Source organism: Haliotis rufescens, unplaced genomic scaffold (genome assembly GCF_023055435.1).
Source record: "Haliotis rufescens isolate VD_foot unplaced genomic scaffold, xgHalRufe1.0.p SCAF_18, whole genome shotgun sequence".
NCBI classification, from domain to species: Eukaryota; Metazoa; Mollusca; class Gastropoda; order Lepetellida; family Haliotidae; genus Haliotis; species Haliotis rufescens.
In genome coordinates this window covers 1,691,407-1,752,354 of record NW_025963868.1, presented here as the reverse complement: position 1 = coordinate 1,752,354, position 60,948 = coordinate 1,691,407, and the positions used below count along the sequence as shown (strand labels likewise).

At 40.5% G+C, this 60,948-nt stretch overlaps 1 protein-coding gene across 3 annotated transcripts; it reads left to right on the top strand.

Moving 5' to 3' along the window:
* Window positions 1-404: 404 nt before the first annotated feature.
* Window positions 405-47,567, top strand: LOC124124606. Of its 3 annotated transcripts, XM_048398109.1 has the most exons (12): window positions 405-704; window positions 1,358-1,450; window positions 2,387-2,464; window positions 6,706-6,854; window positions 16,207-16,381; window positions 27,082-27,126; window positions 39,654-39,677; window positions 43,441-43,467; window positions 43,910-44,047; window positions 44,487-44,546; window positions 44,628-44,682; window positions 46,227-46,289. In XM_048398109.1, the coding sequence occupies exons 2-11, from the start codon at window positions 1,387-1,389 to the stop codon at window positions 44,645-44,647; spliced, it is 780 nt and encodes a 259-aa protein (XP_048254066.1). In that variant the 5' UTR covers window positions 405-704; window positions 1,358-1,386; the 3' UTR covers window positions 44,648-44,682; window positions 46,227-46,289. The 3 variants fall into 3 exon arrangements, with proteins under 3 accessions (XP_048254066.1, XP_048254065.1, XP_048254067.1); XM_048398108.1 differs by lacking the exon at window positions 44,628-44,682 and having other exon boundaries at window positions 406-704; window positions 46,227-47,567; XM_048398110.1 differs by lacking the exons at window positions 405-704; window positions 44,628-44,682 and adding an exon at window positions 1,805-1,881 and having other exon boundaries at window positions 1,369-1,450; window positions 46,227-47,567.
* The last annotated feature ends 13,381 nt before the right edge of the window (window positions 47,568-60,948 follow it).

Genomic DNA, 60,948 nt, shown 5'->3' with positions numbered 1-60,948 from the left:
CAACCGATCTATCATTTTACAGTGCTGATCGACCGTGGACACGTACTTTGTGGAAAAGGGAAGGTGTACAACTTAACATAAAACATATTAACAGTGGGGTAGCCTAGTGGTTAAAGCCTTCTTTCGTCACGCCGAAGACCCGGGTTCGATTCCCCATTTCTGGTGTCCCCCGCCGTGATATTGCTGGAATATTGCTACTAGCGAGGTAAAATCATTCTCACTCTCTCACTCACTAATTAACATGAAAACCGATCACCAATCATGTTTAGCATGTAAAACACGCACACGCACACACACACACACACACACACACACACACACACACACACACACACACACATACACACACACACACACACACACACCGCCTCCACACAGGAGAGTAACGTGTGGACTGACAATGACACGCATTATCCAGGTCACTTTCACAGACCTGTCTGCATTAGTCGGGTCGACAAGGATGGATTGATACCCAGGTGTTGTTTTGATCCAGAATCCCCATCATGATTAACCAATAAAGAAGAAATACCGAAATTCGTCAAAAGTTACGGAAACCGCACACGTATTTAAAATACAAACATGTCAACAATGGGCGGTTGACGATGGTCCGCTGTACGTTGTGATAATCAGGACCGCCTATAACGCCATTGCGCCATGCTGGATCACCGAGGCTGTGCAGTGTGTATTATGGACTTTTCGTTTTTGTAAGTATTGTAATAGTTTGTACAATATACAGCTAAATACTGTTTACACCACAAGGTGTTTTACCAACAAGTTGACTGATACAGCTTCTACAAGCAAACCTATGTTAGATCAGATGTACTTAACAATTTGTGTACTGTTTTTGTTTGGGCGTGGTATGTTAAGTGTCAATAGTAAATGGTACGTTTTTTTCCGCAAATTTGGCTTTGAGAACAAAAAGACACTTATGAAGAAAAGTACTCTTACGTAATGAAAAGAAGATTTCCAGGCTGGAGAACATTAAAAACCGACCTGCTTGCAGCATTCATTTCCATTTATTTCATAATGCAGACCAAACGGGGAAACGTAATAAGTGCAAAGGGGAAGGGATGCAATATAACATAGAGCACATTAACCTGAAAAATCACCACCAAGTCATTTTGTTGTTTCCATTTACGTGCACATGTTTAGAATGCGTAGCACCGTACACACCGCACATCCTCTAATCCCCAAACATGAGAGTAATCCAGGTCACTTTCACAGCCCTTTTTCTACATCAGTCGGCTCGACAAGGATGGGTTGATACCCAGGTGTTGTTTTGAACCAGAATCCCCAAATGGTTTTAAACCAAAACAGGAGAAATACCTAAATTCCTGTACTCGATTTCTTTTTGCAGATGTACGCTCACTTAAGGACGATCTCCAAATGGATACCGTGGATTATACTGGCGCAAATGTACGGCTAATGAAGGGAATACAGCATTTGCCAAGTAGGTACTTCAAGTAAATGATAGTAAAAAAGTTTTAAACGTAGTGACAGAGGCAGCACCTTGAAAAAGTATACAATCTTGAATTGCAGCATGTGGCACACGGAATAACATTTAACCTGTTTAATTTTCACACAGAGTGGATGCATAATAAATAGAAACTTCGGTTACCTATTTAGCTCACCTGAACATATTTATCTCAGCATCCACTTGACAATGAAGCTGAAACTTAAAGAATTTGTTCAGGGTGTTCGCCATTACTTAGTTATTCTTTGCTCAAAATGTAATGAAGGTTGGCACATGTGTAGGCAATAGTGGGTCTCAAAACATTATGTTCCGTTTTTGTGATATTTTCAGTTTTGACCTTGATCAGAACTTTGAACCTCAACCATGCTGAAACGCATGGCCCTTACTCGGTCATTGTTGTACAAAATGTAAGTTAAATGAAATTTGGCATTTAGTTTGTTGTGTTGTATTGCCACATTCTGAAACTGTCAATCTTTAATATATGCTGTTTACTATGCCTACTGAGAAAAAAACCACTTCAGCAACGAGATGGTTTAAATTGTCACCCAAATAAATTTTAAGGCCCTTAAAGGATGACACTTTAGGATCAAGAAACGATATGACTCCCAAAGTAGAACTTAAGTACTCTATCATTCATCTACTCAAATGCGTGATCGTATTTACCAATATCTTCATCAACGGTCATATGTGCCTTCAAAGTCAAATCTTAAAATAGCAGTTTTCAATCAACACCTTCGCCATTAATCATCTCGTATATTAAACGTTTCTCACATCTTCATTTGTATTACATATGTGTATCCTTGTTAAAGGGGAATAAATTAAATCCTGTGAGACATCAATACCAAAACATTTGAAAGTTCTAATTTGCAGTATTCGTGAGTTTGCTGATTTCTGTTACATTTTGATTTGCAGATTGGCAGCTGATCATACCACTGTTGCTGCTTACCTCATACACAGCGTGCGACATTAGCACTCCTTCGTCAGTTCCAGGTGTGCAACATTTTGTAGCTGTATTTTGGAAACTAATGTATTTTCACTGTCTATCACAAAGACAATATATTTGTGACAGTTTCGACTGTTATTATGGGTTTTATGTTCAAATTCCACCCTCCTTCCTAAAAACTAAAAACCATGAGTCGAAACGGTAACGATATTCGTTAATTTAAGCCCAAAAGACATAATAATATTCCTTTCGATACTATACCAAGAGTTGAAACATGTATTAAAGTACTTACCTTATCACCGATTTAATATATTCGAGTCCTTATTAAACTCTCCTTATATGATATTGTGTTGCGGACAGTTTAGTCCATTTGCCATATTTACAAACATTTTATTAACAGGTCAAGATGGCTAATGCTTAAGTGAAGACAATACAAAACATTAGGAATTTTCATACTTTAGATTTATAAAATGGTGTACTGTAATATTACAATTTGTAAAGTGGACGTATAACTGTAGAGACGGTTGAATTTGCTCAGGTCATTCATACTTTGTGATGGTACACAACATCTATGTCAGCTTAGCTTGATTTAGACACGTTTCCAAATGATAGCTTTATTTAAAAGAGAATATCAGGTAGACTGCAGTATTTGGATCCCCAAACAAGGAGTTTATAGTATTTACGTTTATCGTATTTACGGAAGTTCACGTATCAAAAACGTTCCACGCATGCATTCTTTGTTATTTACAATCGAAGCGAGAGGATTTTACGGGCGCTATTTTGTTGCCAAACGCTGTCGTCATATAATTATATCAGTTTAAAAAACTGGAAGTAAGAATAAGAAAAAAGAAAAACGAGGGGATAAAGGGGTGTGGAACCCTCCTTTTTCAATACAATTGACCAGTGAACGCTGCTGTAATTTTTATGGACCATGGACACTGACGTCAAACGCGACAGAAAGCTTGCTCGATCTTGCAATTTAACATGGTCATTCTATGTAAATTTAAACCGTTATATCGCTAAACTCTTCAGGTGGCAAAACGACAAGATTACAGTTGTTCATGTTCCAACTCTTTCGCTTCTGTGAAATGAATCACCGTCTTATGCTATAGTACCGTCATCGGCTGCTGACTGTGACCTATCAAACAATCTAAAGCAATACAGTTGGTGCGTTTGGTTCTCACTGCTACGTCTTGACTCCATTGCCACAGTTAGTTCGTTGGTTTGTTTGTAGTTTAACGCCGCACTCAGCAATATTCCAGCTATATGACGGCGGTCTGTAAATAATCGAGTCTGGACCAGACAATCAAGTGATTGACATCATGAGCATCGATCCACGCAATTGAGATCACTGACATACATCAACCAAGTCAGTGAGTCTGACCACCCGATCCCGTTAGTCGCCTCTTACGACAAGCATGGTCACCCTACAGCAAGCATGGGTTGCTGAAGACCTATTCTACCCCGGATCTTCACGGATCAAGTATCACAATGAGACAGGGCTCTATAGTAGTAGATCCTTTATATGACCTTACGGGACGTCAGTAGTTCTCTAACACCAAAACGACAAACATAAATATAGGCGAACACGAGCACAGTTTTAATCGTAAAACTCTTAGCTGCTGATGGCAGCCTAATAACGGAAACCGCCGAAATGGGGACCAAAATACTGCAGTCGACCCAAGAATAAATGTAGATATGACTTTGTAAGACATTGCCCTGGGGTATAAAGATAATGTATACCATAGTCACGACAGCTAGCACTGACGTGTCCACTTTTCCATAACTATAGTGCTTTAACAATTATGTTCAACTTTGCTTTATTAACATATTGACGGGTGGGTTTTGTGTGAATGGATTATATATATTAAAAATAGGACAGTGTTAAGTAAAACATATTTAACCGGATTTAATTGCTGTAATTATTATAAACTGACGTCCAAAAGAAACTTTACCAGAGATTGAAATCACTCTTGCTCAAAAACAACAAAACATACATGCATGAAGTAAAGTGTATTAAGAAGATCAATATATCAACATAATCAACACTGAAAATGACAATCATACCGCGACCGAGAATGACGTCAGAGCCCCCCAAAGTTGGGTGTGGTACAATACTCGAGCTTTCAGAATCATGGACAATAGGCAGAGTACATAAACAATCGCTCACGTTCAATAACAAGTCATTAGTAGCGTGTGTGACCACCAAATGCCTCAATACACCCAAAAACTCTTCGACGCACAGAAAAAGTCAGTCATCTGATGAGGTCACGTGGGATTTGACGCAATACTTCTTGGAGGGCTAAGATCAGTTCCTGCCGGTTGGCTGGAGAGTGTGGTCGTTGTCGAACACGACGATCCATCAAGTCCCAGAGGTGTTGGGGGACATGTCGGGTGAGCGTGCAGGCCACGGCAGGTCGTTGACGTTGTTGGCTGCGAGGAGGTTAGTGACAATTCTGGCTGTATGGGCTCTAGCGTTGTCATGCTGATAAATGACACCACGTGGCTGCTGTTGGAGAAATGGTAGGACAACTGGACGTAGAATGTTATCCATGTACCGCTGAGCTGTCAAGTTGCCGTCAACGATGACCAGCGGTGTCCTCTCCTGCCCACAGATCCCTCCCCACACCATGACACCCCCTCCACGCAACACGCCACCGTTCGTTCACCCCTCTGCCAGTCACGTCGTTGCCAACGTCGTACAGTCCGGGCCTATCTCAATCGCAGACGACGATGTTGCGCTGTCAATAGCTGTCATCTGTATGGTCTAAAAGCCCTGATTCCATGAGCCCTGATTCTCCTGGCCACTGTCTGTCGACTAACCCTGTGACCTTAGGCATTTGTCGCCGATGACGTCACTGTCAGGAAGCGATTTTGGAGGTGCAAGGTACGCATGTACCGGTCATCATAGGGCGTGGGTACCCTGGGCCTGCCTGTTCTTGGCCTGTCAGCGGTCCGCCCTGTCCGTCTGTAACGTTGCATCAAGTTGGTAACGGCAACATGGGAGCAACCGAAGGTTTGTGCAATATGGGCGTGGGTGGCTCCCATCTGTACCATACCCAAGGCTCGTTCACATTTTTCGACTTTGAGTCGTGGCATTTCTTTTGTGTTTTTTTGTCACTGTGGATGTCTGACTTGCCGTTACAATCGTTTTATACCCTTACCCGCACGTGCATTTGCAGTTGTCCGTGGTGCACGTGTTTTTCACTTTTTCGCGTGTTATCTCGCAAACATGTAACAGACAATTAACATTTTCCGCATACACTATTGTTGTATTTAGGTTATGTGTTTTAGATAGACTTCATCGAAAAACAATTTATACTTTGTCTGAAATTTATATTTTCAGTTGGTAAAGTTTCTTTTGGACGTCAGTTTAATATAATAAAGTACCAGATGCTTGGAAAAAATGATTACTCTATAAATATTCGCAAGTATATGATGGATGGTACAGCTTAAATCATACACGCAAAGATATATAACATTCAAACGAATTATCTTGAAATTTATAAACACAACCTCCAACTCCTGACATTAATTACAATAAAATGATGCTATCGTACAAATGTCACAATTGACTGCTTATAAAAAGTGTGAATAGCAGCTTAATGTAATTAATATAAAGGGGGTTAAATTACCTAAATGGGTGTCTTACATATATTCTGACTTATAAAACTATGTCATTCGACGCCATTCACCTCGGATGTCCTCTGCTAACTGATACTGGTTATAAGGGCGACCTGGTGGTCGTAAAAACATGGTACTTGTTATTACCTTGTCTGGCGCTCGGCATTAAGGGGCTAAAACAAGGACTGGTCGGCTCGGAGTCCGTATACTGTGTCTGAGTGGGGTATTCATGTTAAACTGCGGCATGGTATCTCAGTGGGCTAGCACTATAAATCGGCACAAGTCCGGACACACACACACACGTGCATGCAGTCGCTATATAAGTGCAATAATCTTGGACGCGACGTTAAACCCCATTTCACCTCACCTTTTATATTTCTGAACAGTGAGTCAATTTTAACAATCTTTCTATTGGTTGAACTTGAAAAGTGACCTTACAAAATTTCAGCTCTCTTTTATATTAAAAAACCATGATTGTACAAAAAAACAGCCACCATCAAATGGTAGTCCCCTAATGATACTGTCTACAGAGAGGAACGAAAGGCTTCTGGTTAAGATGTGATGGAAAAAGTGTTCAGAACGAAACATGTTTTTAGGATAATATCCGACAGGGAATGAGGAGATGGTCATTATCTTTGTTCAAACAACTTTTCATAACTTGCAGACTCCAGCGACCAAAATATGACAGTGGCCACATGCATAGGCGGAACAGCTTCCTTTACCTGGAGCTATGAGGTCCAGCCATTCTTGGCAATCGAATGGTTTTTTGGGGATAAACCTATTGCAGACACAACTGTTAAATCGTTTTCAAAGGTACGTAAATTAGACTATGTCCAAGATGGAAGAGTGTTGCGAGACACTAAATATGCACGAAACTAAAACATAAAGTTTTTATAATGCGGATGGTACACGTATGACCTCATTTTTCTCATTTCAGACACAATCGGACTTTTTTCCATTCATACTCACCTTATGGACTTAATTTAGGTCTAAGATGATCACGATGAGGATGATTAGGAGAATAAACTCTGACAGCACTGACACTGAATAAATTTATTCAGTGTCAGTGCTGTCAGAGTTTATTTTCCTAATCATCCAGTATAAAGTTCTACTTCCAGTCTTCCACTCATCGTGATCATCTTTGACCTACCTCATGTCCACCAATTTGAACGCAAGATAAATGCCCTTGTCGTGAGTATTGTTGGTGATAATGAGTATGCATTTTTAGATAAAAAGAAAAATCAATTTGATATTGATATTATCATGCTTTAATGTTTTTATCGAGAAATTAAGTCCGCGGCCGTAATATGAGGTGAGTATGAAGGGAAGAAGATATAAAGCACTTTTTGTCACCATATTAAATTATGTCAAAATAAATATACAGAAATGGCGATCGCTATATATTATGTGTACAATGATAGACGACACTCTACTTCTCCTTTAAACATTACTTACTTAACTTAGTAATAGTGCAGCCTGAATACATCGCGAATCATTTTCAACTAGTCTTTAGCCTACGTGTGACGTTCAGTGTACTCAATGTCGATGAGAGAGATCAGCAGTATGTCATTCATGCAAGAGAACGTTTATGCGAGTTATTGCGAGTTTCAAGCTGATACTTCACCTCAACAATAATCAAAACACAGTATTTGACACACATTTTAACTTCAACGACTCTTTTGGTGAATGTTGTTAAACGTATTTTCTTGATAAACTATTTTCATCTGTTTGCACTTTGACAAAACAACTGCAAATCACCAACAATACTAAGCTTTATGTTGCGACGAAATATTTTCAAACTGTTGATCTATGTAGACAGTTGCACTTGGTAACAAGCTTCTTGGAAGTGTGATAAGAAACATCATCTACAACAGTATACAGAGATTCTGATTCTTTAATATTTGACTAATATATAGTGATTTATCCGGGGAGGCATTTGGCTAGGGATATTGTACTCTATGACACCGGAAGGGCAGGAGTCGGTCACGAATGCACACAACAGGCTGTTAACCAGATGTAGGTGAGGTTCAATTATCCTCAAAGAAGAATATTTTAAGACACCTTCTCACATCATTGTAAACGGACCTATTTGTTAACCATCCCCCTCACCCCACGCCCCGCCACTCCATATTCAATATAAAATATCTTCCGAACATATTCAAAAACACGGAATAATCCAAGATGAGGTAATTCGATAGAAGCGGACATAATATATGTTAATATATACTTTACCTTGTCTATTCTTAATAATTGAGGCTAGGGGACATGGGGTTTAACGTCACGCTCAAGATTAGTATGATAGTGACGTGTATGCACGCGTGTGTGTTGCTGCTGGTATTATTCCGGACGTATTCCGGTTTGTAGAGCAATCCCACAGAGTTACAATGCCGCAGCTTTCCAAAGATACCCCACTCAGGCATGGTATTCTTACCACTAGGCTACCTGACCGCCCCGGATTACTTGAGGGACCAATACTGCTGTTGAGTGGGAGTTGTGGAAAGGATGTGTGAGTATCATGATTTCAAATGGTACCCATCATAAGTCATTGCTGATATGATAAAACACTCCCTTTTGGAATCAAGACAGACTTTGTTAATACTTTAGATTTAGAGTCTGGTACAGCAACTGTGGATCGACAAAGCGGTGGTAGAGGCGATTGTAAAGGATTGTAGAGTTATTGTACCATTGACTTTTATGCAAGCCCCATGCATTTCACTACCCAAGAATGAGTATAAAAACATGGGCGTTTACGGGATTGCATATGCATTGTTCAGCATCGTGCTGACAACAACCACTCAGAAAAAAAAAAAAATCACGCAATTATTCTACATTACGAAATGCCACGCCTGTATGAAAATGAGTGTCTGCGAGCCATTGGTATGATTGAAGCAGGATCGAGTCAACGTGATGTTGTAAGACAATTTAACGTCCACAGAAACACCATTTGGTGTTTATGGCAACGTTGACAACAGACGAATGCAGTCAGAGAGTCGGAGTGGCAGGCTTCGCGTAACCAATAATCGACAAGACAACTGGATTCGAACAACACACCCAGCAACAGTGACTGCAAGAAGCATCCCTGGCCTTCGACGAATATCTTCACAAACCGTGCGTCGCCACCTCATATGTGCAGGGATTGTTGCCAGAAGACCCGCCAGACGTCCCATTTTGACAGGAAACCGCTGTCAAGCACGTCTACAGTGGTGCAGACAGCGTCTACGCTGGACGGCCATGCAGTGGGGACAAGTTCTATTCACTGACGAGTCTCGTTTTCACCTCAGCCACATCAATGGACGGATTCGAGTGTACCGACGTCGAGATAAACGTTACGTCAATCATTGTGCCATGGAAGAAGATCGGTTCGGGGGCGGCAGCGTTATGGTATGGGAAGAGATTACAGCAAGACAGAGGGCCCGTTTGATTGTGGTAGAGGTAAATCTCAATGGACAGCGCTACCGCGACGAGATCATCGGCCCTGTTGTTCTACCGTTTTTGCGCCGTCATGGCCCAGGCATTACCTTTCAACATGACAACGCCCGGCCTCATATTGCTCGACTTGTTCAGGATTCTTTTCAACAAAACAACGTGTATGTCGACTCGCTCCCCTGATCTCCCACTAATCGAGCACATGTGGGATGAGATGGATCGGCGCTTTCGACGTCAACCACGTTTTCCACAGACACTCCAGGAACTTTGAAACATGCCCCAGCAGATATGGACAGATATCCCACAGGACTTTGTGCGACGCCTGGTCCATTCCATGAGACGGAGATGTGTTGCTTGCATAGCAACCAGAGGTGGACACACACGCTATTGATTTGTAAATTGACATTTTGGCATGTTCATGTTTTCTTTTAACGAAATCACGCATGTTCTGAAGTCAGTATGGCAAATTAAACCATTTGAACACTTACAGGAGTCTTTTATCTGTTACAAACCGAAATTGTTTCAGATTTGGTAAAAAACATAACTTTGCATAAAATGTTATTTAATGTCACAGGAATCGTTGTTGTTGAGTATACATTACACAACGGGTCATAAGTGACATCATCCGACGTACTGCTTACTATTCATAAATAATGTGACCCTACACCTTAAACCTAAAAACGTTTCCGCCATCTGTGGATTACAAAGGCGATGATGATACAGCAAACTAGATAAGATCAAAGAACCCGCATGATGCCGAGTTAAAAAGATTCACCTCAAAGAAATTACCAAATATGTACAACTATGTTTACTTCCGTCACTACCGGTGACTGACTTCTACAAAATGGCGTGTTCACTAACAATCAGTACGCGGGCTTTTCAGAGGAGGATTTCGTTGATTGATGGATGGTATATACATAAATGTGTTATGTAAGTAATCAGAAACAATCAGACAATTTGCGTACTGTTATTTGTTTTTACGTTTTCCAATGTAACCAAGAGATTTTGTCAGAAATGCAGATAACTACCGTCGTCGTTGTGCGTGACTTTGCGTCAGTCATGGCGTCACATAGGACGGGAACTTTTACGATTTCTGATGAATTTCCCTGATCATTGTAATGAATATAATTTTAATTCCATAATTCGTGCTACGATACTCTTCCCAAGAATATTCTCAAACGCGTCAGTTATTGTATGCAACAATTGACGAATTGACCTTAAAATGGGAGGGTGTAAAATCTGAATTTTGTTTTGTTTACATTTCATCAAGAAGAGTTTTCCGAGCACAGTGTTCGTTTCCACCTAATTTACTTCGCTTGATGTCATCTCAATAATTTGTATTGGTGACAAAGACCATTTGTCACTTGATTCTAAAATGAAGGAGGAATTCAGGGATGCATGTATCGCAGCTGAGCTTGAAATGTACGTGATCTAGGCCTAATAGGCGTCTCATAACCCGCATGCGTGAAACGTGATTTTTGTCAACACTATCCAATATGGCGGAAAGTGCACTTCGGTATTCGTGTTTGGGTATTTTCCAAAACATTCTAAGCGATTCCGGGTTCCTCGGCGAGGTTTTAGAATTATCATTGGTGTTTTGGTGACAAACAGATTCACGTGATCACTAATGTGCTATTTTTGAAATTCAATCCTTCGACTAAATATCCGATATTTCTGAACATACAGTAATTTCGCTTTGCCTAAAATGACAGTGGATGATATCACATCCAACAGAATTCTAAACTTGTAGCGTGCGCGATGTATTTCGAGTTTTAGTCGACTTCGAAGTGAGGGTTGAAGAGGAGAGACATATATATCGTCGGATCATATATTTGCGCACATCAAACGTTTTCAGACTGCCATGTTTATCGCGAATTACTCCCGCTATAACGAGGGTTGTAGTGTCAACAGACACTCAGATGATGGCTTGAGTTTTAGAAAAAGCTGTCTTTGATAAGTGTATGAGATGTTTTACGGTTCTTGTGATTAACGAATGTTTCTTAAGCGTCACTTAATTATTCAAATATTTCAAAAATGAACAGGGCTTGTCCTTAGGCAAGTTTTCTTTACCAGTCCTAATTAAATTCCAGGAGAAAATAGGAAAAAGTGTTCTTTCAGCAAAATGTGTATCGGGTGTGTCACTGTCAGCCCTCCACCACCTGAGGGGGCGGTCGGGTAGCCTAGTGGTGAAAGCGTTCGCTCTTCACGCCGAAGACCCGGGTTCGATTCCCGACGTGATATTGTTGGAATATTGCTAAAAGCGGCGTAAAACCAAACTCACTCACTCACTCACTCCACCACCTGAGATGTTTTCTGTTATCACAGCATACATCTTCTTGAAGGAAGGGAATCAGGAGTGTCAGTGTAGATTCACTGTGAATACTCTCTGGACTATAAAGCCTGAAATAAATATTTCAAAAATATTTGCATAATATTTCTACATATATTTCTACATATTTCAAATAAACGTTGCAACTTTCTCTCAATTCAGCAAGTAATAATTTTTCACAGTTTCAGAAAAGGAGAATGTTTAGCATATCATGCTACTTTAGATCCACCTTGAAAGTATCATTTCATCTGATACGACTAAAACTCAACAGTCTATTCTGTGCAAACACAACAGATGTATTAATGACACAGTATAGTTCAGTTTATTACATCAATATCACACACAAATTTCACTCTGGTTTAAATCAGCAGGTGTTGGTGTAGACAGGTTTGGCATTTTTGTTATGTATCTAATAATGAAATACTTTGTTTAGCTAAAGTGAAATAACTTTCGATATAAATCAGGTGAAATATCACTTTATGTAAGAACAAGAGTCAGTCTGCCTCATTGTTTTCGGTGTAAGATCAAGAAAGTCATTTATAAAATATGATACAAATATGATTTGTATTTTCTTGTAATATGAAATGTCTTATAACAGTAGTAGTTGATACTTTAATTTGTGTCTGTGCCAGACATAAAACTATCAACTTTGTCAGATCACAAGATGAGGAATATAATAACAATTTAGACTTTTGTTTTAGAACAAAATTCTGGGGAAATGAAATGGAGAAAAACAATGTGTTTTTTTTAAATATTGTATCATCGCAGACCCAAATAAAGAAATAAAAGAATAAGGAAATATTTTTTCTTAGAATGCGGCAACGAAGCGACTTTTCCATCACAACTCACCTTCCTTACACCTCCTTTTACCGGTATTTTAAAATGCAATTACAAGTAATATAGTACAGTACAGAAAGTCCAAATGCATGTGTATTTCATGTCAGATTTTATAGTGTTTATTTCCCTTCGCTGAACACTATTTCTTTTGAAAAAATCCGTTAACCAACTAATGAAAATATCAGTTATCATGATTAAATGAAAGCGACAAAACCCGCCATATTCATAAGAAATAAGAAAGGCAGAGTCGATTGTACGATTCCGACTATATTATAAGCATGTGTTTATGAATCACTCTCAAATAGTGGTGATACCACGTGTTCGCGAAAAGGTGAGCGTATCGTGCCCCACCGATGGCATCCGTCACACAAACATACAAAGGCAAGTGGATTGTTCACCTGAAAAAAACACGGTAGCATTTGGTGCAAGTCAAGACCCGTGAAGATCCGGAGACGAATAGGTCTTCAGCAACCCATGCTTCTCGTAAAAGGCTACTCTGCTTGTCGTAAGAGGCAACTAACGGGATCGGGTGGTCAGGTTCGCTGACTTGGTTGATGCATGTTATCTATCCCAATTGCATGGATCGATGCTCATGATATTAATCACTGGATTGTCTGGTCCAGACTCGATTATTTACAGACCGCCGTTGCTGGAACATTGCTGCGTTGCGGCGTTAAACAACAAACCAACCAAATAAATATGGTACAAGTCAAAATAGGGCGGTAGCCCAGTTCTTAAAGCGTTGAGTCGTCAGGTAGGAGACCCGGGTTAGACTCCCCACATGGGTACGATGTGTGAAGTCCATTTGCCGGTGTTCCCTGCCGTGATATTGCTGGAATACTGCTAAAAGCGTCGTAAAATTACTCGCTCACTCACTCACAAGTCAAATTAGGGATTTACATCGGACATCATTTTTGTCATTTCAAATTTGGAAATGCCATGCATATATCTACCATAAAATACTTCACTTTTTTGCCTTGACTGTTTGAACCATGATCAAACAGCTTCATATGACGCTCTTGGTAGAAAGAGCCTGCACGATTGTACCTCAAAAGTAGTACAATTTAGACACCAAGGGTTGCAATTGCCGGAATATTGCTCGACATGAAGGGAAAGTTGGCTGTTCGAAAGTTGAAGTCACCCCTCTTGTCATACAGTCTTGTGGAGAGTGTTTTGCTACTCTGAATTTTCATGCATAGATCTAAATGCGATACAGACAAGGCAGTCTCACTGGTGCCCTTTATTTCTAGTTCAGGCGGATAAGTCAGTGGAAGGGAATTGGATTGTTGATGGTTATTGAACGATATCAGATAATCGAAGTACCTGAAGCATAAGTTAAACTTCTTGGCCAAATTACCTTGTTTATACTTGTCAATACGAGAAGAAATTCCGATTCCATAACAGATCAACAAGACGGTGACCACAGATGGTGCCCATGGGGATGCATACTTCTTGCAAAGAAGTCTTACCGCAATTTTTCTCATAGTTGTTATCATTTCACATTTTGTAAACCTGAGATGGCATTCGATTTTATATCTGACAAAATGGTCACCACGTTTTGTAGCAAAGGCACCAAGAAAGAAGGAATTAAGTTTGTTCTTAAGTTTGCCATATGGGGTCAAGTTGAAAAAAGATGTTTTCCAAGAATTGAACCGGGTTCTTTCCGAGATTGAATGAAGATCAAACAAATCCTTTACGTTTTTGAGAATCCATATGGTATTAATTCCTCTTGTCTCAAATACTTTCTGTTAATATAAAGAAAGTCCTTGATTGTATTAAGGATCCTGTAAGTATTTTGCTATATTTCTTGTCCTAGTTAAATTATAACGTTATTAAGTTGTGACACCATTAACGTTAACATCCATTGACAATTCGGATTTGTTTATGTGTGTAAATTCTCAATATTTTAGAATAAGATAAATAAAAAATTCATATCAATTAAGTTCATTTCTCATATAGATGTGGTCAAAGGTCAATATTTTCTATTTGCCAAAGATCACTAGCTGACATGAAATACAACTCTCCTGATACTGATTGAAGTTATTCGAACTCACACCGGACCATAACATCTTTATAGAGAGCTTGGGTGACGGACGGATAATTAAGAAGTGAATTATTTGCCACACGCTATGCCTGTAGAATTTGGTTTTAGTCGGTGTCAGATGGTCATTGAATGGATATTTGATTTTGAACTGAACGGCTCGACTCACTTGCTAAATTATTTCAATAAGGCGACATGGCGTGATCAGAGTAGATTGTCATGGGAAAAAATGTGTGTTGTTGCATACTTCACCTTATGCACTCCAAGCCTCTCTTTCAAACCGGAAGTAGCGACGTGTGGAAAAGGCAAATGGACCATATAGAAATCTCTCATTTAAATCAGATATTGAATACAAGAGGATATCTCTCTGTGTGAAGATCAAACCAACACTACATAGAAGGTGGCGTCAGGTGAAACCTGAGGGAGCTTTGACCCTCAATTTAACGTGGGTTTTTGAGTCATTCAGTTATCCGTTTTTTAAAAAGATCTCAGTTCGAAATATCTTTTGAAACTGACAAAACACACACGTATTCCTTCGATTGTAAAGCCCATTAAGTATAGATGTCATGGCGCTCTGACAAGATGTAAAAGTATGCACAACAAACAAAAAGCGCGGCCTATATCATTTTCAATCGGGGCCGACCGTTTATGGTAATTGTCGAAGTACAGAAATCAAATATACTACTCTGATTATGTCACTCAAGCGCACAGAAACGAATTAGAAGTCTCTATCTTTATGCAGGGACTGGCAGATCTTTATGCCGAGAGCTGTCGTATCGGAGGATTAAATCTAATTTTATGGGGATTGGCTTTATGCAGACCCGGTGGTCTGTATTTATTGGAATAATCAGATCTGATTTGCATAATTAAGTTTTATCGATATTGTATTTCAACCTTGAGAATGAAGAGCATTATGAAATATACCGTATCCCCAATGTAAAAAATACATAATTTCTTTTGGCAATGTAATTGATTGTTTCTAGACATATGTTTATCGGTTAGGACCATGAAAAAAATATGTGGCCTGTATTGCTTGTTGTATGGAGCCAAAATTGGAATGGCTTGTATGGCTCGGTGACTTCGATGATTGGATTGGTGTCTGCGTACCTCGAGGGCGTTGGCCGTTCCTCATAATATCTGCCACGTCTGTGTATCCTATGGGTATATGTTCACCACATGGATTCATTAAGTTGTTGAAAACCATAGTCAGCAATGTTTGAGCTACACGACAGCCTGTAAATAATCGCGACGGGAGCAAACAACTCAGTGGTTGATAGCATGAGAAACGTTCTATACCGCCGTGGTACGTTAAAGCAAAATAAGCTAGATCTCACATGGTAACAGCCCGCCCTCATTCGACGACTTAAGTAGTTATGAACCTGTTCTCAGTCGGAATAAAAACGTATCTCACTCACTCCTCTAATACGTCTGTGTTTAATAATGATAAATCCATGGACAATCCATTTTAGCCCTTCACTGTATGATTTACGTGAGTTTGTTGTCTCTTTATACATTTAACTGTTTCTTTATAGGATGACATCAGTATCACTCCAAACTACACTTACCGTTTTCACCTGCAAACAGCCGGGAAAGTTGGATTTAGTCTTACAGACGTGACGAAGAATGACACAGGAACTTACAGTTGCGTTGTTACACTGGAAAGTACTCATATCTCGAAGGAGTTTACCGCGCAGTTACAAGTTAAAGGTAAATGTGATATTCAGCAATACTAGTTTGTGAAAAGGTTGAGAGAGAGACAGTTAAAATCTAACTTGCATCCGCAATCAATCTAATAAGTAGCAACAAGGACAAAAACACCTATCATCAGTGCATTAAAGTTTCTACAGAACGAACTATCAGTATAGAAAATAAATAACAGTAACTATTGATAAGAACCTGCAATGAACGCCTGACCATCCAGTTTTGAAACGTTTCATAGTTCAACGTTGGGACTAAAGATTGCGATGGAGGTATACAGAGCCCAGAGAAAAAAACACCTCATATGTTGCGACACAGATCCCACACAAGATAACTAAAACAAGCGAAAGTGAGGAGTTACATTATTATTGATTATCCCTTATGAGGAAAACACATTTAAGTTGTAGTCCCGGCTCTTAAATGAACTCCAAAATATGAATATGGAATATTTGGACTAACACTAGAATCCAAATTTTACCTTTTCATCCCATACAATACAGTCAATTCCGTAGCTGCCATTTAAGGATTGAAGTTGTACTTGTTGACGTTCATCTACTGATGAAACCAGTGCATCAAATTAATAGACAGTTACTAGTTTTACACCAGAAACATAACATAATCATCACACGTTTAATAATATTTGTTAAAAATACCTAAACGCGCACGGTTATGTTGCTATGACGTTATACGTCCCGAATATTTGGTTGTGAGTTAAAAGATGGTTCACACCCTGCTTAGGGGCTAAAAAGGACTGGTCGGCTCGGAGTCAGTATACTGTGTCTGAGTTGGGTATCATGTTAAACTGAGGGCACGGGTGACCCAGTCGTTTAAGGCACAGCGATTTGCTGTGCAGAATTGCGTCCCTTGGGCACGCCAGGAACCTATGATAGTGGGTTCGAATCCGGGTTCGCCCTGATTATGTTTATCGTTTTGTCAGCACCATACCCGTGCTCGTGGGTTTCACCGAAGTGGTAAACGTCTGAGACCTGCATCACTTCGGGCTTTCCTCCCACATTAAGCTGACACGCCGTGATATAACTGGAATATTGTTAAAAGTGGCGTTCAACTCAACTCACTCACTCACTCATGTTAAACTGCGGCATGTTTTCTCAGTGAGCTAGCACTATAAATCGGCATAAGTTCGGACTTGTACAAGTGGTCACACACACACACACACACACACACACGCACACACGCTGAATCCGTTTCACCTCACCTCACCTGAACAGAGGTAGCTGTGTGTACCGTTCGACACCTCAGCCATGAACGATTTGAAACTAGTTTCTCCCTAAAGGTTTGCTGCGATATATATGTGCTTTGATATGCTTCATGTCCTTGTCAAAATCATCTTCGATCTCATTTCCATCGTTATCATCATCCTGACCAGCGTGCGCCATGGTTTCGATGTTAGTTAACACTGCACTGTTCGAAAATTGCCAAATCTTCATGAAATTAATTATATATATTGTCCGTCGTCTGTCGACCCGTCGGTTAGCTCCGAAACCACTACTGGGAAGAGCAGTATGAGCAGCCAATAATCAAAATAAGATCTGTTCATGGCCTTTAAGGAAAAAACCTAAGATTGTCTGTGGGTATGCATATTGGTTTTGGATAACGTTTGATTGATGATAAGTAAATGTTTGAGATTTGGTCAGTCACGGCTCTGATAAAAACCTGTAATACTGTTCAAAACGTCCTGAAAACCACTGACTCAATTTACAACATTCAAACTAAATCTTAAACTTCAGCAAATTATCAGGTCTCTATTTACCAATGGCGGGTTGAATATATAACTTAACCATTTACCATTGACTGGTACTTACAGTTTCAGTTTGCTGAGTGGAATATTAAAGTCATACTCGTCAAGGAACAGGGGAAACTACATATAGTATGGCCAATAAACTATGCCTTCATTCAAGTTACTGAACCTGACCACCTAATAGTAATTTTAGTCAGTTCTTATGACTTACATATGGGTGTTTATCTGATGCGAAATTCTCAAAAGGTAATTGTTGAATATTGATCAAATATAAGGTGTTAGAATCATTTTGTTCCCTCCTGAAATATCTTCCATTAAACATCGCACTCTTCATGTACTCTGAAATGCATTGACAGAGAAGTCTTGAGACATACACAACCATCGAAGAACAAACCTGAACCCTCATCATATTATAACTATGAACATTGCAATGAAATTGTATATTGACATTTTTGCCGACATTGTTTTAGCATGGGATACAGTTGGGTAAACAGTTTTATCATATGCATGAGTGTGACAAATGCAGTTACATGAAAAGAATAAAAGTCTTGTTTTCATCAAAAGTCACATTTCACCGTCATAGAAATAACAACCAGTATTTGCCTGGACCTGGGATGACAGAACTAATTTCATACAGAGTTATCTCCCTTGGTTCCTCCGCTAGCGTAAACCCGGAAAGAAAACAAGACGAGTAACAAACTTTCAACTTGTGATATTGACTGCTTGTGAGAGTGTGTTTATTACGGTAAAGGGGCCACCGGCCCATTATACATGAAACTTGACAAAATAAGCGCTGAAGCGCCACATAATATTATTACAGTTTCTGTTTATGCAAATATTAAATGATGGACGTTTCTTTAAAGCTAAAAAGATAAATTAAGCCAAAATATTTATGACCCTGATTTTCCGTGATGTGAATAATAAAATAAGCTAATTGTTCGATGGGAATTTATAATAAAATTCTAGAATAAGACTTTCTCTTAAGTCCTGATAAAATGGACATTCAAGACAAAAATGTAGTTCTGATTCAATATTAGGTATTACACAAAAGGGACAAAGTCGATTCTTACGGTCAAGTTTGAGACGTCGACCGTACTCAATCATTAGGTCGTGGTTGGAACAGCGGAACTTGCATAATGCTATGCAATAAGCTTTTACATTAATTACATTAAAATAATCTTCTTCGTTTAATTGCACCTTAATTTGTCTGTACATTTCAAGTTTAGAATATTTACCAAGGTCTGCTAGCCAATTGTGAACGTCAATGTCAATACATCTTTGTTTAAACTCGACTAGAAATTGTTGGACATTGACAACACGCTGCTCCATCCATACCTGTCCAAAACCATAAGTGAACAATAGGTTTTTTACTTTTGTGCCCAGCAATCTATATTTTTCTCTGCTAAACTATACTGATATCTATATACATTGTACAATATTATATTTTCCCTTTGACTTATGCACCTCATCCAATATTTAACTATCTTAATGTGTTTATTGACATTCAAAGAGTACCTGCCAAGCTCACCACGAGCTACAATGTTCGGAGTCGAGACAGAAAGTCTTAGTATTTGTTTACAAAACTTATCCTGAACATGAAAAATATTAGGCGAAGAGTGAAAACCCCAAACTTCGGCTCCATATAGCAAAATAGGTACAATTTTTACATAAAAAATATGCAATAAGACCTTAAGTGGTAAACTATAAAAATCCTTAATTGATGATCTAGCTAATGATAACACTTTCCATGCCTGTTCAGCTAATATTTTCTCTGTAATATACCAACTGCCAGAACTAAAAAAATGAACGCCCAAGTATTTATACGATTAAACGATTTTCTAGGTTTTGTCTACCCAAATAAAATTTCTCATATTTCCTCAATCTGCCAGCTTTTCTAAATACAATAACTTTACTTTTAACGGTATTTATTTTAAGCTTCCATTTCTGACAATAGGAATCTAGTTTGTTAATTCTCATTTGCAATCCCAATGGTGTACTGTCAAACAAAACAATGTCGTCTGCGAAAAGCAAAATAAACAACTCAATAAAATCTAAACTTATACAACTTTGACCGTCTAGGGCTAGAAATTCCACCAAATCATTGATAAAAAAATGGAAACAAAAAGGGAGATAACTGGCACCCTTGACGTACGCCAAATGCACAATCAAAGAATGGAGTGTAACCTTTTTCAAGCGAGACACATGACTTTACATTTGCATACATATTTCTTAATAAATTATACATTCTGCCTTTAACATTACCAGACCAGAGTTTGAATAAAAGACTTGTCCTGTCTACAGAATCAAAAGCTGATTTCAGGTCAATGAAGGCACAGTAAAGGCGACCGTTTTTCAACGAGAGATATTTATTGATAACTGTGTGTAAAATAAAGATATTATCAGTAGTTTGGAATCCACGTATAAAACCTGCTTGTTCCGGAGTGAAAAACTGTTCCTGCTCTATACGACCTATTACTAATAACTTTAGCAAGAATCTTTCCAGAAACTTCCACTAATGTAATAGGACGATAATTCACTGGTAGACTAGAACTGCCCTTCTTATGCAAGGGTAATATAACACCTAACGTCCAGTCAGACGGATACGTGCCCTAATATAAACTTGCATTAAACAGAAACTGTAGCACATATATACACTGTTCTGGGGCATTCTTGAAAAACTCGATACTAATACCACTGAAACCCGGGGCTTTACCAGACTGCATACCAGATATAACATCAGTAACCTCCTGGATAGACATTTCCTTGTCAAGGAAGTCATCATCTACAGTTGATAAAACAAGATTTTTATCAATAGAATCAACATAAGATTTTACAACATCATAGAACTCAACTTCAGTCTGGGAAGTTTGAACCCCTTTGAAGAGATCCTGAAAATAATCAATCCACTCGGAGGGCTTAATATGACTAAATCCCACGTATGTCTTTTGTTTTAAAGTTTTCCGGAATAGTTTGCTATTTCTTTCCTCTAGAGCACTATTCAATGTGTCAACATAATTTTGAAACTCAAGAAACCGTTTTGACGAACAAAGTTGTTTATATAACGACCAGGCCTCCGTGTACCGCTGTCTATCGCTACTACTGCATGAAACGCACGGAGAAATCGACGAGCCTCACGACGAGCCATATCACATTCCCTATCCCACCAATTACCTCCCCTGCCAAGATGATAACCCGTAGAAACAACCGTCTTACAGTGATCAGCACAAGACTGCATTATTGAAAGAAACAAACTTAGGGCTTCGGATAAATCACCATTGTTTACAAACAAATAAAACTGATCTATAACTGCAGAAGAGACATCATTCCATCTCGAGACAAATAAATCTGTACCTTCAGTTCTCCAATCATATTTAATTTTGGGAATCAGAATATCATCTTCATGAGAGTTGCTTTTATCTTCATTAAAAGAAAGTGAATAAACAATAGGTATATGTGAAGATTCAACCTGGTTACCAACATCAAAGCCTGCAAACAATTGGAATGAGTTATTTGTACATAAAACGTAATCAACGACACTCTGTCCGTTGTTTGCTATACATGTATTTTACCAATACCTTTATCATCAAAAAGACGACCATTACATATATTAAGAATATTATATTTACAAAATTTCAACAAATCATAACCTCTTTTGTTTATTATACAGTCTTGAGACCACCAGGCAACCACCCTCCTCCCTTTACTGTCTTGATACAGTACGGGAAAATCATCAGCATTAAGACACAAGCATCTCAAAATCTCATAATATCAAATACATTCATTTAGTAATCTTTCTCTGAGGTAGATCGAGCTCAGAGATCTTTTGTTTCCCCACACCATGGTACTGTATAATGAATTTTGAATGTACCTTATTTCTAGTCATGTTTCTCTCTGCACTTTTGTCTGTTATAATAGTTATACAAAAATTAAAAAAACATATTTGCATATTTTACCTGACACATATATGTATTACCTGACACAAATACATACGTGCATCTAAACTTACTGCTCAGATTGTTATGGACATTTGTAAATTCTCCGGAACAATCTCACTTGACACGATGCTTACCAAGAAGAGCAGTCACAGCAACGAAACCTTCAGAAACAAAAAAAAACCCATTTGCTTTACAATGTTTCTTAGCTCAGCTAATCAGAAGCAGATTGTCACCGGGTCGAAAAACAAGTCTAGTCACGGTGTTGCGGCCGCACCGCTCTTTCATTAGCAGCTATTTAGTTTATATGTATATGTAATATAATATAATATAAACAACATCAATATATGTATATTTAATAAGATTCTTTGGGGATTAAATCTTAGATTTTACATTGTGAAAAGTGTCAAATATTTGCTATCATTTTTGTATTATGTTAATAACAAGTATATGCAAAATAAAATGACTTTAAAATTATTCCTTGTTTGTTGACAATGGCATTGCATGGATACGTTCATTACGGAATAGGGTTGAAGATTTTGATATTGTTTTCCCTGAACCATGATGTTGTTTTGATTACACTCTGTAAGAGAAGTCACCGGCTGAGGGAACTGAGATCCTGTCAATTCTCATACGACCATGTACCTCTATGAACTAACAGACTTTGAGATGAGGGTGACTGTAAATGTGTACTTGTAAATGCCATATTGCTTTGTCGTCATTATTGCTAGGGTTGTTACTGTGTAGCCTGTACTGTTTCTAATGAAATAGCTTAAGTAGTATTAATAAAATCTTTTTACTGTAGTAAGACTGTGTAATCGTTTTATTCAATTAATAAATTTATTTAAATACTTTTAGGCTTTTGTGTACAAACATTGTGGTAGGGGCGGAAAAACAGTTACCTGTACGTGTCTTTCCGTGCGTGCTTAGTACAAATATTTGGATAGATTTGTGATGATGTTGGAGTTTGCCGATGACATCAATATATCAAATTTATGAATGTTAGGATGAAGATAAAACTTTGTGGTAATGTATAGTTGTCTAAAGTGTACGCATGCTGGATACACTAACAGAAAATGGAATTCATTTTCAATGCCGTTCAGGTTACAATGTTTACATTTTCTTAAATTTCTTGGTGACTCCAACGCTGAATTTCCAGGTCATGACAACTTAAACTAAAACGAGAAAGAGCAATATTCTATTTGCTTTGTGTTATGAGTTTTGAAAGGTTTTCACAATTTAAAGAAACTTTAAATGTTGCATAATAGATCATTTCTGAACTTATGCAAATTGTTTCACTTAATCGAGTGGCGGGTGCTATCGGTAGGACAGGACATATGTTCACATTTCAATGAGAGCCTTTTGCATATATTTTTGTTGCTTGTTGGTTTTCAGTCTATTTCTTATGTCAAGTTTTTCTTTCGCGGAAAAGAGTTTAGATCTGCTAATCACCTATTAGTGGCATGAGTTTATAACATGGGTTTTCGTGCGTCCATTTTTAAACTTAGACTAAAACGTATGCATCTCGTAAGTTATTGAGTTAGGAACCTGCCAAAGATACAAATAGTTCATATTTGAAAGCGCTCTGATGTTTTTCCACTATGAATCTTAAATCAGATGATTATCTGAGATTGATGGTCAAGGTTATAATTGGTTTCTATTTCTTAATAATAATAATAAGTTTATTCATAATGGGCCTGATATTGAATCACAAAGTGGTTGCTCTTGGCTACATCTATACACATAGTGATAGTGACACTTAATCATGTGCAACGCTGGAAATGCGGTTCGACTTGAACAAATTTATAACCAGAGTGCAGACTTAAGTACAATAGATATACAACTCGACATTTCCGAAACAAGAAGGTGTAACTCACTAACACCATGTAGAGCAATGGAAACCCACACCTGCTCATGTTGTTTAAAACTGTAACCTAAATGTAACAAATATAAATAATGTAGATGTTCCCTCTTATTCGACATAAGGCAATTACAAATGACTGACGTCTTCAGTGCTAGTTTCAAACAAGGTAATGTGTTCCAAAACTTTACAATCTAAACTGACTGCCGTCATAAGTTAATATGCAAACCAATTATTTTCACGTCTATGTTTCATGAGAATAGACATGATGTTTGTCAGTTGGATTGTCTTATCAGATGTTTACGCACATATTTGAAAAACATTAAAGAGCGAAACAACATGACTGTTTCTAAGAGATAATATAACCATGTTACACCGATATGAGTGGTGTCTGCTGTTACATTTCTGTAAGCCCCGCCGCGTTTGTCCCTAAGTGAAGGACGTAGTAACAGGAACCTGTAGGCCGACCTCACCGCGGTCCCATAGTTTTTGTTTATCTCCATAAATTCTACTTGAAGATTGTTCACATGTAGTGCGAAGATATTTTACGGGTGTTTGGAGACTTTTATGTGATAAGGGTGAACTTGACCATATTATCAAGGTCATGGGGAGCATTGGCATTTCTGCTTCTCAGCAAGATGTCTGAATGTATTTAGCTTTTGATGCTTAGTTGGTCTTATCATTATCACAGTTAAACGTTAATAAGTCATATATTCCTTTACCAAACTTGATCATGACATAATATTTTACACCAACTCTTCACAACAAATCTACTTGCAAATATGTACTTAGGAATACTTTCGTGTCCCCCATAACAACTTCATTTGAGGACGGCTACTTCACACTAAACAGGGCTTACATGCAACATTAGTACTTAAATATCCTCGTATTTAGTATTGTAACCGGGGTTGTGTAGATATAAAGGGAACACAAGACACAGGCTACGGATGTGAGTCTTTATTACTTTGTCAATTGGTAGATAGACACCCTGAAACACATGTATAGAGAATAAATACTAGTTTAGGATACACATATCCCAGTATATAAATAAATACAACAAATTAACATCACAAACCATTTCAAGTACAAAACGAGTAATTCTAATATCGTTCCAAAGAAACATACGCAATAAAATATACTATACAGCAATAATGATATTTTCATCAACACATTTTAATTGGGGCAACCATCCAAGAACGATAACTCCAGGATAAGATAAACAGTTATCATTTGAGAAAATGATGACGAGCAACGGATTTATTTAAAATTACACTGTATAGTTTGGCAAGTAATAAGTGGTTACACAACATTTCCATAAACATCTATGTTAGCTTTATATAGTCTGGCCTTTAAGCAGCAATATAAACAAAACATTTGTCCAGCTTAGTTCGTTCCTTTTCCGAGTATATGAAGCTAAACACATCAGCCCCGGTTCGTTCCCCACCAAATGTCACCTACAGTGAAATATCTGGTCACATTCAGCATTAGGCATCATGTTAAAAAAGACAGCATTAAATATTGAAAAACATGGTCGGTTTTAATTACTGGATGGTTTAAAATACAAAAACAATCACAGCTGCCAATGAAAGCAAAACCGGGGGAACAACTGATTCTGATTTGGCGGTGAGGAACCTGAAGTGCTTCCCATATTTTGCATACTAACTCAACAACTAGCCCCTATATTGTCTCGACAATTTGTCTAAATGACTAAAACAGGCAATTGCGAATGATGTGATTCGGGTGGATGTGCAATTAAGATGTTTAAATGAACAACGGTCGGGTCACGGAACTGTGAGACGAATTGTTCACGTGACGAGGCTTCTGCTGCCTCTTGTTTGTCCGTCCCGGACGGATATTATTTCCACAGGTTCTATTATGTATTATGCAATGTTAATGTTAAGTATCTTATTCAGTTTGGCAAGCTATAAGTGTAGTTTGTAGTTCATGAATTGAGACTGAGCATCACATGAAACTATATTCTGAAACTATACTCTGCAAAAAAAATAATGCAAAAGTGATTTCGGGAAGTATATCTTCTATATCATATGAATAATTATGCAGATGGTAACCGATTTTTCAGAATTGGCGCACATCATTTTCCATATAGCACACATAGAACAGTAGATCTTAAGGTGAAGATCATCTGTGTCAGTATCACGTATGGCATACGGCCACGGTTAAGTATGGGTGTTCACGATGTCTTAATAGGCATTTACATGCCTTTACACGAAATTACATATTTTCTTAAGGATATAATAAAGTCATATTCTATATCTAGTTTTGATTGTTATTGTTCCTTTTTCATGTAATTCTCGGAATGAATATGACAATTCTTCTGATCTTCTGGGGGTATTTGTAAATGTAACGTGGTCGTATATGCACCTTGTATAAAATTACAACAATCTGCAACACGATACTGCATACAGAGCATATCATAACTATAGTTTTATACGATATGTTATGTATACAGTTATACACATAGTGTAATTTTATTGCGGATAATCCCCATCAAAACTTATTGTAAGTGTCAGTCAATATTTTACTGATCAGTCAGACATTGCATTACTTTCTTGATTAGTTTAAAATTCATAATGGATGATATCACTTGCAAATATATTCTATTGGTTTATCGCCATCATTTATTCTATCCATTATGATAGACTATTCGTTTATGCGAGTTGTGTCGAGGTGAAAGGGGGTCTAACTTCGCGTTTACGATTATAGCGACGTTCATGCTCGTGTGTGTGTGTGGATTTTCGTTCCAGGTCGGACTTAATCCGGTTTTATAGTGTCAACAGCCCACTGACATAGATAACAAGGATACTCGACTCAGACAGAGTATATCGATTCCGAGCCGACAAGCCCATGTTTTATCCTTTTAAAGTACTTTGATATATAACGGCCGGGATCAAAGCCGACCTTCCATCCTCCAAGCATCACCCACTGGGTACAGCTTGTGAAAGCATACATTTAGAACAAATCTTTGAGATGAATCTGCATACTGATAAAACAAATCTTTTTAGCGGCATATGTTGGATGTGTCTGCGCATTTGCTTAGCCTGCACTGTCGACACATGACATCTATATTAAATACACATATCCTTTATTAATGTCGTTTCTTATTATTCATCAGTTTCTTCCGTCTGTATTGCAACAGGTGCAACAGGTGCAACAGGAAGCCGACGAAAAAGGGCAACATCAGGTACGTGATGCATGGTATTACGTGTATGATCAGGCGAAAGTAGATGTCATGCCATTTCAATATAGGATTGAGGTTTAACAGAAAAGTTGCTGGAAATATCTTATTTATGCTTATACTTATGCGTATAAAAGGGTGAGTGAGTATGGTTTTGAGGCCGCTTTTAGCAATATTCAAGCAATATCACGGCGGGGGACACCAGAAATGGGCTTCACACATTGTACCCATGTCGGGAATCGAACCCGGTCTTCGGCGTGATGAGCGAACGCTTTAACCACTAGGCTACCCGACCACCCCTATTATATATTAGGGATTTCATTTGGATTTATACTTTGGTGAAACTAAATGGTAGGTTATGAACTTTAAAACAACCGACCAAAGACTTGTCGACTAAAAATCGGGGACATAAGAAACAACCCTAGTAGTTGATAGCATCGGCCTAGGACCCCTCAGATTTCTGGGACCACTCAGATTTCTGGGACCAAGATGGCGGCACATCCGTTTCCGGTCACGTGACCTGCGCAGTGCATGATGGGATACCTGCGCGCGTATGCAAGATGGCGTCACTTCCGTTTCCGGTGGCGCGCGCCTGCAAGATGGCGTCGCATCCGTGTCCGGTGGCGTGCGCATGCAAGATGGCGTCGCTTCCGTGTCCGGGGATGGGGGGGGGGGAAACCCGGAGAAGCGCCCGTACAAGGTGAACAGGATCGACATTGAAAGCAGCGCGTCAAAAATCTTTTGTGGTTGTGGTAGTTGTTGTTCTACACATAGACGTGGGGTGGTGGTGGTGAAGGGTGGGAGGGAGGGAGGGAGGGGGAGGGAGGGAGGGGGAGGGGAGGGGAGGGGAGAAGGAGGAGGCGTTCACGGTGTGGTGGGGGTTGGAGAGTCGTCAAAGCAAAGGAGGAAAAGCTGTCTTTCGGGAGAGATGGGTGGCCCTGAAAAGGGCCGTTGGAAAACAAACTGGAAACTGGAAACGACAGGGAACGGCAGGAACACTGGAACACTGGAACACTGGAACACTGGAAAAACTGCAAACGATGGGAAACGGGTAAAAACAGTAGGGGACAGCATGGCCCATGCGTTAGTCACTTTGTTCAGATGATATCACTTCTCCATCCTCTACTTCCATCTCATCCTCGGACGGAAGGTGTCGTCGGCGCTTTGAAACGTGTTTTCGTGAGGGGCTTCTGTCCCGTTTTCTTTTCTCTAGACGAGGTGTGATGCCTGCACGGAGTTGTGTGAGGCATTCTTTTAGGTCGAGGACATCGGAATGCATGTCTTCGATAAGATGAAGCACTTGTGCCACGGGTGTCACGGGTGCCACGGGTGCCATGGGTGTCACGGATGCCACGGGTGTCGACGTGGATGGTGTTGCTAACGTTTTCTTTCGACTGGGTTCTGGGCAATCTGCAGCGAAATGACCCAGGGCTCGACAGTTGTAACAGCGGTCCAGGCGATGGGGAGTCTTCTTTCGACTGGGTTCTGGGCAATCTGCAGCGAAATGACCCACGGCTTCACAGTTGTAACAGGGGCCCTGGTACTGCTTCTCCTGCTTCTCTTGACTGCTCATCTTCGGACAGACATAGTGACGGTGGCCTTGATCGTGACACTCGAGGCATGTCACTTCAGGGCAGTACAGGTAACTGTGACTGTCGGTCTGGCACTTCATACAACTGTATTTAGCTGGCATGATGGGTTTCATAGAATGCAGTGTGTGTGAATGGCTTCGCTCTTGTTTTGTTTTTATAGCAGAGGCACTGACACCCTGCTTCCTGATTGGTTCCCCAGGCAGCGCCCCCGATTGGTTCGTTCCGGGGCCGGGCCTGCACCTCGGTTTTCCAAAACGGACCGACCCCTGTGTTTCTTTTCCATAGGAAATGGATTTTACCATGGGAGAGAAAGCACAACCCCTGGTTCGTCCAATCAGAGTCACGCTTGGTCCGAGCGCCGTTTCTGATTGGTCGATAACCCAGGCTTCCGATTGGTCCGATTTCGATCCGGTTTTTATCGGGGTGTGCATTTCGATCCTGTTTTGTTTTTTTCTTCATCCTACAGACAACATAACACGATTTCAACTTTTTAAAACAAATTTAATCCCCCTGATCACATGAACCAACACCACAAAACAAAAGTCACAGGATGAGGGGGGACATCCCTGTGATTTTGTGAACACGAAGGGGTGACCACGAGGGTAGGAACGTCTGGCCACTTTGAAAAAATAAAGAAACTTTGTCACTTGGGGTGAACAAGACACTCGACTCTTCGTTTCCGTGCTTCTTGGGACACCAAACGTCTGTATTTTTCGTTCACTTCTCCATCAGGACAAAAAACGCACAAGTATTCGCAGGGGACTTTGGCGTGCTTCAGATGTTCTTTCCAGGGTTGGTCTGTGGCTTCCCATTGGCGGAGTGCCACACCGCAGCAATATAACAGGTCACACAGTCACCTCGTCCTGGATAGAAATAGCCAGCCATGGCCATGTCATAAGGGGTCTGGGTCATCTGTTGAGGCCACGTTTGAAAAGACCTCAGGCGTTCTTGAAATGAATCATAGTGGGGGTGAGAAGGATGACACAAGGTGTAAGAAGGAAAAGGTCCCTCCAGAATGTCACGGAGTCGCCATGTGTCGTCCATCAAGAGTGTGTCGTCCATCAAGAGTGGACGTTTTCTCGCTTCTTGTTCTCTCGCCTTTTCAGACACCCACTCGGAATCGGTGACGACATCTCGGGAGGATGACATGGTATTCATAGAACGTCTTTGCTCCATGATGACGGTGACTTCACTGAAAGAAGGTCTGAGGGTTCGCCTGCTTTTATGAAACTCTACACCCTACTCCCTTCAACGGAAGGTCATGACCTTAGCTTCCACCTCCTCCACCTCATGACGTGATGTCATCCTGTGTTTGGGTTGACGGACACACGGCATGATCCATGACATGATCCATGACATGACATGGCACACGGGGAGGGGTGTGGGGATGGATGCGTCCTGGAATAACTGGCACCAGGCAGCTGATCTTTCAAGCATGGCCTTTCTCTTTTTATTTTAATTTTACATTTTGGTGTGCACTGACAGACAGACAGACAGACAGACGGACAAACGACGTCCACGACATCTCAACTCAACCTCTACCCTCGGTTCGGCACTCTATCGGAGTTGAGATCCATCAAGACACAAAGAGTCAGTTCAATCAATCACTGTTTAATCATGAAAAAAACCAATCACAACCCGATACAATGGAAATACGAAAAGTCAATGGAGGAGGGAGTGCGCTATGTGTCACTATGCTGTCATAGGTCAACATACTACAAGTACAGTCTATGAGCTCCAGACCACAGGTATGACACATCACTTGCCCGCTGTTGCAACTGATGTATCTTAACATGTTGTTGTGTCGGCAAACACGACATTCGCGTTGTAGGGGAGTGAGTTGAGCTTCTCCATAAGGATCCGGGTCAACGTTGTCATGATCATCATCATCGTCGCAAACCATGGGCGTACCTGAGGAGTAGACATGAACCTCTTCCGGGGATGCTGGTGACCAAGAAGCCTCGAGCAGGGGGAGCGTGTCCAGATCCATGGAAGGGAGAGTGGCCAGCTTGAGCGCTTCATGATCATCGAGGTCACCCGTCGCCATCGTCACAGGGGCATTCGGTGAATAGGTGGGCTCCCGAGGGGTTTGTTCCCACCACTGTTCTAGCACGGACTGGGCTGAACTGACATCAGGGGTCCTGTCAATCATAGGACAGAGTCCATTTATGATAGGAATAGGTCATGAATATGAATCACATCAAGAATGACTGAGACAAAGAAGAGCAGGGTACTTACAGTTGTTCTTGAGGAGAGATCTTCAGAGATAATTTCTTCCGTGATCGTCTTTTTGCAGGCGTTGCAGGTGTGGCAGGTTTCAAAAAGGATGTCCCCATCGTTTCGATGTCTGTTGTCGCTGCAGCAATGGTTGCTGTGGCTGCTGTGGTGGTGGTGGGGACTGGCGCTGTGGTGGTGGTGGGTGTTGCCACTGCTGTGGGGGTCACCACGGCTGTGGGTTTGCTCGTCTTTTTCTTCTGGATCTTCTTTATCGTCTTCTTCGATGTGCCTTTCTCGGGTTCAGTCAGCTTCCTCATCTTTGAACGTATCTGTTCGCACATCAGTTTGTCGCCCTTCGCACGTAACTTGGCGTACGCGTCGTCGGTCTTCATCTTTAAACACAGAAAGTCGTACACTTCACCCCACAGTTCAGCAGTCATGTTCCCGTTCCCATCTCCACTGCTTCCTTGACCACTCATGTCGTTTCGTGTCTTGTCATTCAACCGTTTCGACATGATGTTGTCCGGATGTTCTGTTCGTCGTCGTTGTTGTTGTTGTTGTTTCTTTCCAAGTCTTCATGGAGGTGTGCCAACACTTGATGGTACTCTCTCCAAACACGTGTTTCTTCCAGATAAAACGCCAACAACCAACACAACGTAAGGAACATCAATCAGAGCGACGATGTTGTTGCTTGGTCCGTTCAGTGAAAAGTGATGACCGGAGAGCATCGGTCGTATTAAAAGCCCTCGAGGTCCTGCTTTCTGATTGGTCCGTTCCGCTGTCTGACTTTCACCTTGGTTTTCCAAACTGGACCGACCCTTGTGTTTCTTTTCCATAGGAAATGGATTTTACCATGGGAGAGAAAGCACAACCTCGGTTCGACCAATCAGAGGCCACCCTGGCACGAACACGGCCTCTGATAGGTCGACAACCCAGGCTTCGGATTGGTCAGATTTCGATCCGTTTTTTTCTGTAGGGGTCCACGTCGATTCAGTTTCGATCCGCTGTCATGAAAACATTTATAGAAAGTCGTCTCTGTACCCAAAGGGGAGCGTGTCTACAGGTAGCCCTGTGATGTCGTCGTAGACGAGACGTCGCTTGTCGTACACGGTACGATAGTCTTTTCGGGTGGGTCGGGTCACGAGTGCGTTTTCGTGCCGAGGTCCTTTTCGAATGATCTGATGAGGGTAATCCAAACTGATTTTCTCCTCCTCTTTCCCAGGTCGTTGCCCCAGTATCAGTCCTTTCATGGTGTCAAAGTTGAGATGGCGTTGGTTTCGGTAATTCAAAGTGAACCCTCGCACTTTGCAGGTCGTGCGCGTTCCATCGGGTCTGGGGTTCATTAACTCGTAGCCATAGTTTTTGGGACCTCCCGACACAAACGTCCGTCCAGTTCATCCGTAAATTCACCCAACGAATGGCCCAGCTCTGAATTCGCGTCGTGGGGTCGATGAATGTAAATGACGCTGTCCGTGTCAAAATACAAGACCCTGCGGCCCACCAGGGCAAGGGTCTCGTACAGCTTGAGACGTGCTTGGGCGGTGACCCAAGCGGCGATGGCGACGTTGAAATGAGAATGAGGGGTTTGGTATTCTTTCTGATGGGTATATGTCACTTCCACCATGTGTTCGTTGACAACGGTCACATCCTCGATGGTATTGCGTTCATCCCTCCACAAGGCAAAGTACTGTACAGGATCGTTCATATACACGTTCTGACTGTAGTCTACCCGTTGTCCAAACTTGCCCCAGAGCGAATTCAGTTGCATCTTGGCAATCGTGCGAAGTCCTGGATTTTTCTCGATGCGATCCTTGTCCAACCCAATGCCTTCTTTGTCGTAGATCTCCTGGATGTAAGCGTCTTGATCCGTACATCCTTCGGGGTATCCGCTGGCTTCGAGCTTCTCCTTGAAATGTCAATCGATGTAAGTGTCAAAGAGTCCCACTTGCTGGGTGTCGGGGTCATGCTGTGCAAAGGTGTCAAAATGCCAAACGTCGTAGATCTGAAGCACCCGGTAGTCATACTTCTTCACGGCTTCCTGGAGTTCTACGGAGGCGTACGTCCCCACCCATGACCTCTCTTCGTCCGTGTGTTCGCAGGGGGAGTCTGACCGGGTATCGGCACACGTACGGCACAAAGGACAGAGCAGTTTGCCACCCGATCTGTAAGGCAGTAGCGGATGGTAGAGTCGTTTCGGGGGTAGGACAGGGCATTGGATCAGGCCTTTCAGTTCAAACAACGTGTCCACAGGGGGTTGATGGAGAAGGGTCGGGTGTCCCGTGGGAAACGCTCCGGTCTTACAAATGTAGGGGTAAAGGGAACAAATATCGATGTACTTGATGGTTTCACCTTCTTGGGCTTCGTAGCATAATCGCGTCGCATTGGTGCGTCCTCCATAGAAGGCGTCGCAAGGGTTGAGCGGTCCGGGGACGTGGATACAGCGGGGTCCCTGCAAGAAAGCACGCAGAGCAGAGTCCTCCCGTTGCATTTTCGTAAACTCGTGCTCCCACAGGGTGACGATTCGTTTCACCTCAGGGTGTTGACTCAAGAGACTCAAGCGGTAGTGGGTGTCGGTGTAACGGGCTCCCAACGACGAGCCCAGGACGGGATGCGGTTCCCCACGTTGGGTCTTGTGACAGACCTGACACCCGTGCCAGAAACAGCCCAGGAATTCGTAGACGGTGCCTGTCACTGGATCGTAGCCATCCACGGTGTACCGATGTTGACCCTCTCCACACGTGAACTCTTGTTCACCTCCATTCCTGGCGTGCTGGAGGTGCAGATGGGGGTCCGTTTCCATCAGATAGTGGAGCCAGTGCAGACAGGCCTGGGAATAGTTTCTCTTGGGTTGGTAGCCTTGAGGTGGAAGAATGGCGATGGTATTGGGTTTCAGGTCGTGTTTTCGAAAGGATTTCATGGTGAACGCTGCAGCTGTCATCACTTCCACAAAGGGATCCATGCCCACCGAGTGGATGGCGTTCTGTCGGAAGTCAGCGCATCCCCGTCTCAAAATGTCCACATCGCTCTGGCAGTAAGCTAAAAGTTCTCCTTGTAAGTCGAACAAGGCTCCTTCTTCCACTTTTTGAGTATGCCACTGGAGGAAGACTGTGCGTTCCGCGGGAGACATGCCATCGGGATCGTACGTGACGACTGGTGGATAGGGACCTCTGTAGGTCTGGTTGACTCCCGTATTAAAAAAGTGTGGAAAGTACCCTTTCTTCATTTCTTTCAACCCAAAGCTCTTGGGAAAGGCTTTCAGGGGGTAAGGGATGAAATTTAAGCTGTCTTCGAAACACAATCGTCCCAGGGTCATCTGCAAAATTTGTTGGCCATGTCGAATCTTGGTGGGGAGTGTCACCAGGAGGGGGGACAGACCCTTCAGGACTTAGTGTAAATCATACGATCGTGCATTATGGGCCATCACATAAATGCGATCCTCCTTCGGGACTGTATGGCAGGGGGTGTTCTTGTGCTTTGGCTTCTTTGTTTTCTCCACTTCCATGGCCTCTTCCCCCTCTTCCCCCTCCTCCGCCTCCTGCTGGGGTGATGCATGTCGTTGACGTTTGGTAGCGTACTTTCTTGAGGGGGTGCCATCCCGTTTTCTTTTTTGTTGTTGTTGTCTTTGTGTTGTCCCCTTGCGTGTGCTACCCTCCTCTTCCTCTAGGTGGGGCTTCTTCTTGGGTTTTTCAGCCAACGTGGTCAACCGCACACACACATCATGTCGCGTGGTGGGGCCTCGAAACACAATCTCACGGCTGGGACCATACCCTTCTTCTCTCCATGGACAGTGTTCGCACAAGTTCTTGCTCACTTCACCGATGCATCGTCCACATCCTAGTTGCACCACGCACACATTTGGAATGTGTTCCCCCGTGTCTTGCATGCATTCGAAATCGTAGAAGACGTATTGGACATTGTCTCGTAGGGGGTGTTGTTCCTCTTCCCCCTCCTCCTTCTCCGCTTCCTCTCCCTCCCCCTCCTCCCCCTCCTCGTTTTCTTCACGGAGAGGCATCATGTAACAGCGATGATCTGGGGGCATGGGTTCTCGGCACACCAAGCAGGGATGTTCTTCGTCGAAGCACTCGTGGTGACCCATGGGGGTCTCCAAGACGCGGACCAGCTTTAAGCAGTTCGGGCACCTGTGAAGCGATTGACAGGCGCTGGGTTTTCCCTCTGACGGTGACTGGAGATGCCGGGTGTAACACGATGGATTGGGGAACCAACCTTGACAGGTCAAGCAAGGGATCCCGTGCTCTTCCTGGGGTCCGCAATAGTTAGAGTGGAGGCAGCGGTGACAGCGGTATTCCTTGGTGCAGGGATGGTTTTCGGGATGGTCGTAACGTTTGTCGCAGCGTTCGCAGTAATGGACAGAGCCATAAAAAGCGGACATGGACGTGATGACATCGTAGTGCTGATCATGATGGTAGACATGCAGCACCGTGGCGTGGGGTGGAGCCTCATCACACTTGTACAACAGTCTCTGGTCCACCTCTTGACTGTAGACTTTCAGTTGATAATTCAGGCGGGTTAAGGCCCGTCCCACGCGTGCGAGGTCGTCCAGCCCCCGACAGGGACCTTCGGGCAGGCCAAGGCGTCGAAACAAGGCCCGTGCCCGTATGCCTTGAACGTCGACGCGATCCGTTCTCGTCAGTCTCTTTCGCTGGGCGCTCCATGCTGGGGTCAGAGGGTGAGGTTTCTGGTCATAATGCTGTGCCACCACCAGGGCCCGTGTCAAACAGGATTGATCTTGGTTGTTGATCCGTACGAGGCACTTTTTGCGTGTTAAAAAAGCTTCGAGCCAAATCACGTTTTTCAGTCGGAGATGGCCACTGCCCGATCCTAGCCTGTCGGGATCTGCGACGTGTACTAAGGTCACATCCATGGTGGCATCGATGTTCAGGTCTTTGTTGGACTGTTGGACTTTTTCCACGGCTTGCAAAATATCGAGCCCATGGAGATCTTCAAAACGTCGAAAGGGAATTCGTATGGGGGTGTTCAAAGCGGGATGATCGATACCTAGACCAATACGATCTCCCTTCTGACTTGACATCTGTTCATAAAAGTCATCGATCACCCTGTCAAATAAAACTGGCAGTTCCATGGGGACGCGTTCCGGTGGTACGGTGTCCAAGTAGTCTGGGTTGAAAGTCAAACGATAGGTATGATTAGCGGTTCTTAACCGTCTGGAGCGGGTGATGTCTTTCCTCTCCAAACGATAGGGCGTACTTTGGTTGCTTGTCATGATAACGATGTGTGTCTGATGAACGTCTGTACTCTAAGAGGTGCTGAACGTCTGATGGGTGGACAACCCTTCCCCAAAACAGGATCGAAATCGGACCAATCCGAAGCCTGGATTGTCGACCAATCAGAAGACAGCAACGACCAATCAGAAGACAGCACCCGAACCGAGTTGTGCTTTCTCTCCCATGGTAAAATCCATTTCCTATGGAAAAGAAACACAAGGGTCGGGTCGTTTTGGAAAACCGAGGTGCAGACCCGGCCCCGGAACGAACCAATCGGTGCGCTGCGTTTTGGACCAACCAGGAAGCAGTGAGTTTCGATCCGGTTCTTCTCCTATAAAACAAGCGTGGATTCGAGTGGATCAGTGTCACTAGTGAAAAAGATAAAATCAAGAATGGCTGAAACAAAGAAGAGTGGTACGGCGACGACGCATGGCGAAGATGTGGTGATGGATAGTGCAGAACCTCGTGGATGTTGGAGTAAGAGTCATGCCGAGGAGGCGGTGTCACTGCTCAGTCAAACGCCATCGCACTATTATCTACGCTTTGAAAGAAGACTCGCTTCGTTTGAGGCGTGGCCCACGCAAATGTATCAGACTGCTGAAGAGATGGCCCATGCGGGCTTTGTCTACACTCAGGGTGCTGATGGTGTGTGCTGTTTCCAATGTGGGGTGCGGCTGAGACAATGGGCACCCGAAGACAATCCTTGGGTGGCACATCACAAGTGGTCCCCAGACTGCGATTACCTCAAGCTAACCGGGCTGGTGAAACACCAGAAGCAGAGGTACACGAATGACGTAGCGCGGCCGGCTGCCTAGGAGGACGTTTCCCGTGTCCTGCGTTCCCGTTCAAGTTCCTGTTCAAATGTTTTTCTTCCCCAAAACGGCCCTTTTCAGGGCCACCCATCTCACCCAAAAGACAGCTTTCCTCCTTTGCTTTGCCGTACAACGACCATCCAAAACAAAGAACCCACACCCTCCCCTAGACCTCTTGGAGGTACACGTCTAACAATACAATACATAGATATAAATAGATATAAATAGATCAATAGATCAATAGAGACACGTAGTACACCACGTCAAACATCACGTGTGCATGAAAACACCTGTCACAGTACGCCTGTCGACCTACACGAGTGTCAACACCTCGGTATCCTTCAATAATAATAATAATAATAATCATTTGAAAACACATACACGCACAGGGCACAACGTTTGCATGTCAACACACAAAGTACATACATGACGTTCACATCGCGACACGAAGTCCATGACGTGTGCAAACGTCACGCAGGTGTATTGATCTAAACTTCTAGTAACGTCTGTTTGTAGTCACGCGTGGCACAACGTTTTGCCTGACCACACGCTATTCTGTTTGAAGACATACACACACACACACACACACACACACACACACACACACACACACACACACACACACACACACACACACACACTCACACACATGACATTCCGATTGGCATGGGAGTGACACAACGTACATCACGTAGGCATTCCCGCGTTCATGTCTACCTATGAAGGTCTACCTTTCCTTTAGCATTCAGACGACCGCCTACCTCAAAAAATACCAAGGCTACCCAAGAAGAAAAAAACCGGATCGAAATCGGACCAATCGGAAGCCTGGGTTATCGACCAATCAGAAGCCGCGCTCGGACCAAGCGGAGCTCTGATTGGCCGAACCGGGGTTGTGCTTTCTCTCCCATGGTAAAATCCATTTCCTATGGAAAAGAAACACAGGGGTCGGTCCGTTTTGGAAAACCGAGGCGCTGACCGGACCCCCGGAACGAACCAATCGGAGCTGCGGCCTGGCGAACCAACCGGGAGGCAGGGTGTCAGTGCCTCTCCTATAAAACAAGAGTGGATTCGAGTGGGTCAGTGTCACTTGTAAAAGAAAGCATCATGATGAGTAGTAGCAACAACAACAACACCGGCAACAACATCAAAGAAAACTGGGATCTAGAGATCACCACAGTGGCACAACCTTTGCCCGGGTGGAAAGAAACATCACCACCACCACCACCACCACCATGGTCTCCAGCGTGGCAATGTGCCAGGTGCCATGGGGGCCTGCCCGTCTATGCCCTTGGTACAAGGGTACGGGATGGGACTTTCGAGTGCGTGTACTGCGGCACTGTGCTGAAGGACACCTACGTGCGTCGGTTAACGCACACCAGTAGGTGTCCTGTCAGACGCGACATGAAAGCTCATCCGTGCCTTTGTACCATGGGATGCACATGCATGTAAACATCAAAACGGCCCTTTTCAGGGCCACCCATCTCTCCCGAAAGACAGCTTTTCCTCCTTTGCTTTGACGACCCTCCAACCCCCACCACACCGTGAACGCCTCCTCCTTCTCCCCTCCCCTCCCCCTCCCTCCCTCCCCCTCCCTCCCTCCCTCCCACCCTTCACCACCACCACCCCACGTCTATGTGTAGAACAACAACTACCACAACCACAAAAGATTTTTGACGCGCTTCTTTCAATGTCGATCCTTTTCACCTTTTACGGGCGCTTCTCCGGGTTCCCCCCCCCCCCCCCCCATCCCCGGACACGGAAGCGACGCCATCTTGCATGCGCATGCCACCGGACACGGTTGCGACGCCATCTTGCAGGCGCGCGCCACCGGAAGCGGATGTGACGCCATCTTGCATGCGCGCGCAGGTATCCCATCATGCACTGCGCAGGTCACGTGACCGGAAACGGATGTGCCGCCATCTTGGTCCCAGAAATCTGAGTGGTCCCAGAAATCTGAGGGGTCCTAGGCCGATGCTATCAACTACTAACCCTTCTTTTCACAAACTGTAAAGTTTTGTTTTGTTTATGATTGTTGTTCTTGAAGTCAAATCCATGGCGGATTGGATTTTAAAATATCTAACTGAAATTGATATGCGTAATACTTGAATATAATATTAAAAAAAGAAATTGTAAGTGTGTATTTATAAATTCTATGCTTTCTTTAGTTCCTTTATGTTTTTAGATGTGTTTACCTTGCACAATGTCGTCTATATATGGTTTATGTTTCATTGTTACAACGTTTAGCCGTTACACTATCGCACACGCTTGTAACCTAGATTTGTTCATAGCATGAACGTGCAAATGCAATTTCTACGTAGTGAAACAATCGTAACTTTCTTGCCGTCTGATGAATGAACCTTGGGTCGATTTCTAAGAGACTGGGGTTCACAAACCCCTCAGATACAGAATTTGACGTTACCTCAAGGCATCGCCCTCAGTAGTTTGATATGAAGATCATGTATGTCAAAACATGATATGGATGCTCTGTAGCCAAACCTGGAACGTTTCAACAGTAAATCAGTAAGGAACGGTGAATAAGTTAAAATAGTTAGGTTAGAAAATCGTGTATGTTATATATAGCTGCTTCACAAACCTCGTGTCAAAATCAATGATCGTATTTAACCTACAATTTAGCGATTTCGTCTCTAAAGTTTCCTTGTATGTTTTAGGTGTGGATGGACAGCTTTCCTGTGGTAAGTGTGAAGTTATTGTATATTTATCACTTGACAAAAGCCTTTGCACATCAAAGAAACATGTTTGTCATAACAGAATAACATAAGTATGCTATTTAAAATGGCTTTTTCGCCAGGTGAAGCGAGCAGGTGTTTTACAAACTGGAAACACATAAGTGTTCTAAAAACCAACAGGGCAAATTATGAACCAAACAGTCTCAGAGGGTTTTAGATCATCACTGAGAGATTCCTAAAAGGAACGAATGGTGTGGGTGGGATTGGGTATGACCGTCAACGCAACCGCGTCCGTTGTCGCAACCATGCAGTGATTGGACAACACAGGGGTATCATATCAAGTATATCTTTTCTTTTCCTCTTCGGGACGCAAAAAATATGACGTCACATATCGGCTGTAGAAGAACCCTGCCAGATATGAACTCTATGTTGTGCCTTAAACTTGAATCAGTTGATTTCCATGTGCCTACAATGTACTGTCACACATACTTAAAATGTTGTAGCTACGCCTTCTCTGCATTTTGTTACCTATAATTGTACATGTCATAGTTTCAAAATGCTTGCCGACAATGACTGTGAGAGAAGTATTTTTCATTGAATGTAACATTGCGTTTGAATATATCTCATCAATATATCAAAGGGAAACATTTCAGTTTGTGCAGTTGTAATACTTCCTGATGACATGTTTTCAGGAAAGGAGAGTGACCCTGATGGGAAGTATGATATTTTTGTGGGGTAACATATCGAAATATCTAGATCAGGGGGGATATTGAAATTGAAAATTTATCTAAAGACATACTAACCTACCGAGAAGAGCACATCCGGCTAGACACACATTAGAAAAACACCCATTTGAAAAACACCCAATCCTGATGAATACTGTATGTAAGCAAGCGCATGTCATTAGAAAAGCTTACAGATTTTGCGAGAAGTTGGCCGTCCGTCCGCACTTTGTTTTTGACTGTTTGACTGATTATAATCAATCTCGAATATCTACCGAAACAGATTCCATAGGGCGTAATTGTGTGAATGGGTGACTGAATTGTTTTTTGACACTGCTCTACCTGAAGCGCCGCCAATCACACGAATTTCGTTAAAATTCAATGTGACAGTCATAGATTTGAATAGCATTACGCATAGTCTGGGTTTAACGTTGCGTCCAAGATTTTTGAATTTATATAGCGACGTACATGCGTGCGTGCGTGTGTGGCTGCTTGTACTGGTCAAGACTGATGCCGATTTATAGTGCTAGCTAACTTAGATACCATGCCGCAGTATTACCCCTTAATGCCGAGCGCCAGACAGGGTAACAACAAGTACCATATTTTAACATTGTTTGGTATGACGCGACCGGGGACCGAACCCCGGACCTTCCGCTCTTAAGTCGAATGCTCTACCACTAGATCACATATTCTGTCTCATACGATTTGAATACTCATTGGACTGTCCTCATTTGTCTTTTATGATAACAGTTTTAGGTCACGGTAACCCACTTTCAATGAGAAGCTTAGAGATAATTTCGTCGTTACATTACCACAGCTCATCATGTTTTCGTTTTGGGGACTATTCTTGGAAAACAACTTCGATTGACAGCAATTCACTCTCAAGGTCTTCCACTATTATGTCCATGATAACTCAATAAGTGTTTACTTTAGTTTGATGCAATTTAGTACATATGTACTATACTGAGGGTGGGGCATTGAAACATGTTGTGTGGCCTATTGGCATGTTTTCCCAAACCAGAAGTGTTTATAAATAATAGTTAGAGGCTCGGGGTCAATTCATAACATCCTGATTCCAACTTCCTTGGAAGTATGACTGCCACTGACAATGCATACACAAATACTCGCTGCAGTGACAGGTGATCATTTATGTACTTAATGTTAACAAGACACTGACAGTTCCATATTCATACTGTTTAAAACAAACAGATAACGGATCAAATATCTATTATATATTGATTACAGTCTGTTTAAAACCATGTGTTCCTCACATGTACGTGATGAAATTTGTTCATGAAAAACATGTACCTAATTGTAGTAACACTGTAGTATTTCGTATACTTTCTAATGCGCAATAAAAACTATACCTATATATTTTGAAACTGTTCTCAATAGTTGCCTGCTTTATCGTGCATGTGTAGAACTATCTGGAAAGTAATATCTATTTTTTTTGAATTCCTAACAGTCAAGCCGAACCTGAAATAGCTTCAGAACTTTATTTTCATTTTGTATATGAGGATGAACAGCCTTCTGCCTCTGGTACGTATGATAGTGTAACGTACAAGGATGGCCTTGTTTTGACGATATGATATCATTTAGGGTTTGGGTCGGAACAGAAGTGTTAAAAGATTTTGGCGACCAGGTAATGTAGCTCAAATATATCTTTATCTAAAATACAAATAACAAAGATAATTACTTCTCATTATTTCAATAGCCCGTATATACTTAAATCCAGTGATCATAATGAGATATTAACTTGTCTATGCTTACCCAATGTGTTGGAAATTTCGACGGCGCACCTGAAGGAAACACATGGGTTCCCCCTCTTCCTAAACCTCGCGAGGTGACGTCATCTTAAAATTAATAGTCGTACTAAGTTGTGCCAATTCAAAAAAAAGATACTCCCTGGCTGGATCGCTGTTATGTATCTCCTTTGTTGTCAAACAACACCCAACCCTCCTGTCCTGAACACTAGCACGGTGGTGATCTCTGACCTCTTTAGCTGAGACGCTGCGGCGAATGTGAACTATTACAGGACTTTAAGTGTAACGGCTTCTCCGTTCCTATCCGTTCATAGTGTTAGGTAGTTATAGAAAAACCCACGAGGTACGAGTATATGTCACGAATGAAATTAATGTTTTAAGCGAGGAACTTATAAGCAGTGCATATAAATGCCAATACAAGAAAATAACCAGTCTAGATCGTCCGCCGAAAGAGATTAAACTTTGGCATTGAGGGTAAAATAGTGTGTGAACATTATATGAATGAACCACAGAAAATCGTCCATCGTCCAATCGAAAATCTGCAATCATAACATAAAATAACAATAATCAGTTTTGGCTTCGACCTAAATATGCCTTGAGCCTGTCAATGTGGAATTTTGGTTTCAAGTATCCCCTCTTTTGATAATGTAATTTATATTGATACTGGGTAAATACAATTTACCCAACCCTTGTCCTATGAGCTGCAAAGGGTGTATCTATCCCTTTGTTTGAGTTAAAGTGACAAACAAGATTCTCTGCTGTGAATGTTCTGGTTATGGGTATCAACATCACATCTGGTCTTCTTCTTACTGCTCTATTTTTTAGCATCTTACAAGATAGCGTATATCCAATTTCAAACTACTTAAAAGTACAGGTGGTTTTCTTGGAGTTTTGGACACCTGTAATGGGGTGTAAGAGCCTAATGGGCCTCCCCAATGATCGGTTTAAACAATAACTGGTCGCCATTGATAATTTCAAAATGTTTCATAATATTGATAACTGACAAACGTCTATAATAAAGTGATTAAAGTCTGTTTCAAACCATGTGATCTTAACGTGATTCTGAATTATAAATGTGTTCATTAAAAGAATGTACCTAATTGTAGTAACACTGTAGTATTTTATACTTTCGAATGCACAATAAAAACTATTGATATCTACTGAAGGTTTTCTGAAGGTTTGCGTGCTCAATTGTGCAAATAAAGAAAATATGGTAAGTACGTGTAATTATTGTCAAATGCCCTACTGGAAATAACTTCAAACCCATATTATTTATTTTTGTAGACGCGGATGAACAGCCTCACGCCTCTGGTACGTATGAGTTTATGCAATATTAAATCTATAATAATATTACGATACGATAAATATACAAAAGAAGTCACCTCGCAGGAATTACTTTTAGTCAGCTTTGTTCATCGATGTGGTATTTACTTTATCAAAAACTGAGGCTTTTTTCCTTCTCGCTTCCTCTAGTTACTATAGTGAATATAAATATGCCTTATGACAAAATATGACGTTAAAATATTAAAATTCCGTTTATTAATCAGGCGGTGCTTGAGGACACAGGGGTATCATATCAAGTATGCCTCTTTCGGAATGACCTTGATCAGCCATGTCAGCGGTCAACGGCATTCTCAATGATATAGCCTGAAATACAGTTTGTTTTTTTATCAATAAAATCATGAAACACAATTTTGAAAGGCAATGATATAAAGAGAAAACATTACCGTTATTTTTGTGTGGAACCTGACAGATCCTTCAACAGATGCAACCATCGGTATTGCCGTCCCTAGTTGCATTGTTGGGATTGGTGTTGTGGTTATTGTAATCAAGAGGAAGCGCAACTCCCGTACTGAACAAGGGTCCGCTGGTCCAGATGGTAACTCTTCGGGTATGTTAATGTCCAAATAGTGTGAAAGTATTATTCATTTGATAACATGACAAAACAGGCCAAACATAGGTGTTATCTGATTTCCAACCATTATATAAGTTTGGTTTCATTTTTACCTCTCTTTATGGCGTACCATTTGACTACCTTCCGTAGTCTTGCTGAATAGAGGTCTGAAGTATTTACAGAATATTGAAAATAATAATAACACGACAAAACCCTTTCCATATTCGTAAGAAATATCTGCTAAAAGCAGCGTTGCACTTCGATTGTCAGAACGATGACACGTAAAAATTTGAAAGGCGTAAACACTTGCGAAAAACATGATGCTAATACATATAAATGCCAATAATAATTTCTGATGGTCAAAAGAACCAGTTTGTTTCAGTTTTATAACTTACAGAGTGTAAAACCATGCATTTTTGCACTGCAATATTTACAGAGGAGACAATTCCCGAATCACATAAACTCGCGGGACATGAGGATCAAACAAGTGACCCAGGTAGGTAATCGTTTCCCTCAGAAGGTCAGTTTTACAACTACATTGTATAAAATCATACATTATTTGTTCTGTAATATTTAGAGAGGTCCGGATTCACATGAACCAATAAATCAAGTGGATAAAACACATCAACCAGGTAGGTATTCGTTTCTCCAGAAGGTCTTTGGAGTAGGTATTTTGTAAGCACTTTTGCTCAAAACTAGATATGTTCTGAGAGTGGAGCTGAAGGTCACATTTAATGAAATAATCATGACAATTTATACCTGTGACAGTGCTATCTTAGTTAGTAATGGAAACTTCCCCGAACTGGATGTACCTGATCTCTCTGCCGGGTAGTGTTGATATGATTATAATTTGACTGACATCAACACAAGATGAAGGTCATATGTGGTCACATTGCAAAACATTACATAAACCTTTTGAATACTAGTACTCAGTGTCATTCTTACAAAAGAAAATCAAATTAAATGCAACCCTAATGTGTGTGTGTGTGTGTGTGTGTGTGTGTGTGTGTGTGTGTGTGTGTTTCTGTATACGTTTCTAAAATGTACCATTTCTTTATATATGTGTATAAGAGATGGCCAGAGAAGCTGGTAGCTGAATTGTCATTATTGCAAGTAAAATCCCCTTAAATCATACCATTGCACATAATCGTTGACAAATGCAACTTTTTATTTGAAGAAGTCATCATCACCATGATATCCTACCCTTTAAGAAAGTTTTTCAAACTTTTGCTTTTTGTTTTTTCATTGCAAGGATTTATTACCGATAGTAACCTTAAAAGATTATCAAAGTTTAACGGCCATCCTAATGGGGAAGTCACATTGAAAACCACTTAATCCATTTTTAAAGGTTACTATAACCATCTCGGATAAGTGTCAACTGAAGAAGTAGTACATATCCTTTGTCTGGTGTACTTGTGTCATGTTAAGATACATGCAGTTAAAAGCATATACTTCTTCAGGTGTATGTAAGGTCATCAAATACAAGTTTTATTGCTTTATACCATTTCCAAGGTAACTAATAAAACCAGGTATATATATGTCGTTGCTTCTTAAGATTTACCATAATATCATGCAACACATGTGAGTTGATGTTTTCGTAACACTTCGGTATTATTTTCGTTCAAAGTTGTGGTTGAATGAGGTATTTGATCCGAGCATTGCTTGCTCAGTCGTCTAAGGCGCCGCAATTCGACGTGCAGAGTTGTGTCCATTTGGCCTGTCAGAATCCCGGTTGGCCCCGATTTATGTTTCTAGGTTTTTCAGCACCATGCCCGTGCTCCTGGGTAAACGACTGAGACCCAAAGCACTTCGGGCTTTCCTCTTCCATGAAGTTGACACTCCATGATATAACTGGAATACTTTTTACGACATTAAACTCAATACACTCACTCGTCTGTGATACGTCAGTAGGGAGAAAATGGACATTAGGACAGTAAGAATTCAGCTGTTACCATATTCTTGGAAAAAGCATGTCTGAACAGGGGTCTATGAAAAAAAGCTTTCTAACTTATAAATGTCTTTGAAGTTACAGATAATGACACAAATAGGCCTTTCAATGGTAGTAACTGTCATTTCCTATTTTCTTGTCCCGCCTCGTTGTGATTCTATGTTGGTTCGTCGTCTTGACAATGGAACTACATTAAATATGATATATTAATCTTCCCATTTCTTGCAGGCAAACAAACGTGCGAACGGATGAACCTCACTCAGACATGTTAGATCACGTTGGTTCTGCAGTAAAAACCGCTGTGAGGCGTTCGGCAACAGGCACTTTTTGATGCACATGTTGTGAGTTGCGTGTGCGACCGGAGGAGCAAAACATGCTTACCCTTTTTGCAAATAACTTGATGTCATCACCGATTTTCAGTGATTCCCTCAAATCAGTTTCACCACTATTATACCTGTTAAGTCCAATTGAATCCGTTTTGCAGATCATTGAGGCTGATTATTCTCTGGCATTGACATTCTTTATTCATCATGTCACATAATATCATTTATAAACTATATCCATAAGAGTTGGTTATCTGTTTGAGAGGCCGGTAAACATTTTCTATATCCATACCACTGTTTCTTTGTAACAATATAACATGTTATGTAAACATTGAATAATTTTAAAGTCGACAAAACCCATTTCATAATTAAAAAAAATCCACATCGTTGAATTTTGACATCCCAAGCATGTGTCTTTGAATCACTATCAAATGGTGATGATGCCAGATAACTTCTTTGATAGGCATTTAGAAGTTGGAGTACTAAGTTAGGATAAGAATTTATGGATGAACAAAAAAGTTGTTCATCCATAAATTCTTATCCTTACTTATGATGCCAGATGTTTGCGAAAAGTTGAGCGTATCGTGCCCCATTAGTGGCATCTGTCACAAATGCATACAAAGGCAAGGTAACTATTAACGATATAGGGACTTATGGTACAAGTCAAAATAAGGAATTGCTTCAGATATAATCTTTTTCGGTAATGCATTAATTTGGGATTATTGTCCTCACATGGAATGGTGTTTGAAACTAAGAATCGCTTTACTGACATAATTTGCGGAACCTCTATTGCTAGGACCCATATAATTTTTCATTTTTCACATGATTGAGTTAAAGCCAAGAAAATCAAATATCTACTCTTTTCCGAAAGTTAGTTGCTTTTGTACCCTTCAGCAAAATGCTGTGAAGGGATATATTGAATGAAGCCAAAGGTTACTTGGCATTCCAGAAGTTGGTGAATAGATAAGAAAACGTACAACTTTATTGATAAATTCTTTTTTATTGCATGTAGATACGTTACGATGTAGTTACTTACACCGTCATCAAGCTGGAATGACTACAAACAAACTACAGAAACATGCTTTTTGGAGGAAGAGCTACTGCTATTCTCGTAATCCCTCGTCTAACACGCAAAGTTATCTTTGTCGTTACCCATAAAGTTGAACGTTTTCTTATTTTCTTAGTAAAGTCAACAAGCACTTCACTAGAAAGGATGTGTATCTACACAAATGTTTCATATTTTGAAATAGAACACTGCAAACACGAAAACGTCGTTTTTTTCCGTATATGGTCATTGGACGGAAAAACGACTAAAAATTCATTAAAATTGATTAATTGGTCAGCGTCTAGAAAGTGTCCAGAAAAGGGTCGAGTTTTTCAAGCGTAAAATGGACGGAAAAACGATGCTTTTTGCTCCGCCTTGTACAACTGTTAACGGCCAATCAGATGGCGCTGGTCCCCCGACGCACGTGATGTCCAAGGCTTCCTTTCGGACGCTTTAGGTTTCGTATTTCTGGCATGCCTTGCTCTAGTATCCGTCGCGCGCAGTGCAGCGAGATTTGCTGATAAGCTAGTTTTAGGATATGTTACATGTTAATGGAATTCAGACACGCGCCAAGAAGTCAAACCAAACAATGTTACCAAGTTTATTGTGGTAACGGCTATGTACAGTTACCCCTATCGGATAATGGGTTGTGTTTCTTTTGGTAATAACAATAACTAATTTTTTAAAGTGAAGTTTACAAGATATACGACTTGGACGCGAGGTCGGTCACATGACGTTCTTCACGTGACTGTATTCTTGAAAAGGCGTAAACACTGACTACTTCCACATTCCTGGGGAAAACCCTTGGAATTCCCTGGTACGAATTCATACCGAAGCGTGGTTGCAAGCCCATTTAAGGATACCCTCGCTACAAACCATCCCAGAGAGAAAAAACACGAAAAAAAATCCAAACTGTCGCAGTGACAATTTACAGAAATCTATGAATTTACCTTAGTATCTATTTGACACATCTTCACAATCACCTTTCAATGATCGGCCAATTGATCAGTGATGTCAAAGGCTTGAAATAGCCACAGGTTAATTAACAACTTCGGAAATATCTCCCGTCACGTTTATCGTGTCGGCCATTTTGACGTCTTGTACTTGATGTAAATGTATTACGACGCTCTGGCATTGTAATTGACTTACTGAGGTAATTCTGTAAAAGATCTTCTCATCTAATGAGGATATTGTTTGGAATATATTTCTTGTAAACATACTAAAACATATGTTCCTCGCTTTGGGGGGAACTATTATATTCCGGGGTGGCCCATTAAATCTAGTAGTAAGTCAAGGCACCATGCGTGATCTGTTATTTTATGTGTTTAAATTACGATTTGGGGCGTTGATAAAATACACTGACGCAAGTATATTCTATTCAAATCAATTGGACAATTGAATATGCTTTCTTTTACATATTACATAACATCACTCCACAAAATATGAACAGTTGCAGTAACACAATACGGTAATCGCATTAAACATCATTTTCAACTGTACAGTATTTCAGTATTTCAGTTATATCATGGTGTATCAGACTGATGTGGGATAAAAATCCGAAGTGGTTCAGGTCATCCAATGGGTGTTCGGGAAAAGGTGAGCGTATCCTGCCACACAAGTGGCACCCGTCACATACACATGCAAGGACAAGTCAATTGTTCACCTGAACAAAGCACGGAAACACACAATGATGCCCGTCCTCAGTTTTACCGAGCATGTAAATTATTTTGTCCGTCAAAAACATGGACGAGTATAAACAATATGTTCATTCACGTAATACATGTCATACCTTTGACAAAATGTATTGACTCGGAGCATTATTGTGAATCACAGAGTATGCAGTTGAACTCATCACCCATCCCATATTGATAACCCTTCTTGAAGATCTATGAAATCAGAAGCTGCAACACTCTATCTTTTAACTGGCATGTCAGACTTCTATTTCATTACTCAGTTTTATTTGCACGGATTACTATGGAAGGGACATTGTCTCGCTGTCGCATTGACGCCTTTACAAAAACAAGCAAAACGTGTCAAAATTAACAAAAGCGCGACAATTGGCCATTTGTCGCATTGTCGCGTGTTCGCATTGTCGCTCTTTGATAATCCTTTTCTTTATTTTACAAAAGGGCGACGATGCCGTAACGCGACATTTTCAAGGTCAAAATATGTCTCGTTGTCGCATTGTCGCCCCATCACAAATGTGTATAAAAGGCGTAAAGTTCAGTTATTGTTACAGTTAGGAAGTTCAACCTGATAAATGTACGTCTTGAAATGAAAACACAAGTCCGTCCGCAAGTCCTTAACGTTTTATTGTGAGCTCTTCTCTAAAAGTGCTTAGTGTTCAACTCCCAGTTCCAAACACGTAGTACCTCCTCAATAATCCACATACCTCCAGTGCAGTGGTCTTCCGGAAGATCTTACTCTTGACCGTATTAGACAACTGACGAGTGCACGCCTGACCTGTGACCTCGTTGCAACCCTAGTGATGTGTTTGCCGAAGGGAGAGGGGTAGGAAATGTGTGCTCCAGCCCAGCGCAGAGCTCGCGACACACTGTATACTGATGTATACAGTATATTGCAGTTGATATACTGTATACTGCATGTGATACTTATTTGCGGAAATGTTACAACTTTCAAGATTCAAGATTCAATTTGCATATATTTCATATACAACAGACCGCCGTCATATATCACTGGAATACTGCTGAGAGCAGCGTTAAAACAAATTGTTTTCATAATGGAGCGCTGCAGTCATTTAAAATAGAACCGTATACATATGTACATGTAGTACCAACTCACTCTATTTGTTTCGAATATTCAGCAGAAAATATATTATTAACCAGGTCTTTGGGAAAAGATATCAGATTTTTATAAGCAGCCACATAGGGATGATAAAGGACCCCTCGCTGATTAGGTTCTTGTTTACTTAAGAGCAGAGTTGGCCATGTTACATGATATAACCAAAATCCGGGAGCTCCGGCGGGGGGCAAGCTGGTCTTGTTAGTGTATGGTATGAGCTGTGACGTTGACCCAAGAGAATAATGTAAAACATGAGACCAACTCAGGTCTATAATGATTGGGAAAGTCTAGATTTCCACAGCTCTAGCCTGAAATTAAGAATTGTTCTATGCTCCATTTTAATTGTATTATTTTCATTTTGTAGACATGGATGGACCAACCAGGAAAGAAATTGATGGAATATTAATATCACATGTAACCACTGATCCAGTTAAATTCATCACACAATAATAAATTAGTATTTGACATTACGGCACTTGATTAATAGGGCATGATCATGTACATGTTCACTGTAGTAATGTACACACCAGTCAACTTGATTATAATTTTTATCAAAGTGTAGCGCGGCATCAACGATGACTTTATGATATCCTCACTTGTCATCGATGTATTGACATCGAATAATGGACGGCAATTCGAAATTCTTATGGATAGCTTCAATAGGGACAGCGCCGGTGTCAGTACAATTTTCCTAGTTAAAATAAGTATCTACAAAATATAATCTGAAGCAGACAAGAACAATATTTTTTTATTAATGCTTACTTTCATGGATAGAATTAAGGCAATCTAGGCTAGCCAAATCGTTCTAGACTTGAGCTGGATTCCTTTTAAGTTTATTCTGTATGGTCTGGGAGACGAACGGGCGTCAGTATTGCATGGAGAACTGGGACAGCCTTAATCAGTGTAATCGGATATGTTGTGGAGTTTCGGTTTTGGGCTGTTTGCTGAATATATAGAATTGCAAGTTATGTATACTCTGTATTCTTTCGTCATGGTAGCATATATATTTTCTATGTTGCTTTTTGAATTATCCACAAATAATGAGAACTACAATGTAAACCTCTCTCTGGAGATATGCAATAATACTACTGAAGGGCATATCTGAAAAATGGGACTTCTCGACAAATATTTCTTTCTTAAATACTACCCGTTACAGGCATTCTTATCATTATATCATACTTTGTACAGTTTAAAAGTCAAATAATTGCAAATTGTGTATCTTTCTACATTTTGAATTAATTATATTTTCTGAAATAAAACCTTAGCATCAGATAGTGATATACACGAATATGATCTGTACTATTATAAATGAATTATCAATTTCGTATTATGAATTAGATCAAAAGAAATATGATAGTAAAACAAATTATTTTAATCTATTCTTGTGAATAGGTAACGAGAGATCTAGGCAACGCACTAACGTAGCCATTTATGAAAAATGAAATATTATAAGTTTAGGGGTTTGAACATGCACATTGAATGACAGGGAAGAAAGCAACGCAATAATTAAATTATGAATCAAATTATGTTATAAATATAACAGAGTATTTAGAAAATATAAGTTTAATTTCTCATTGTTGGAAGGTGTTTAATAATTATATAGATTGTGTTTGATTGTTTGTTGTTTAACGCCGCACTCAGCAATATACCAGCTATATGACGGTGGTTCGTAAATAATCCAGTCTGGACCAAACAATTTAGTCATTATCATCAAGAGCACCGATCTACGCATTTGGGATACGATGACATGCATCAACCAAGTCAGCGAGCCAAGTCGCCTTCGTACAAGCATGGGTTGTTGAATGCCTATTCTAACCCGGATCTTCACGTGTATTTTTTTAAATAATAAGGTACAATGAAATTTTGTTTATGTCCATAATAAGTGTGTATAAGTAGATGGATAATATGTCCATACACGCCAAGTAAATGGTATATGCATTAATTTAAATGCAAATGATTCAATGATGAGTTCTTTCACAAGTCCATATTTCAAGGCATGTATTTGATATTCATAATAACTCCACAAAAGCTAAACAATGACAACAAAACGGTACCAGCATCACAGATACCAATAATACATGAGATACATATAATTACTTTAAAGTTAAAACATGTATCCAAATAGAAAATTAGAAGGATACACTTCCGACATTTTTCGTATTTTGTTTTCGTTTGGAGAGAGAAGTTGTGATTGGTATCTAATGGGTGCAAACAGGTGTTCCCTTTCGTCCAGGCCTTGCGGCAATGCTATAGCCCAAAATGAGACAAGCCTTGTTCAACAGGTTCAGACTCAAATTTCTATCCCACTTGGGCTCCTTTTAAATTTAAATATAATTTCTCGTGTCGATATGTGTCAGAAGAAATGAAATATTACAGCACTGGTGAATAGGTTGTATGCGCATGTCAGCGTCGATCCTATAATATCCTTTTATGCGAAATACATATATACTGATGAATTAAGGTAGTAATACTACGCAAATATATGTCCAGATGTATACATCAGTATCATCTCGTGATCTTAATTCGTGCTTTGATCCCTTTTTCTACCGGAGATTCTGGGGTGTTACATCACACCAGAAAGCCAGGTCCAAATTCAAGTCATAATTTCATGGTCCGTCTTGTATGTTGGAAACCAATATCGCAATATGGCTAAATATTGCTGAACGTGGTATTAACCCGATTACTCACATAATTATTCCATTTTCTACAGTCATCTACGAACACTATCTTTAAGGAGGTATATATCTGTATCATCCAAATGTCCATACATATATGTCCACATTTATATGTATAAAGCAAGTCGTCCTGCACTCTTCCTTAAAAGATAAATGTTAAGCAATTCCTCTGTGTGGATTTATATAATGTAATATCGTTTTAATGTAATGCTGATGCAGAAAACGTACCACAGACCTGATGCTAGAATAACATCTTATTTCTGAAATGAACATATTTTACAGAAAAAAAACAGTTGTTTAAACAATACTTATAAAATATAAGAACAAGGAGCCAAGAGCCAAATATTAGGCTGTGTTGGACATATTTGTTTTGGGGTCTTATGACAGACAAACCTGATGCCTTTAAGTATAAAGATAAGTAAGTATAGATGTTGTACATATTCAAATATGTTCGTGATTAACCCAACCTTGAAAACTATTGAAAGATGAGTGGTAACTATTTATGCCATTATTTCAAATTAGAATGAGAGCACATCAGGAAAGCATGGTACTTTAATATACGTATCTTGTTAACCCAATATTCTTTTTTAAGTAAGAGCAGCATGTATATCGAGAGTATAGGTTTGGTGCGTGACTTATCACACAGTACTTTCAGAAAGTATGCATATTCTGTTTATCGGCAATAAATAACATAAGACGATTCATACGGGTAAATACGATTTACTTCAGAACTAGTATAGATTATTTAAGGTTAGGGAGAAATGTATGTAATTAACAGAACTTTGGCCGGGTTTGAAGTATTTGGGTCCTGGCTTGGGCTTTGTGTTGGACGTGTAGACGGCATTTCCAGGTTTGACGTATCAATGACAAAAATGATGTCAGATGTCCCTGCCTTTTCGGGTGAACAATTGGCTTGCCTTTGGATGTGTTTGTGGCGGGTGCCACTAGTGGATCGGAATGAGCTCGCGTTTTTGCGAGCATCCAATGTCATCATTTATTATGATGAATCATGAAACATGCTCCTATGTTGTCGCAATGGTTTCTCATGATAAACATGAAAAGATATAATGTTAGTGTATATGGTCATGTAATTAAGAAACAAACGACGAGTGGGAGTTGTTTATTGTACGATAAACAACGACCGAGACTCGTTTCTTTCTATATGAGATGTCAACATTACGTACAGCCTCTTTTAGGGTGTTAAATTAGGAAAAAATACACGCTTTACAATATTTACCCGTACTTAAATAATGATGATTCCTTGAATAGAATCCGACAGCGGCCATGCTAGATAAATCCTTTTTAGGATTTGAGTTTGGTCCCGCATATTCTCACAATTTTCTCGTCAATCATCTGTACCTTTTCTCCCAATACCGATTGTCATATCACTCTCACTTTCGGATTCTCCAGCAACATTTATTGGGAATAACTCACTAGACACATACCTCTCAAAAATAAGGTCAAATTTACAATTTTTACTTTTCAAGTTGCGAGTGCATGTTCGAATCTCAATAAATGACGTCATGATAGAACAATGTTTTATCGTGAAATAAATATCGCTTCCTTCTTTGTTCTTTGTGATTTATCGCGTAGCTATCTTATATCATCAAATGCCAATTTCTAACTGCTTTATTATGACGTATCCGTGTCATGTAGCAATACCATACACAAATATCGTTGACTTCGACGTTGAATAGTGTCATGAAATATTATTATCCTCTTGTGTGCAATATTTCTGGTTGAGAAATCTAACATATTCTTACTTTAAGAATAGCGACTATACATTATTATATATCCCTTATCAGGTCTCTGTAACATTTGCAAAATGATACAAATATAAAAATACAACCGAACCGAAATGTAATATTTTAATATCCTTACGTTGCTGAGTGCAGCATTTAACAACAAACAAACAAAACATAATATCTTTAAGAATTATGCTAACAATTCCGATGCTAAAAATAATTTCACAATCTCCATACCTCTTTCTCTCTATGAAAACATAAGAACTTTTTTTTAATAGTCTGAAGGAATAATAATGGCAATCCTATCATAATTATCATCATTATTTATGTTACTTATCCTCAAGTGAAGTAGTCCTCCACACTATACATTCAGTGAAGAAGCCCATGAACATATGAACTATGTAACATACATTCATGGAAATTAGATGAACAGTTGAAGTTAGCAAATGATATTATTCGGTCGAACGTCTATCAGCCATCTATTCTATTCATGAAGAACATTTCACGTGGGACAAACAGAGGGAATTATGACTATCGACTTGCTAATTATTTTTTATATTCATGCCAGCTCAAACGATCTATTGGCTTGATTTATTGTTATGGTATCCACAAAATAAGTAGGATCCGATTTTTTCCGTTTTTGTTGAAATAAAACTGAATAATATTTGCTGTTTACATATCAAAGTTTGCCAAATTGTTACAAAATGTTTGCCCACAGCAAGGCTACATATCCCCAACATATTGTGCTAGGCACAGTATCACTGGACTGAGGGAGGGCGGTATTCCTCCTTGTGGGTCACCTGCTTGGCAATATGGGACGGGAAAACTGCAGGGGGTGAGGGCAGTTAAGTTGATGGTACAGACAGATAAGAGAGATCATTTTACAAATGTGAAACCTCAGTCCACAAAGGAAGAGGCGAAAGCTGAAACTTGGTGAGGTTTACAGAACAAAGGCAGTTATTTCTAGTTTCTTACTGACTCTCGAAGATACATTTAATAAAACAATTAATGCGCGCACACACTAATCTGGACGAACTTCTCATTGTTCTGTTTATGTCATCCTATATACTTTTAGTATGTTACCATTCTAAGGTCAACCTCTCACATAACATTATATTGTTCATAGTATCAAAGTTTAATCAACAATATCAAGAGCAGCGATTTAAACCACTGAAACACCCAAACACAAGGCTGTTATCAAGCGCTAGTGCAGACGTGATGCATCGTAAAAACTGTATCGTGATGTCTTCAGAAATACAATTATACTACGAGATAGTACGGCTAACGCTGACTCACCGGTGGAACAAAGACAATGTCGCTAATACATACGCTATAACGTATTTGAATGTTAATACTAAAGACAAACAATCATTATTTTTGCAGTGACGATATAACACGTATACACGTTTATTGTTAACTTTCATCAGTTTTGCTCTTCATTTTAATAACTTTGTTTTCACATATATATGTAGCAATACCCGACAAGCATGTCATACATAATTATGGGGCAGTTTTCAATCTTGTACTGACTTACTCTGGTGTTAATGAGCGAAGTTTATTGGCTTGTGTGTGAAACCCCGTTTTTCTAGTAATCCTATTATTACTTAGTTTATTTCTATCTAATGACACCCTGTACTCTGGATCATGGCTCCGTGACTATCCATAACAATGAAGATGAACATTCAGTTCAAGTAAATGAATGAGTTTGTTTTGACGCTACAGTCAGTCAAAAAACCAATGCTGTGAGGTTTGATAACGCACTTCTACCAGGTCGAACATCGTGGATCCTCATTTTCTGCCTAAAGAGAATCATAGTTCATATGCTAATCCATCTGGGAATACCCCCCACTCAAGATGACCTTACTTGTTGCTAAATCTATCATCTATCCTCCCAATCTCACCCCCAACGCTCCAACCCCCCCCCCCCCCCCCCCGCACGCACGCACGCACGCAAACACACACACACGCACACACGCACACACGCACACACAGACACACACACACACACACACAAACAACTGACCTAAATAACCTGGACAGGAAATACTGCTGATAGCCTCTGGTCAACTCAGCCGCGCCACCGCAGAATGTTCGTCCAACTCTGCAGGGGGCATTCTCAGTGGCTTCAAACGCGCTGAAATGTTTTCGCCTTGCATCCAAGATGCCGGACAAGTGAAATCGTATGAAATTTGGCTATTTTAGGTCCTATCTCTTTTTTGATTACCCAATACAGTCAATTCATAGTTACACGGTTGTGAAGAAGCTTACAACTTTATAAGACTTATTCATCTCATTCCAAAAAAGCTACTCGCGCTCACATAAAGTTGTAGTTATAATGTCACTGTTTTATTTCTGTAAAAATATATTACATGTTCAACAATAACAATTAAGATGAACATTCAATTTCCGATATAAGTAAATGAATAAGTGTGTTTTACGCCACAATCAGTCAAAGACCAACGTTGTCCGGTCTGATGACACACAATTTACCAGGTAGCACATTGTGTACACCCTATCCCCATTGAAGTCTCCACTGTGGGTATTCCTGGGGACGAAAAGGCCCCATGTACCTAGAAATTTCATCAATACATTCATGCGCGGAATTCTCTGCCTAAAGAAGATCATATAGTTAACATGCTAATCCAACTCGAACTACCATCCCGCTCAAGATGAATGTTTTATGTAACATCCAACAGGCCCACATTTACGCACGCACGCACGCACGCACGCACGCACGCACGCACGCGCACACACATATTTGGATTTACCAATCCCTGAATTGAGAAGACGTGCGTTACGAAACTCCTCCAAGTCATCATCAATATCCGTATATGTCTGTGATATCATTACCCATCCAAAGCCGAATATACATTTATTGTGTTTTCTTGACAACAAATATTATAATTGGGATAACACTTTCTGTGTAAAGTACAGATTCTCGTACTTTCTTGGGTTGAGTCCCGTCCGGGATTTGAACCCACACTGTGAGTGAGGCACCCAATCGCCAGAACACAAAGTTGGCGATCTAACCCAGCCACCGAACCAAAAATGTTAGTCCAGATGACGTATACTTTGTGTACTCCTCTGACAAGAGAAAAATGGCACGGCTTCTATGACCGAAAGGTTTGAACCAACAATGCCTTTAAGAAAGTGGTCAACAGTAACACACATTATATTTGGATACCACTTTCTCAGTAAACTACATATTTTTAGGGTGGAGATGATAGACGCTGATGGTTGATTATCAATGGACAAATTAAAGCCAAAACTTAACTTATGAATGATTGGTAATGGGAAATGGACAATGGGCAAACGGGAGGCGGGGTAATCAGCGCCATGCCAGTTATCTGTTGGCTTCCCTTGTTGCTTCCCTTCTTTGCTATCTTTTTACTTTTGTTGTTCTTACAGGTACAAATATATGTTCTCTGCCTCATAACATTTAATAATATGCACCTGATGAAGGAGAAAGTATATATTCCGAAACGCAGTGTTCCTTCGTTGACATCCATAAATATTTTTCCTTGTGTGTATCAGTTCTTAATGCCCTTCAAAGACTCAATCTAGCTTTGATTTTAAATGTGGTGATATTTGCGTAGATTATAATATGGTCATGCCTATATACATTTGGGTCTTTGTCTACATAAGCATTTAGACATACAATTTAAAGCTAAGGACATTGCTAATTCTGCAGGAATGAAGTACACGTCATAGCAAGCTGTGATCTTTATTCATACTTTAGATATTTGTAATGGAGATCTGTAACTGAAGTTTATCGTAATCTTCCGCAACTCTCACCTCCTGACCAGTTGAACGTCTTAGTGCATTCAGATGCCATTGTAAAATTCCAGGCTGCCCCTCTTTCTGTGATGTTTTGACGGATGAAATCTATTGCGTTATAATAATCTCTGTTTGCTGATATATAATATGTACATGCTGTAAAATATTTACGATATTTTAAACGTGTAATTCGATGCATATACGATGCAATGTGAACATAAGTGCGGATGCACGAAGGCGGTTATAGTCATAGTTATACTGCGATGGATGAAGGGGAATGGTAGGGGGATGTATGTATGTATGAAAGCACGAATACCGATACATGAGGGCGGATATAGTTATAGTTCGATGGATGTTGGGGAATGGATGGAGGATGGATTATGTATGAAAGCATGCGCATGGATCCATGATGGCTGACGTAGACATAATGGTGGGGAAAGGAGAATGTGATGTGTGTGTGTGTGTGTGTGTGTGTGTGTATGTCCGTGTGTGTGTGTGTGTGTGTGTGTGTGTGTGTGTGTGTGTGTGTGTGTGTCCGCGCGCGTGTGTGTGTGTGTGTGTGTGTGTGTGTGTGTGTGTGTGTGTGTGTGTGTGTGTGTGTGTGTGTGTGTGTGTGTGAAACAATACGCGAAATCGCGCATGCACAGAACGGAAAATTTGGTCAAGGCATTAAGTAATCCGCATGCGCAGAACGATTGATTTCAATACTTCCGCTAAGCGCTTCGAGTGCTGCGTCAAACGCGGGCCTGTAATCTAACACGCGGGGACTGACCAATGAAAACCGAGAAGTAGAAATACCGGTAGACGCTGTTGCTTGATTGACAATGTCAATCAAGAAAGGGAGGAGCTTAACGCTATCGTTCTCTCCCAGTAAATTCCGATGTCAAATAACGACGTTATTTGGACGGAAAAACGATGGTTTGAAAACGTCCAAATAACGTCGTTTTTCCGTCGAATGACCATATACGGAAAAAAACGACGTTTTGGTGTTTGCAGTGGAATAGAAAAAATGTTCGTTACCATTAAGCAATCCCATGGAAAGAGGGCTATTTAAAATGTTTTCTCTAATCTGAGCTCCGATGATGCAATTGTTTTTTTCAGTCTGTCTCTTGTGACAAACGTGAAAGACGACATATCAGATATACCTCCCATAACTCCCCTGGGCACCTTTTGATTGACATTGAATGTCAAGGTTACTCATTATAACAAGGCATAATACAAGGTTATATCCACGACAACTGGACTCTTTAATGAATGGAATATAACAGTTTAAATATTCGGTGAACTCCGTTTTAGGTTATATCACTAGAGGGCACAAAGTTGGACACAGCTCAAATTTCATGAAACGTTTAAGCATGTGCAATCAGTCGATAGACGTTAAACATTCAACTCAGTAAACACATTATATCACTATAGTGTTAAATGTTAAGGTCATTTAATCATTTAGTGACATGCACATTATTTCAATTAGGAGGTCTGGTGAGTATGGTATTGATACTTTTAACTGATACCAACACCAATAGCTGAAACAAGCAATGATTGGATGTAATTGAATGTAGAGGTCACTGCGTGTGAATTTGACCTCTCAAATGGTCTGTTTACGCTATATCCTCACTTTGATTAGACTGGTTTAGGTTGGTTTGGGTCCTATTTTGAGAAGATAATTGATTACAATCGATGAAGCTCAAGGTCACCTGATAACAACTACAATGGAAAACGTGGAACTTTTTACCTCATTTTATTATAATGTAAACAATATTTAAACGATTAGCAATGAATATCGACAAAATCATACGAAATATCAAGGTCAGTCACACACTGAAAAGTCTTGCGAATAGTATCATTCTTAACACCATTTACAGTGTGCTACACAAAATTTACATATGTTTTCCAACTGCCGAAACTGAAGGTCAATGTCAGGAAAATATAATAGGCATAGGACTTTTAGTTTCCAAGATATACTGCATTATGCAGGTGCTTTCTTAGAACAGGAAGTGCTTAAAAATCTGTTTTTATGCAGTAAGAGACATTTTCTGCTTCAAAGTTGTGTTGTGTTTGAGATCGGATCTTCCCGGGGCAAGGGAGTTAATTGACTTTGAAAGTCCAGTTTCCATCATTGCCGAACTTGGCTTGAATTCTTGAGTTACATTTTGGCTGGACTGAGTCTATGTCATAGTCCAAATCAAAATCGCGCAACGAACTAGACATTCGATTCGTAAATAACATTGATTTCAACGTGCAGATTTCGATCAACTGCAGGATTTGCAAAGCATGTGTTCGGTCAACTGGGCGTCGACAAATATTTTCCTAATCCTTTCATGTTTTTAATCAAGGTGCTCATATGGTTTGATGAACTTCGTGAGGTAAGGCCCGATTTTTTACAATAAAGATCCTGATTATCGATCGGATCGTCTTGACTGGGCGTCGCCATTTTGTTTGAAACAAATGCAAGTGATGTGGAAATGGAATCTGGTGGTCAATAGAAGGTAGAGAGAAGGGACATAAGTCGTAATGGCCACTGGTGGCGCTACGGTCGAGCCTGGAAATTCCAGCGTAGTTCGGCAAGGCGGAAACTGGACTTTC

Excerpts from the sequence above, each read along its gene's own strand:
- LOC124124606 (XM_048398108.1), top strand. The coding sequence starts at position 1,387 with ATGGATACCGTGGATTATACTGGCGCAAATGTACGGCTAATGAAGGGA. Across the intron at positions 2,465-6,705 it reads CACTCCTTCGTCAGTTCCAG|ACTCCAGCGACCAAAATATG; the intron begins GTGTGCAACATT and ends CATAACTTGCAG. Across the intron at positions 16,382-27,081 it reads CGCGCAGTTACAAGTTAAAG|GTGCAACAGGTGCAACAGGA; the intron begins GTAAATGTGATA and ends GTATTGCAACAG.